Source organism: Phodopus roborovskii, unplaced genomic scaffold (assembly GCF_943737965.1).
Source record: "Phodopus roborovskii unplaced genomic scaffold, PHOROB, whole genome shotgun sequence".
Classification (NCBI taxonomy): domain Eukaryota; kingdom Metazoa; phylum Chordata; class Mammalia; order Rodentia; family Cricetidae; genus Phodopus; species Phodopus roborovskii.
Window position 1 is genome coordinate 1,137,398 of NW_026126597.1, and position 60,948 is coordinate 1,198,345.

The 60,948-nt window shown below is 42.2% G+C and overlaps 1 protein-coding gene across 1 annotated transcript; it reads right to left on the reverse strand.

Moving 5' to 3' along the window:
- Positions 1 to 13,619: 13,619 nt before the first annotated feature.
- On the reverse strand, positions 13,620 to 60,209 carry Dcp1a (decapping mRNA 1A). The gene is made up of 10 exons (XM_051204753.1): positions 59,972 to 60,209; positions 57,060 to 57,100; positions 55,479 to 55,606; positions 36,682 to 36,748; positions 29,989 to 30,127; positions 24,961 to 25,074; positions 18,585 to 19,343; positions 16,089 to 16,154; positions 14,184 to 14,402; positions 13,620 to 13,920 (listed from the first exon to the last, which is right to left on the reverse strand). Exons 1-10 carry the CDS (start codon positions 60,104 to 60,106, stop codon positions 13,840 to 13,842), a joined length of 1,749 nt encoding a protein of 582 aa, XP_051060710.1. The 5' UTR covers positions 60,107 to 60,209; the 3' UTR covers positions 13,620 to 13,839.
- Positions 60,210 to 60,948: the final 739 nt, after the last annotated feature.

The window sequence follows — 60,948 nt, forward strand, 5'->3', positions numbered from 1 at the left end:
CAGCAAGCAAAGGGCTGTGAATGAGAGGAGAAAACCAGGAAAGCTTTACAGACTTCTTGCTCTAGGACCTCTGCAGGCTCTGGACCCTGTCAGCCCCTGAGAGGAAGGCAAGGGCAGGGGACAGGAACCTGGACACAGGACAGAGTTGCTGCCACTCTTTAACTTAGCTGGGAGCCAGCTCACGAGTGCACATTGCTTTCTCATTTTCTCCTTGCTCATGTGTTGATTCTTTCTGTTGTTTTGCTTTAAACCAGTCTTATTATGATATGGCAAACACACCATGAAATTCACCTCTGATTTTATTGTGCTTTTTAAGGCAGGTTTTTGTGGCTGGAAAGATGGCTCAGTGGTTAAGAGCACTGGCTGCTCTTCCAGAGGTCTGGAGTTCAATTGCCAGCAACCACATGGTAGCTCACAACCATCTGCAATGAGATATGGCGCCCTCTTCTGGCCTTCAGGCAGACATACATGCAAATAGACCATTGTATACATAATAAATAAATCTTAAAATCTTAAAAATCTTAAAAAAAAAAAAAAAAAAAGAGGTTTTCATGCAGCCCAGGCTAACCTTGAGTTCACCGTGTAGCCAAGGGCATACAATCTACAATCCACTGATTTAGAGTATTAAAAACTGGAGGAAGAATCCAAGCAAGGTGTTTTCCTATCCTTAGACTTCCTCCCATGCTTCTGTGGCCACTGGTCATCAAGGTGTATGGGGACTTCTCTCCACCCACCATGCACACCAACTGGAATTCTCTAATTCAGTCCAGTTCTGTCTCCATCTACCTAGAAGTAGCGTCTGATCTCACAGATTGAGGTTTAGTCCCAGGACACTCCATTCACAGATCTGGATTTCTAGAACTTCTGACAAATCAGTAATGATTTGAGCTTTGCACAAACTCCCTCAGAGGATGGACTAATTTACTAGGGTGGCTCACAAACTCAAAGAAACACTTTCCTTACATTTGGCCTTTTATTATAAAGGATATGGATGAACACCAGATGAGGGATGGATAGGGCAAGGTGAGGAGTTGGGGAGCAAAGGTCCCATACCCTTGGGAGGGACTACTTTCAGTATCCATATGTTCAGCAACCCAGCAACTCATCAAATCTTGCTCAAAGGTGGGTTTGTGTTTTGATTTGTTTGGTTTGGTTTGGTTTCTAGAGGCAGGGTTTCTCTGTGTAGCCCTGGCTGTCTTGGATCTCACTCTATAGACCAGGCTGGCCTTGAATTCACAGAGATCCACTTGAATTTGCCTCCCAAATGCTGGGATTATAGGTGTGTGCCACCACCGCCCAGCTTGTTTACTTTATGTTTTATTACTTTCATGTTTCTATGTACTCTGTCTGTGTGTGTGTGTGTGTGTGTGTGTGTGTGTGTGAAAGCCAATGTGGAAGTCAGAGGACAACTTTTGTGGAGCTGATCCCACCTTCATGTGGGTTCTGAGAGTAGAGATCTGATTGCCAGGGTCAGTGGTAAGTGCCTCTAACCACTGAACCATCTCATGAGTCCCTATTCAATTTTGTTTGAGGTAGGGTCTCAGGTCGCCCAGACTGGCTTCAGGTTCTCTATGTGGTCAAGGATGATCTTGGCTTTCTGCTTTTGTACCTGTGCCTCCAGTGTACACGGTATTCCTGGTTTATGTATTACTGTGGCTCGTGGTCAGGGCTTTGGTGCAAGTCAGAGAAGTGTTCTACCAACTGAGCTACACACCCAGCCCTCCAAAGTATTAAAGTGTGGTGCAGCACTCAGGAGGCAGAGGCGGACCGATGGATCTCTATGTTTGAGGCCACCCTGGTCTCCAAAGTGAATTCTAGGACAGCCAGGGCTATTCAGAGAGACCCTATGTCAAAAAATAAACATCTGGGAGATGGTGGCACACATCTTTAATTCCAGCACATGGGAGGCAGAGGCAGGTGGATCTCTGTGAGTTTGAGGCCAGCCTGGTCTACAGAGTGAGTTTCAGGATGGCCAGGGCTACAGAGAGAAACCTGTCTTGAAAAAAACCAAAGCGGGCTGGAGAGATGGCTCAGAGGTTAAGAGCACTGGCTGCTCTTCCAGAGGTCCTGAGCTCAATTCCCAGCAACCACATGATGGCTCACAACCATCTATAATGAGATTTGTTCCCCTCTTCTGGCAGAACACTGTATGTATAATAAATAAATTAAAAAACAAAACAAAGCTCTTAAAAAAAAAGAATGCAGCTCTTAAAAAAAAGAAAAAACCGAAGCAACAATAACAACAACAACAAAACAAACAAATAAAAGCTAAAAAAATTATTCATGAAGATATTTTTGAGTTCAAGGCCATGGTGGTCTCTCTAGCTTGTTCCAGGTCAGCTAAAGTTATAGGGAGATTCTGTTTTTTTTTTTTTTTAAGAGCATTATTTATTGCTGTGCTGATGGGAATAGACCCTAGGACTTCATGAATGGCAGGGAAGCACTCTGTCACTGAATTATACTTCCCAAGCACCCAAGTGATGTGGAAGATCCTGGTCTCCAGCCTCCTCTCCACTTCTAAGAGGAGAGATGGATGAGGATAAAAGTTCTACCCTTTAACCTTGTTATCATTTGTTTTCCCCAACTTGAAGTTGCCTTGAGCTCCACCCCAAGTCACCCCACTAGAATAAACTGTTGTTTATTTTAGTTATCAAGTGGGGGTTTTTATTTTTAAATTAGAATAAAAATTTATGTTTATTTATTTGTGTGTGTGTGTGTTGATTCTCTGCCTCCACTGTGTGGGCTCTGAGATGGAATCCAGAAGCTGAGGTTTGCATGGTGAGTGTCTCTACCCACTTCACCATCTTTCTGGACCCAAAGGAAGTCTTTGTGAATAGTGTTTGGGGCTGGAGAGATGCCTCTGAGGTAAAGAGCACTGGCTGCTCTTCCAGAGGACCTGGGTTCAATTCCCACCACCCACATGGCAGCTCACAATTGTCTATAACTCCAGTTCTAGGAGATTTGAAACCCTCATGCCAATGTACATAAAATAATAATAAAAATACAGAGATTACCAAAGCCTCTTATGTAAGGATGAGGTGAAAATTCACAAAACATTCCATGTTTTTTAAAAATAATGATAGCCATTATTTTAATTTTTTTAAATTTATAATTTATTTATGAGTGTTCTGCATGTATGTCTGCACACCAGAAGAGGGCATCAGATCCCATTATAGGTGAATGTGAGCCACATGTGGTTGCTGAGAATTGAACTCAGGATGTCTGGAAGAGCAGCCAGTGTTCTTAATTGTTGAACCATCTCTCCAGCTCCAATGACAGCCATTCTTATTCATCAGCAAATTTCAGTGGTTTTGCTATTAGCTTTTTAATGTTAAAAGCTTATATTTTGTGGGAGGGGATGTGTATGCTGAGGTGCATATGCTGAGGTCAGATGACAACTTCTGGGAGCCATCTCTCTCCTTCCACCATGTGGTTCCCAAGGATCAACTCAGGTTGTTAGACTTGGCAGCAAGCATTTCCCCGCTGAGCCATACCACTGGCCTCCCAGTAGTTTTAGCTGTAAAGAACAGAGCTGGGAACAAACACCAGCTAAATTTCATTTCCCGCAGGTATATTCATGGAATTGTGCAATCATCTTCACCCTTTGTGGTGACATTTTGTTTATGATCTAACAAATAACACTTACCTGAAGATCAGAGTGTAAACCTAGCTACACTAGATAGATACAGAGGCCAGGCAGTGGTGACACACACCTTTAATCCCAGCATTTGGGAGACAGAGGTAGATGGATCTCTGTTAATTCAAGGCCACTCTGAGCTACACAAAATTGATCCAGTCTAAAAGAGAAACAGCTCACACAAAGGTGATCTCAGCACTTGGGATCTCACGCCTTTAATCCCAGCACTAGAGAGGAATATAAGGTGGGAGGAGACAGGAGCTCAGTGCAGTGTGAGGCTTGGTGGAGACAGATGCAGTCGTCTGAGGACAGATGGCCCTTTGGTCTGAGCATTGGTATTGGTGACAACTCCAGTGGATGGCCACATTGATTTTCTGATCTTCAGCATTAACCCCAATATCTGACTTTGAGTTTTTATTATTAAGAACAATTAGAATTCGTGTCAAATCTTTATGATTTGTTCTCCCTCCCCACAAAGAGCCCTGGACCCATCAGCAGTCATTCTCTACTTTTCCTTTTCTCTGTCCCAGGCCTCCATAGCCATCATCTTTTTCATCTCTGAACATGCCGGGTTTCTTTCACTCAGAATGATGCTACCCACACACAATGTGCTGGTACCCTTTTCTTTTTCAAAGATGTGTAGCATTCTACAGTGTGGCTAGCTGAGGGCCCCTCTTGCTCTGCTGCCATGAATGCTACTCTGGATGGTGACAGGAAAACGTGTGTGTCTGTTTCCAGTTCTCTTGGGTGTACACTCATAAGTGAAATTACTGAGTCGGATGGCCCTTGTACTTTCTTTCCCTCAAACTTGAACTTCTCTTTCTTGCCTTCACCCTTCCAGTGCTGAGGTCACAGGGGTTGTAGCTTTTACCTTTTAATCATTTGCAAGACTGCCCAACTGTTTGACAAAATGGCTATTATTTTATTTTTATTATTTCACCAATGATAGATGAGGTTACCAAGTTTTTTTTTTTTGTCTGCAGTCCTTTCTTTTCTTGCCCTAAACCCCTTCATGCTGGAAGTCCAACCCTGAGCTTTGTGCATGCTGGATAAGCATTCTGCCACTGAGCTGCAAGGCCAGCCTGTAAGCATCCCAGGTTCTTCAGGACCTTAGCAACCCTTGCTACAGTGTCTTCTTTATTGCGTGTGTGCAGAGGGGGACCTCAGGAAGGTTTTGACGTTTCTTGCTTTTTATATTTTGTGGTGCCAAGGATCAGACCCAAGGCTTTGGGAATTCTAGGTGAGAGTTTAAACTTATTCCTCACTGCTTAGAGTTTCATTGGAACCAGGAGATGGAACAGAAGGTGCTACCAAGCCTGACAATCTATTTTAGATCTCTAAGACTCACAAGGTAGAGGGTGGGAATGACCCCTGCAAGTTGCTCTTGACTTTTATATGTGTGCTGTGGCATGTGTGTGCATGCATGAGATAAATAAATGTAATTTTTTAAGTTGATGAATGTGTTTACAAGTGTGTGTGTGAATGCACATTGTGTGTGTGCCTGTGAATGTTCATATGTGCCTGTGCATGTGTATATGTGTATGTGTATTTGTGAATATTCATATGTGCAGGTGTGTGTGTATGTGTGTGTTTAAAGAGTTTATGTAGCTAGTCTGTATCCCAGTTACTCAATGAAACACTAACTTAGGTGCTCCTGTGCTGTTATGTAGATGTGAAGATGGTCCACGGAGTCTGGCCTGCTCAGGTGAGAGGATAGATAGGAAAGAGATCCTTCAGTGCTGAGAGTCCAGCACCCTGACAAATTTCCAACTTGCCAGTCAGCCTCCAGGTTGACTGGGACTCCTCTGTGCAACGCATCTCTTAGGGCCCATTTCTTGTAGGGTCTGTTTTTGAGGCAAGGTCTTGTTACATATCCCAGGCTAGCCTTGAAGTCAGGGTCCTCCTGCCTCAGCCTCCTAAGTGCTGGGCTTAGAAACCTGTGTTCTCAAGCTGTCCCTTTCCCTTCTGTTCCTGGATTACTCCTGGTACAGAGGGAGATCAACCATGTTTCCCATTGGGTAAACTTTTGCAGGGCATTTATGCTTGCAACACATGTGTGCTCCAACACACACACACACAGACACATACACACACAACTTATATGTTGGTTCCAGGGTGAGGAGCAGCTACAGACAGGATCTTACATGTCCAGAATGTGTGGGTGAGTCATCCCATAAGCCCATCCAAGTACTGCTGGCCTTGCTTTCCTTGAATGTACAGAAAAGGTGCCAAGTCATTCTAACTTGTAATATCAGAAGTCAAGTCCTGCCTGGCATTGCCTAAGGTATGTGTATCTCCTTGGGTGAGGGTAGGCAGCCTTTGTGGGCTCTGCCCAGGAGGCCATGCTATACAAGGCTGGATTGGGGATGAGTGATGCTACTCAGGGCACCTTTAGGGAGGTTGGGCTGGGAACATCTCATCTCTGATAACTCTTGGAATATCCTGTGCAGGAAGAGGTAATGAAGTGTTTGCAGTGTTCCCATGGATGTAAAATTGAGTAAAACTGAGTTTTGTGGGGCTGGAGAGATTGCTCAGTGGTTAAGGGCACCTGCTGCCCTTGCAGAGGACCTGAGTTCCCAACCTGAATTGTGGCTCACAATCATCCCTAATTCCAGTTCCATGGGATCTGATACTGTCTTCAGACCTCTGGGGACATCAGGCACACATGTGATATACATGTAGCCAAAACACTCATATACACAAAATAAAATAAACAAATCTAATAGTTTTTATTTAGAAATGAACTTTGTTTAGTGGGTGGATCTTCTCTAGGCCTGGTTGTTGAACAGCTAGCTGACAATGGATGGCTACTTAGTGTAGTGCCAAAAATCTTTGGAAAGGGGGCTCAACTTCTCTGACCCACAGCACCCTGGGACACTTGGAAGCCACTGACTGTGTCTTAGTCATAACACTGGGGCAGAGACAGTGAGGAGATACATCAAGTTCCAAGCTAAGGCTCTTCATCCCACCTCTCAGAATCCTAAGCCCAGCCTCTAGGCCTGGCAATGGCATTGAGCTAGCCCAGATGAAGACACTAGCAAGTAGCTTCTGCGTGTGCCCCTCTCTTTCTTCTGCTTGTCCACTGACCCATTGCATTCTCCAAGACAGGGTCTGGAACAGTGCTGGTGATCAAAGGTGGTGAGTTTCGTTGTCGCAGCACAATGTCCATCATTAAGGACTCCAAAGTCCTCCAGGAGAATTAATTAATAATCTAGCCAAGAGCCTGGTTTGAGGCTGTGCTGGGCTGGGGCTCATTGCTAAAATTCCTTCCCCAAGAAGAGACTTAAACCCATATCTACCCCTTCTTCTCAAGGTCCCAAAGACAAAGTTCACTCTGAGAGAACCAATGAGTTTACTGGACTCCCTTACAGAGCCTAGGTGAAGTTACTTGCAGGGCTGTGGGCGCCCCTCCCTAGCGGGCTGCACCCGAGAAGCCTTCCACAGGAGGTATGAGGACTTCCCTGTAGCTGCAGTGCACGGAGCCCCGCTCTAGTTTTCCCAGGTCTCTTCGTGTCCCTTCTCCTCTCCCCAGGCAATGTGCATATGGCAGGTGACACAGAGTGGCTGGATGCTCTCCCACTGTGCCGGGTCAGGGTGAGGGGTAAGTGTTAACAAGCTCATCTGGGAGGAATTTTTGCAAGGTGGGGTACAGTGAATTCCCCAGGATGGTGCTTGCTTGGGTCAGAGGGCAGTTAGCACAGGGCCTGACTTCTGAAGTGTTTTGGGCCTCGGACAGGCATACGCTGAGTGTTGCAGGGAAGAGAGATGTGAGAGACCTCTAGGAAAATTTTGTGTAACTGCTGAGCCAATGGAAAAGTTAATAAAGCATTTTATCATTACATGTGACCATGACATCTCTCCATTCAGCAAGCTCTCAAGAGGCTCTGAATCCTGACGTCATCAATACTACTTAGAAGCCTGGTAAGGACTCATGCCACACGAACTAACTAAATTGCATTGTCTGAAACATGGAAGTATCAGATTCCATGGCTTGCTTGCGGTGGGGTGGGGTGGCACTTCTGCTTTGTGTGTATGGTGTGGGGTGCACGAATGTGTGTGTGTGGGCTTAGGACTGAAGTCTGCAGTCTTTCCCTACAGCTTTTCATATTATTCACTGACACAGTCTTCCAAATACTGGAATTTCAGGAGGGGCAGCCACACCCACCTGGCATCTCTGTGGGTTCTGACCAGAACTCTGGTCTTCACACTTGTGCAGATGCTGTTTTCCTGGAGTCATCTCCTCAGCCCCCACAGCTGCTCAGCTGCACCCCCTGCCTTCACCTACATGCTCCTCCTTCACCCTGCATGGCTGCACCAGGCCCAGCTGACAGCCCTGAACGGCGTGCGATTCCCGTTCCTTATTCAAACTGTACTTCCAGTAGCAGCTAGTTCAGGAACCAAGCCCTGCAAACAGTGAGTGAAAAACCCACCAGCCCCTGACCTTGCCTTGTTCATTTTAGAGAAAGCTCTCCTGCTTATTCAGATTCTGTTGGATTTAGTTTCTCATGCAATTCCAAAGAAACCAGTGACCTCAGCTCCCATGTAGGTGTCTGTGTGTACATGTGTGTTATCCTATGTGTGTAGAGGCTAGAGGATGCCATCAAGTGTCTTTCTCAATCACGGTTCACTTCAGCTTCTTCTAACAGTTACATGCACTCATTTGTGCAGGTGGATGAGGCACCCTGGGAGGGAAGAGGACAGTTCGGAGGCGCTGGTTTTCTTCCCACCACGAGGATCCAGGGGTTAAACTTCAGGTTATCAAGCTTGGCAGCAGGTGCTTTTCCCTGACTCCTCACAGTACTTTTAGAGACAGGGTCTTTCACTGAACCTTATCAATCAGGCTAGGCTGGCTGGTTCCAGAGATGTGTCTGTCCCCCACCGCCCCTACTCAGTGCTGGGATGCAGCTGCCATAGGCTTTTACTAGACGCTGGGGCTCTGAATTCAGGTCCTCTTGTTTGTATGGTAGACACCTTATCACGAAAAGCAGCAGATGAGCAGACTACTGTGGTTTATAGCCTAGCCTGGCCTTGAGCTATTGAGCTTGGGATGACACTGAAACTTCTGATCCTTCTGCATGTTATCTCCCAAGTGCATCAATTAAATGTATCTGACTGTATCTGTTTTATGTGATATGGTGTTGGAGATGGAACCCAGGCGTGTGTGCATGTGTTTAAAGTGCTCTACCAATGTAAGCTGCATCTACAACCTAACTCTGTTAACGACTAGCAGCAACATGAACGACCCAAGAACCTACAACCTAGAATAACTTATTAGGGAGGGAGCAAAGGCTTCTTAAGAAAAAAAAACAGAACAAAGCAGGCTTTTACTATGTAGCTCAGGTTGGTCCCTTTGGATTCATGAATCTTCCCGCCTCTGCCTTCTTGAGACAGGTTTCATTCATTTAGCCCAGGCTGATCTTGAATTTGCTATGCAGACAAGGATGGCCTAGAACTCATGCTCCACCTGGCAAGTGCTGGGACACAGGTGAGCCACCAGCTCTGCAGAGTTCTAGACAAGACTTCTGTCAGACACCAACATTTTCTTCTATTCAGCGGATATCTTTGTTCTCTTGATATTGTGCCTCAATGCACAAAATACATTTAAGGACTTATTATTCTTTGTTAATTCCCAAGCATGCCAGTTGTAGCTGGCATGATTAGGAAGTACCATCTGCTCTTACCTCTATTAAGAAGAGTATCTGTGAAGTAATTTGCTTTCATTTTCTGCTATAAAACCAACCTCCTAGTAAGTAGGAGTATAGTTCAACCCTAGAGTGTACGTTTAGCACTACACAACCCTGGGTTGAATTAAAAAAAAAAAAAAACACTGAGGATTCCAGGTACAAAAAAGCCAATTTAGATCTTCAGCTGACTGTGTTGTAGTGTGGCCATGTGACATACTAAACTTCTTCCTGTACAGATGCACATCTCTGCCTATGTGGTGTAGTTTGCCTGTGGGCATATGTGTAAGCCAGAGGTTGACATCATGTCTTTCTAATTCACGTTTCTACTTTATTCTTTTGAGACAGGGTCTCTCACTGAACTTGGAGCTGTTTAAACCAGTTAGTCAGTGAGTTCCCAGGGTCTAGATGTCCCCGCCTCACCAGTACTGGGGGTACAGAGGCACACATTCATACTGGCAACAAACAAAACAAAACCAGCTGCTGAGGGTCTGAACTCAAGCCCTTATGCTTGTGCAGCAAGCACTTACCCATAGAGCCCAGCCCACACGTACACACATCTTCTAATGGTTGGTTTTCTGGAGAAACGTAAGCTGAAAACATATATATATATATATATATATGGCTTGTCTTGATTGGGGCTGGTTTTGTTCCCCGTCCTTATGCCACCTGAGCAGTACAGGGCTCTGGCAAGGTACAACTCATTTGACAGTTCCCATTTATACAAATGCAATAAAAACACAAGTAGAATTTTTAGTAGGTGCTAAAACTTGGTTTTGAAATTTTATTAAAAAAATATATTTGCAAACATATAAAATTTAGGATGAAAAATGCTCATTTTAAAACATGTAATAACTTAATATTTGCAAACATACACAGATGGTATAAAACCCACTGAAAAGGTTAATGAGGTGGCATTGCGCTCATGGAACAAAAGGTCACGGTGGCGCAGGGCTCCTGTCTCCACGAAGGAGCTGAGAACCCGGTACAGTGAAAGTCATGGGAACCACATGGCCAAAGCCGTACGAGGAAAGATCACTCACAGTACGTACACTAACACACTTCTTAGGGAGTCCAGATAAACTTTGCATTTTTCCCACTTCAAAGCGATCAATATTGCAATGCAGCATTTTAAAGAATGATGCCAAATCTGAATCATGTGAAACATTGCACATCTCTCCTGTTGAAACTTGAAAAAAAAAAACCCACCAAAACAAAATAACCCCAAACCTAAAACCCAGCAGGCTCCTTGAGGCCCTGGCTGCCGGAAACCTCTCAAAAGCGTGGCCTCTGAAGTCCACTGGATGGTGTTCACTCAGACACAAATGCTTTGGATTCCTGAAAACAGGGCCTTGTTAGTTCTAGAAGGTACCCTGAACACAACTGAAGGAAGCCAAAGGCAGGCATGAAGAAACACATGGTCCATAGTAAGTAGATGTGTCAAAAGAACACAGGACTCAGGCCATGACCCCTCAGTCCTTTCGACCCATGGCGTCCTGCTGTCTGTGCCCTTCTCTTCCCTCCAAATTAAAGTGTGATGGCTGACTCTGCTTTGTGAGCAGTTAGGCACCTTCAGTTTCATGTTGCATTGTTAGTATTACAATAGCAGTTATGGCCTCTACTGCTGAGATGAGAAAACTTCAAATAACATTCTTTGGGGGAAGAGAGCAATAAAGCTGCATGGTTTCAAAAGACTACTTACTAGTGGATTCAATGGCATTTATAATTCCCACAAGAAGAGTCAGGCCACAAATAGAACCAATGCTCACACATGCAAAATCTGGTCATTGGTATCTCACTCAAGCCCGGGAGCCTGGGCCAAGGCCTTGAACGAAATACCACCACTGTCCAGGGCAAACTGTGGAGAATACATATGCAGGGGATGTCTCTCCTGATACTGATGGTCACTTGAGATTTACAACTTAAAGTCAAGCAGATCAAGTGGCAAACCTCATGGGGCCCTGGAGAGGCATACAACTGGGAACAAAGCAGTCTGAGAGGGACTGGGGGGGGGGTGTCAGCTGGGTAGTGCATCCATTCAAAGATATAACATTAACTACAATGAAAAGAGCAGTGTCACTCATTGGTGACACCCCAGACACGCTGTATTCCAAATGCTGGGCTACTAGTCCCATACTCTTTGACCATAGGAGTGAGGGGATGGGATGTATACACAGATGGACAGAGTGGCCTAAATGGGGTCTCCTGGCCTCTGTCAACCTAGCAAGAAGCGTCTCCAATGTCCCTTTCAGTTCAGCTAAGGTTTAAGCAAAGACACTGTAAACATGCAAGCTATGCTAGCAGAGGTTCTCGATCGTACGCCTGAATGAGGAATAAGGCAATGGAGCTGACTTTGAGGCCAGGCTCATCCAACTGCAACTATCAAGGCTTCGCCTGACTCTCTGGGGACTTCCTAGTAATCATGATCTGGAACTTCTGGCTTCTGAATTTTAAGTAAATGCTTGGAATATATAAACCTGGGAGTTGAAATAGGCTTGCCCTTTTCAAATCTCCATCACTTCGGCACTTAGAACTTTATGTTTACACTGAGGAAGCCTTCTAGGAGATTCTACTTCATTGTCTGTCATAGTCATTCCTAGGATTAGGTAAAAAGTGACAGATGTGACTGCTGATGCTCTTTGGGGTACGAATTCTTCACCCTCTCATAATATACACACTCAGAAGCATCAGCTACATCCAATACCCACTGCAAGAAGAGTACTTTGATTCCTGTTTCCTGATACCCACTGAGACCACACACGGGGATGATCAAACCTACAGGAGTGTTTGTTATGAGAACAGCCCTGTGGTTCCTTGACCACCACCTCCTACTGTCAGCAACACATTATCTCACTACAACTTTATCTTCCTTAAATGACACATGAACAATTAATTTTTGGTTGCTAAATTTACACACTATCATGAAAACAAACTATCCCTAACTGAGTATGAAATGTCTAGGCTTCCCTGAATTCTGCACACTTCACACATAACTAGGTAGACAACAAGAGCAGACACTGAATGGAGAAGCAGAAACATTGTCCAGGAAGCATGTTGAGATCAGCATGAGCCAACCCAAGTATCCTTTAGGCTAAAAAAAAAAAAAAAAAAAAAAAAAAAAAAACTAAGACCAAACTAAAATAAGTAATTAATAAGTAATTATCTAAAATTTCAGCTAGAAAGAAATTGATGAGCCTTTGATTGAGTTCCCATTAAAGCTTAAGCGACTATTCCTGGGGGACTGTCGCGTCTGTCAGCATTATTCACAGCGAATCCTTATGCTAGCTGGTTGAGCCAACTGGGTTCTTACCCATCATTAAATAGTGCTCAGAAAAGTAAGCAGTGCATCTTAATTGGTTAAATACTACAAAATGACCTGTATCATAGAAACAAAGACATTTCTCATTCAAAGAATATCTCAAAATTACTATTGCTGAAATCATCAAATTCTACATTAAAATATTACTAAACACCATCACATGCCATAGAAGAATAAATAGGAACCATGGCAGATCAATAGCAGCATCACAAAGCATCTTTACAGTTTCACACCAAGGCTGGAAGAACTCAGCCTAAGAATACACTGGTGAGGTTCTGCGGCTCACACCTGCTCTTTGACTCCATATTCTACGACAAAGGAAGGGCAGTGTGAGTACAGCTCCCTTTTCTGCATAGCTTTAAAACTGCTCTCAGCACATTTGAGGAATGGAACCAGAATGGCTTTGTCAGATTGGTCCACTGGTCCTTTTGTCAAAGTGTTAAGGAAAACAATCAACAATAACTTCAACTGTTTAGACAGAAAAGGAAAATAAGGCTGTGCTTCACACACCAACTTGACACTTCCAAACCACTGGAGGTTCACTAAAAGTGGGGCCTTCTGGTAGGATCTTGATCTGTGCAGCCCCAGCCTCTGCTTCAAAGGTTTCAAGCCTCCTCCATCTGAACCCAGCTGGGCCCTACCCAAACAAATCGCTCTGCTTCCCTGGAGTCCACACACAGCAGGACCAGGGACACTGAATGAAACACAAAGAAACCCCAGAAGTTTTAAGGCCCAAGCGGGGCGCTCACAGAAAACACACTTCATTTGAGAACAAACACCTTCTAAAGAATTAACTTAAGCTCTGGTCCTGAAGACTTGGAGCTACTTTGTGGAGCTGACATTCGTTCAGAGCTCATAGGGCCAGAAGTGGGGGGGGGGGGGCAAGGCCACACCCAGTGAGGCTGCAAGGCTGGTGGCCTGGAAATCAAGCTGACAATCAGGCTCCTCATTCCACATACACCCACAAAATTCAACACAATGGTCTTTTTTGTTGTTTTTGTCAAACAAGGGTCTGCTGGTGATGCTTCACAGTGAAACCTCCATCATCACTGAGAATGTCTCTAGAAAACAACCTTAAGGAACAAGGCTCTCTCAAAGGCTCCAACTCAGGCTCCCGAAGTCCTGGGTTCTGTTCAGATGTGCAGGAGGAAGCCCGCCTGTTTCTGAGGTGCGCCCTCTACCTTCACACGGACTTTGCCCAGTCATAGGTTGTGGTTGTCTTTGTTCTTGGTCAAAACCTGCAAGTAGACTTCATGAAGTGTACTGAGGAAGCTAGAGTCATTCTGGAAGAGATGGGAAACAAGGAGACACATGTCAGTTACCGTCTTCAGAACTTACTTCATCGGTAACAACTTAGAAAGACACAAAAATGAGTGGTGTAACTAATTCCCCAAAACCTCACCCCAGAGACAGTCACAGCAACAGTCTTGGAGTTTACCATCATCATTTCTCCAGGACCCCTGGGAAGACAGATGTTTCTCCCAGGCAGTCGTCTGACTCTGCACTTTTACTGAGATACAAGATTAGAAGTTGACACCCTATATACCTTTATTAGATGGATCAGTGTGTCCTGGAGCTGAGACTTGCTGAGAATGATCGAAGGCTTCCTCTGATTTTCAGGTGTTCCAACAGTAAGGGGAGAAGGAGAGCTTGCTTTCCTCTCTAGGTCTGTGGACCTGGGAACTGTTTGCTGGAACACACTGGGGGACAGCAGGATAGAAGATACTGCTGTGGTTGCTGCAGTAACCAACGGAGGGCCTGAAATCTGTGGGAAACAACAGAATAACAGTCGCTTTTCACTGCAGTACAGAAGCAAGCACCCAGGCCCACAGAAGGGACACACAATGAGAGCCATTAGCACGAGACTGCAGCACAGGGCAGTTAAATATTAAACTCTTTATTCTCTTTAGAGAAGGCCCCACTATGCAGCCCTTGCTGGCTTGGAACTCACTATGTAGACTAGGCTGGCTCAGAATCCCACCTCAAGTGCAGGATTACAGGGCACCACCACTCCTGGTCTCTTTCTTTTCTTTTTTATTTTAAGATTTATTTATTTATTATGTATACAGCGTTCTGCCTGCATATATGCCTGCACTCCAGAAGAGGGCACCAGATCTTATTATAGATGGTTGTGAGCCACCATGTGGTAGCCAGGAATTGAACTCAGGTCCTCTGGAAGAGCAGCCAAAGCTCTTAACCTCTGAGCCATCTATCTCTCCAGCCTCTGGTCTCTTTCTTTTTAAAATGTCTGTGTATTCCATCGTGAGTTCCATGGAGCAGGTATAGAGGCCAGAGGACAAGCTTGGCATTGGTCTTCCTTTTCCTTAAGATTTTATGTTATGGGTCTTTGCCTGCATGTATGTCTGTATGTTTGTGTACCATGTGCATGCAGTGCCCATAGTGGCCAGAATGGGACTTTGGATCCTCTGGAATTGGATCCAACAGCTGCCAATGGCTGCTGGGAACTAAACCTGAATCCTCAAGCAAGAGCAGTCAGTATTGCTCAGTAGCCGCGGAGCCAACTCTCCAGCTCTCTATATTGGCTTTTTAAAACTGGGTCTGAAAATCCAGGAGAGGGTATAGGCTCACCAGCAGGTGAGCAAGTGGCAGGGAAGAACTGTCTTCCGAGGTTGCTGGGTGAAGGGTGGTGGTGGGCAACATGTGCAAAAGTGAGGCTAGAGCTTCACAGAGAAGTTTTGGAGTATGCAGGCCTAGAGGTTTTGTCATCAAAAAAGTGAGGGACTGGCAGGACAGTGGTTGTCTTCTGGGACTCTCTGCTTTTCCAGGTCAAGGAAATTCTCTTACTTACAGAAACCAGCACCCACCCAGTTACAAATGAGGCACAATGGCCCACCCAGTGGCTGACCTGGCGGATGCAGCCAAGGCTGAAACCTCCTTGAAGTTAACGTAAGATCTATAAGCCATGGCAACTTAGTCCTAGAAGGGACACCTACACAAGACAGAGCTTGAGCACCTGAACTTTCACTAAGGTGGTAAGAAGAGTGTACCTCACACCAGCAGATCCCAAAAATGTTCAACGTGCTCTTCAGAGAAAAGGAAGCCCAAGGTTGGAGAAATGGCTAAGTGCTTGCTATGTCTGTTTTAGGTTAGCTTGTGAGGACCTGAGTTTGGATCCCTAGGAACATGTAAAAAAATCCGGATGGGTGTGGTGGTCCACACCCACAATCTCAGTGCACAGGAGGTGGGGACAACAAGGAGGCTAGGCTAGGCTCAACCAGAGACTCTGGCTCAATACATAGTGAAGAACTAAGGAAGACACCTAAAGTTAGCACTGGCCCTCCACAGGTGTACACACACACACACACACACACACACACACACACACACACACACTCACTCACATGGGGGAGTGAAGTTAGCACTGGCCCTCCACAGGTGTACACACACACACACACACACTCACTCACTCACATGGGGGAGTGGTTCTTACCGGGACGGCACTGGGTAACACCTTAGGCTGGGCAAATACTTCAGGATCCTGGTTTTGCTGCATAGACTGAAATGTTTAATGGGAAAGAAAGGATGATCAGATACAGCAAGTTTCATTAGTTATTGGTGACAAATATATGTTATCAACAAGAAATGTTTAGAGGCTGAGAGAAATTGGTTGGCAAGGCAGCCAAGGATTGCTCTCCACAATAAATTTGGACAGCAGTTCCTGTGGAGTCTCTGGGGAGAGGTGCAGGCCTTTCTGTGACTCTAGGACACGTGCTGGGCACTGAAGGCAGGACTTGCGTAGACTCCGCTAAAGAGAGTTGAGGCTGGCCTCCATTTTACAGTCTTCCTGCCTCAACTCTTAAGTAGCTGGGAGTTTTGTGGTTTTTTGGAGATATGGTCTCTCCGTGTAGCCCTGCTGTCCTGGAACTTCCTCTGTGGACCAGGCTGGTCTTGAACTCATCGAGATCTTCCTGCCTCTTCCTGCAGCACGACCACCTGGCACACGCTTTTTTATGAGACTGAGTTTCATTGTGTGGTCCTGGCTGGCCTGGAACTCACTTTGTAGACCAGGCTAGCCTTGAACTCTGCCTGCCATTGTCTTCCAAGTGTGGGGATTAAAGATCTATGCTACTATGCCTGGCTTTGGAACAGGCTTCTCCTGTAAAAGCAGGGACAGCCTAGGCTTATACTTGCTGCTGAGTGTGTAGAGATCATATGATTTAAAAAATGTTTTCCCTTGCACGCTTTTCCAGGCAAGTGACCCTACCACTATGTCCCCAGCCCCAATTTCTTCAAAGATTGTTTGAACTTGGTAGATGGCACTATACAGACTTCATCCTAAGTTACAATTTAAAGGCTCAGTTTTCTTGAGGAGAATTTCCTGTTGTTATTTTCTTTAAGGACAAGGGTAGTTCAGGCTGGTGGGCAGCTCAAGATTCTTCTGCCTCAGTTGTTTTACTATAGGTGTGCATTACCAGTGCCTTTGGGAAAGAATTACTGATATATAGCAGGCACAGGAGAGCTCAATGCAGACCAAGGTTGTAAGGTCGTCCGTCCGTCCGTCTGTCCCTTCTTCCATCCTTTCCTCCTCTTTTTTTTTTTTTTTTTTTTTTTTTTTTTTTTTGGAGACAGAGTTTCTCTGTGTAGCTCTGGCTGTCCTGGGACTCACTCTGTAGACCAGGCTGCCTTGAACTCACAGAGATCCTCCTGCCTCTGCCTCCCGAGTGCTGGGATTAAAGGCGTGTGCCACTACTGCCCAGCTAAGGTCTTTCTTTTGAGACAGTATAGCCCTGGCTGGCCTGGAGATTGTTACATAGACCAGGCTGCACTTGAAATCACAGATTGCCTCCTGAGACTAAAGGCATGTGACACTATACCACCAGGGATCTTAAAGTCAGCTATTTCCATCTAGATGAGTATTTACACATATGTGAGTGGTTTCTGCCAGGCACCAGGCGGGAGTGTTGTGCTGTCTTTTAGGGCTGAATGTGGAGAAGGCAGGGGCAGGACCACTGCCCAAGTTTCCAGATGAACTGAGCCGTGGGACAGACCCTTTCCCTCTGCAATCAGAAACATTTTCTTCCATATAATTCTTTAGGTATTTCATCAAGGCAAAAGGAAAGTAGCACAGCTGGGCAGTTATGGCACACACCTTTAATTCCAGCACTTGGGAGGCAGAGGTAGGTGGATTTCCGTAAGTTCAAGACCAGCCTGGTCTAGAGAGTGAGAGGCTCCAAAGCCACACAGAAACCTGTCTTGAAAAACCAAACAACAGCAACAACAGAAAGAAAAGCAGCAGGATCATTTCAGGGTCATGGCAGCTACTCCCTCAGCAGAGCCCTGCCTATAGGGCAGCATGCTCCTTCCGTTTATGCGAGCCCGCAGGAGCAGCACACCCCACTCCTGCTGTGACCATGCACCACTCACCTGAACCCAGCTCATTTCCTCACTTGTAAATTTACCATTTATGAGCTACTTCAGAGGAGCGCAACCTCTCTGTTCCCCTCTACAGTACTCTACCATGAAGCCTCACTGACTGGACATTTTAAAAACTCACTTGTCTATACTGCTCAGCCCAGGCCCAAGTGACTGCCAGCTTGCTTTTTGATGAAAGGCCTGACTCCTGTCTCTGCCATTTTCAACAAGGCATTCTTCATTCAGAACCTTTCAGTGCCTTCCAAGGTCTGAGAACAAAACTCAAACTCCTTAACTCACAATTTATTCATCTCCCAATGGTAACTCCCCCAGCTTTGTTTCCACAGCAAATTCAGTTACTGCAGACTGTGTGTGGGGTAGGGGGATGGACAGACAGACACACTATACCTTTGACTGGGCATGGCAGGTCCACAAAATCGCTTGTGCGCGCGCGCGCGCGCACACACACACACACACACACACACACACACGCACACGCACACCTGTCTCCTATTGCTTAAAACCAAGACTTCTATAGTTTCATTCCTTCACTCCCTCCTGTTCCTGTCATTACCTGAAGGGTTGGAGCAAGCACCATGTTGCTCAGGGAGGCTGAGCTTGCTGCTCTTGCAGTTGCTGTCTTACTGGGAGGCTCTATGAAGCTCTCAGGGGTGGCCAGTTGGCTAGCTGCTGAAGAGAAGTTGGGCGCCATTGCGCCTTTTCCAAGAGGCTGTGCCTGTATTTGGTCATGCTGTGGGGTCAACCTGAGTTTCTGGAGCAGATCAACGCTTGGGAGGGACGTGCCAGGTGTACTTGACAGGCTCACTGGGGCTCTAAAGGGGCTCTGGCTAGCAATCAGACTGCTGTGGCTTAGCTCAGGGACTGGCTGGTTCAGGAGTGGAGACTTCCGTCTAGGTGTGGTCTTTACTCCTTGCATCATGGTGCTATTCCGAGGTAAGTGGGGAACCTGTGTGGCAGGAACTTCGGCTGGCAGTGTGGGACTGAGGACAGGGCTCAGGGGGATTGTGTAGCTTGGGGCGTTCTTTTCACCCGACTGTGCAATAGAGGCAGGAGTGATGAGCACTGGGGCGTTCACTTCAGGCTGGACCGTGTGGTGAGTGGCAGAACAAACACCTGGGCTTTCAGACTGAGGCGCTCCCCCTGACTGCTCAAAGGGAAATGGGAGAAACGAACTGGGCTCTTTCTGTGATGCATCTCCGGGTAGCTTTTCCACATCTTCTGATTCTAGACCCACAACTGTTGGCTGCTCCTTTGGCAAAGAGGTTCCAAATAACTCTTCTACTGTCAGATGTTTGTGACCAGACAGAGCAGACTGAAGAACAAAATCAAACGACACAATGAAAGAAATCTCTGTCAATCAAAGTAACAAAAATTCTTTCTCATTATACAAAATGTAAGGATAGAGTGTGAAAACAAAAACAAAAAACCACCTGGGGTAGCCTAACAGGGTTCAGGTAGCTTCTATCAAAGATGGAAATCTGATTAATAACAAAGTTCTGTTTACTTTCTTCCCCGTGGTGAATGTGGCTAAGGTTAAGGGGCACTTATATCACAACAAAGCTCCCTGTACGTAAGTGCCCATTGTTACTAACATACTGGGAAATGATGCCAGCAAGAGAGGGGACCAAATTCTAAGAAATTCATTTCTATTGTTCTTGACAAAACAAAACAAAACAAAAAAACCTAGCATTGAACTGCAGGAACCTAAATACCCAAAACATTTTTAACCATTTATTACCAGTTCTTTCCTGCTCTGTACCTTCAAATTACAGAACCTTGGAAAAAAAAAGCATTTGCACTGAAGATGAGAGCTGGGGAAGGAGCTGGGTGGTGAACCTGACCCAGCACATGCACATAGATATCTTATGCTTATTCTCCTTCCTTTTTGCTGTGTTCTTAAAGCGAGGCTCTGAGTCTGCAGTAGTGACTTTTTTTTTTTTCTGGACACAGGGTCTCTCTCTACATAGCCCATAGTTCTGGAATTCACTATGTAGACCAGGCTGGCCTTGAACTCAGAGAGATCCTCTTACATAGTGAAGCTATTATCAAAACCTCTTTATAAATTGTAGAAGAGGAACAGTAGTAATTCACATGGTTCAATTCCCTTGTATTTTTACTTTTTTCCAGAGTCCTGTATCTAAATAAAAAAAAATACCACGGTTAAATTCTCAATTATTAACTGGAAAATTTACACAACTGTAAAACATAAAAAGCACATAATCATATGCATAATCGTGACAATTATTTCACAGCTCTACTACCAAGGTGTGTACACCTCAGATCTTGGGTTGTTTTATTTTTTGGGGAGAGTGTATCCAGGCTGGCCTTGATTTTCAATAATCCTGCTTTAGCTTCCTGCCTGCTAAATGCCCAACAATTAAAAAAATTCTTCTTCTTCTTCTTTTTTTTTTCCCAAGGCAGAGTTTCTCTGTGGCTTTGGAGCCTGTCACGGAACTCACTGTGTAGACCAGGCTGGTCTCAAACTCACAGAGATCCACCTGCCTCTGCCTCCAGAGAGCTGGGATCAAAGGCGTGCGCCTCCACTGCTTGGCCTAAAAAAGTTCTATATGATAAAACAAAATGGTTCAAGACTGTGTGACAAAAAGAACTTGGATGCGGTAGTTCATGCCTGTAATCTCAGGGTGGGGAATGGAGGCAGTAGGATTACTCTGAATTTAAGGCTACATAGTCTGTTCTAAAGTGGACAACCAACCAAAGCCAAAACCAAACCAAAAAACCTCAACTTTATTCACCCACTAACCTGGGAGTAGGGCACAACTGTAATACTAGCATTTAGGAGACAGTGGCAGAGGGCCAGGAGTTCAAAGGCACCCTCAGCTACCTATGGTGTTCTTGGCTAGACGAGACTATCCCCAAGAATCTAATCCAATCCAGTTCAAGTTAACTTAAACAAAGCCAAAGGAAATTACTGGAAAACAATATTCATGTTCATTAATAGAAATTAAAGTGGATCATGAAATCATACCGCTACATATATACACCAACATTTAGATATTCTTATTTTGAAAAAGGAAGTATTGGTGCTACTGTGCAGAAATTTCAGATAAGAAGCCATACTTCTATGTTAAAGAATAGGAATAATTAAGTCACATGAAAAAACAGAGAAAACACACTGGGGAAATAATACCAAGAGAATTTAATAAGTGAATTATGGAAATGAAATGCATTTTTTTTTTTTGGTGAGTTGCACTTGTGGGTATACACATGTGCACATGTAGGCAATGTGCTTGTATGTAGAGGACAGAGGACAATGTCAGATGTTGTCCTCTATGAACCAAAACTGACCTACTTAGTCAGACAGCTACTTAGGCTGCCTAAGGAGCTCTAGAGGTCTGTCTGTGTCTTCCTCCTCAGTGTGGGTTGAAAGATGAGTGCCACTAAGGCCAGCTTTTTTGTTGTGGGTGCTGGGGATAAAAACTCTGGTCTCATGCTTGCATGGCAGGCACTGTACTGACCTGAATCACCTCAGCAGCCCTCATGGGAAGGGATTCAATGCTGACATTTGGCAGTATCATTTGCTACTCAGCACTAGATGGCAGTGTTACTAAATAGATACAGTATCTGTGTAGGGCAGAGTAAGGATTTGTAATTGTTTTAGACAATCACACAGCTTTTGACAACATCCAAATCTCAATGCTTTATAATTCCTTGGTTTTAGCTGAAAAAAAAAAAAGATGCAATTTTATTTCATTTCATGTATTTGAGGCAAAGTCTTGCTATGTAGCCTACACAGCCTTCAAATGTAGGGTTTTCCTGTTCAGTTTTGTATACTTGTAACCCCAGTGCTAGGCAGGTGGAGACAGGTGGAAAACAGGGACTTACTGGCTAGCCTAGATAGCCATGGCAAGCTCTGGGCTAATGAGGAACTCTGATTTAAAAATAAAATAAGTGCCGGGCGTTGGTGGCTCACGCCTTTGATCCCAGCACTTGGGAGGCAGAGGCAGGCGGATCTCCGTGAGTTCAAGGCCAGCCTGGTCTACAGAGCGAGTTCCAGGACAGGCTCCAAAACAATACAGAGAAACCCTGTCTCAAAAAGACAAAAACAAAACAAAACACAACAAAAAAGCTGGGCAGTGGTGGTGCACACCTTTAAACCTGGTATACAGGAGACAGAGGCAGGTGGATCTCTATGAGTTTTTGAGGCCAGTCTGGTCTACAAAGCGAGTTCTAGGACAGGCTCCAAAGCTACAACAGAGAAACCCTGTCTCAAAAAACCCAAACAACAACAACAACAACGAAACAATAAAATAGAATGGCAGATGGAGTGTAAAGTATGACATTTGAGGCGGTTGTGCCCTTCACATGCACATGTGTTAGAGTACCTGCACACACATGTGCATACTCCCATACTCCTTATAGCAAACAAATTTGTGGAAATGTGCATGGTAGTACATGCTTGTAATTTGTACATGCTTGTACTTTGGGAGATAGAAGACAGATGATTAGAAGTTCAAGGTTGATCCTAGGTTATATAGGACGTTGAGGCCAGCCTAGGCTATATGTGACCCTTTCTTAAAACAATTGAAAAAACAAGGGTAGGTAGGTAAGGCATTGATATACAATATATATTCCAGATTGTAACATAACAACAATGTTGTTAACATGTATAATGCATGCTAATAAAGACAAATTTAGAAATACTCATAGATAATTCTTTTTTTTGTTGTTTGTTTTTGTTTTGTTGAGACAGGGTTTCTCTGTTTAACAGTCTTTGCTGTCCTGGAATTTGATTTGTAAACCAGGCTGGCTTTGAACTCACAGAGATCGACCTGTCTCCACCTCCCAAGTGCTGAGATTAAAGGCATTTGCTACCACCACCTCACCAGATAATTCTTAATAGCTAAAAAAAACTGCATACAACCCAAATGTCCTTTAGTAGGGAAATGTTTCAAAATGGTTAAATCAAGTTATACAGGTTGAGCATTCCTAATCTAAAAAGCTCCCCAAACCCAAATCTTTTAAATCCCAATGTGAGGCCAGAGATGAAAAATGTACTTCACGCAATAAGTCAGTTGAAAAAAAGTACACAGAAAAATATTTTGTACCTTCTCTACCAGGTCACATCTATATGAGAAGCAAGTGAAATTCTGGTTCAGATTTGGGTCCCACTCCAAGATACCTCACTATATATAAATGTTCCAAAACCCAAAGAAACTCCAAATTTAAGATGCTTCTAGTCTCAAGTATTTCAGGTACGGGATACTCACTGTGTAACTGGGATGCTGATCTGTGCAACAGCACTTGCCTAGTGTACATGGGTTTAAATCCTCTTAAAAGGAGGGGGAAGGAAACAAACTTGACACAACAATTTCAGCAAGTCTCTGGGAATTATGCTAAATGAGAAAGACTCTCAAAAGACTATATTCCATTCGTATAACATTCATATTTTTCACTTGGAAAAAACAAGTGGTTGCCAGGGATTAAAACTGGGGGGTTGGGAGTAGTGATGCACATCTTTAATCTAAGAACTCAGGAGGTAGAGGCAGGCAGATCATTGAGTCAGAGGCCAGCCTGGTGTACAGAGTGAGTTCCAGGACAGCCAGTACTATAGAGAAAGACCTTGTCTCAAAAAACAAAATAAAAAAATAAAAAATAACAAAGGTGGTGGGAGAAAAAAAACAGAGCATGACAGGGACGTCAGTGTGGAGATAAGAGGGCAGCACAAAGGACCCTTGTGTTGACTGCAACAGCATCTATTATGACTGATGGTGAATATACAGAAACCACACACAGGATAAAACTACAGACCGAGTGCACACACACATACAAATGAGAAACTTTGAGCAAGAGGGTGTATGGCTTGTGTCAACATCCTGGATGCGTTAGTACACGACACTTTATAAGATGTTATCCATGGGGAACAGGGGTGAGCACACGGAACCTTTCTGTATTATGTTTATATGTATATTTAATATGAGTATTGAGATAGGATCTGCATTTGTTATCCAAGGAGGCTTGGAAAAATTTATGTAATATAGCAGACTGGCCTCAAATTCATGATCCTCCTGCTTTAGCCTCTGAAGTTCTGGGGTTATGGCATGCACTAACAAGTCTGGCTCTTTTAATGCATGTTATTTCCAGGTGCTGAAGACACAACAGTACAAAGTGAATTCCAGGGCAGGCAGGTTTACACAGAGAAACCCTGTCTCAAAAAACCAAAAGACATAGCATTGAACAGGGAGAGAAAACTGCTGGCCCTGGTGGGTGGGTGTGGAGGTGTACCCCTTTAATCCTAGCACTTGAGAGGTAGGGGCCAGCCTGGTCTACACAGCTAGGGCTATATAGTTGAGACCCTGACACAAAAAATAAACAAGAAAACAAACTGTAGGTCTCAGTAACATGAGAAGTGAGTAAAAAACAAAGCAAACGATGCTAATTAAGGCCAGTGAGGGAACAAAGCAAGTAGGACAGAAGGCAGAGATGCTTGTTCGAGAGGGCCCTGACTAAATGGAGGCCTTGAAGACCAGCAGAAGGATGCACATTTGTGGTGAGAAGTGCTACAAGCCAAGGGAAACACCAGGTCAAAGTCCTGCAACGAGGCAGGGGTTAGGTGGGCAAGGCAGATGGTAGGGGTGGTTGGCACAGGTAGAGGGAGGGGCCAGAGGCCAGGTAGAGTCTTGTGGGCCATTACTGTGAGTGAGAGACACCACTGCAGAGGTAAAAGCAGAGGGATGAAGTTCTGTTTATGTAACAGGGTCACTCTGCTAGAAAAAGCTAGAGAGGAGGCTGCTGCAAAGTCCACAGGAGAGTTTCACGGGCTTAGGAAAGGAGCTGCATATATGTCATTATGATGTCACACATATGATCTGACAGACACGCAATGTACCAAGCTTGCACAGTGGTTCAAGTTCTTATAAAATGTCACTGTTCTGTTGCTTTGACAAAGCCAGGGCTTTAGCTGTACAAACCTTATCTTGTAACCCAGAGGGTGTCTCTTCTAGAGTCTCGGTGCTTCCCAGATTGGAGAGCTGAGTGCTTGGCTGTAACCCAGGGCTGGAGATATTTGAGCCGCCCATCTGATTCTTGGAAAAGAATTAAAAGAAAAAGTCTATCATCTGAAAAAGGATTGCTGTCTAATCTGGTTCACATTTGAAGTTACCAAAAATTCCTTAACTACAAAATAAGCAAAAAAAAAAAAAAAAAAAAAAAAAAAAAAAATCTGTTATGTTTCTATCAATTTTCATAACTTCTCTAGTATTTCTATACACAGTAGCTCCAACTATCACACATTTTAAGGAAAAGATGCCATTACTCTCCCAGATTTTTTCCATGATTTAAGTTACACAGGACACCTTATCTGTTGGGAGACACAGCTGTACCTGTATGCAGAGCACATTTGTACAATTAGGAGGTAGAGCACATTTGTCCGCCACTACAAAGATGCTCTCCTGTGATGGCCCACTAAGGTCATGACCCTGAGCACTCCAAGAAACTAGTGGTTTGTTCTTTGCCATGGCTTTGTCTTTTAAACAATACTACACAAAGCAGAGTGGAGTATAAGCATGGTACTGGCTTCTGACACTTGGCATAAAGCCTCTAAGATTCATGTAAGCTAGTTTACAGTATCTATGGCTCATTTCTTTTTAAATGCTGAGCATATAACATTTGGATTATTTCAAAAGACTTTTCTTTTTGTGTATGAGTGATTTGCCTGCATGTATATATGTGCCTGGTACTCAAGGAGGTCAGAAAGAGACACTGGATTTCCTGGAGCTGGAGTTACAGATGTGATGAGTGTGGACACTGGGAACTGAACTAGTGTCTTCTGTAAGAGTAGTGGGTGCTCTTAACCTTTGAGCCATCTCTCCAGCCCAGTACTTTCCATTCTTAAAAAAACTACTGGTCTATGTGTAGTGATTTTGTGTGTATGCACAGGTGAGCACCTATGTGGAAGGAAGCCACAGGAGGGTCTCACAATGAACCTGGGTTCACTGTTTTGGCTAAACAGGTGGGACAGCAAACTCTTTCTCTTTAATTAACCCAAAATCCTTATTCCTCCTGTTCCTCCCATCCTTTTGAGCTGGGGAGTACAGGCTGACACAGCCATGCTTATTTTTTATATGGGTGATGGAAATCAAACACCAGTCCTCATGCTTGTTTACCAAACACTTATAAAATGAGCCATCTCCCCAGCCATTTTCAGTTTCAATTATGAACACAGCTTGAATAACTTTGTGTAGACAAAAGTTTCATTTCACTAGATTAGACACCAAGCAAAGACAAATGAGGGTATGATGGTAAATATCATTTTCTTCTAAAAGATTATTTTTTATTTTTGCTATGCATTTCAGATTGACTTTGAATTCATGATCTTCTTGCCTTAGCCGCCTAAGTCTTGAGATTACAGGTGTGACAACTACACCTGACTCAGTTTTTTTTTTTTTTTTTTTTTTGTGCATGTGGAGGCCAGGGATTGATGTTAGATGTCCTCAGTAACCCTTTATTGAGGCAGGCTGTCTCACTGAACTTGGAGTTCACAGATTCTGCTAAACCGAATGGCTATCAAGCCCCAGAGATCCTCTAGTCTCTGCCTCCCCAGCACTGTCCTGAACCCCAAAACATGGGCATGGGGAGTCCAGCTCAGGTCCTGATGCTTGCGTAACAAGTGCTTTTCTGACTGAGCCATCGCTCCCGTACTTAGTTGAACAGTCTGATTTTTTTTTGCCATTTAGAGCTGAATTTTGAGTAAGACACTACAGTTTGGTTGAGATTCATTTTGTGTATGTATATGCACATGAACACCCAATCATTTTAATACCACTTAAATTCAAACTTGTTAAAAGTGATACTATAACAGGTGTAGTACTGCATGCCTTTGATCCCAGCACTCAAGAGGCAGAGGCAGGTGGATCTTTGAGTTCAAGGTCAGCCTGGTCTACAAAGTGAGTTCCAGAACAGCCAAAGCTGCTAAACAGAGAGAAACATTGTCTCTAAAAAACAAAAGAATAAAAATATTTTCTGTTATTAAAAATAATCTTTGGTTGGGTATGTGGCTTACAGCAGAGTGCCTAGCATGCCCTAGCTAGGCATGCCCAAGGTCCTGGGGTTCAAATCCCAATATTGAAAAATAAACACAACGCAAGGTAACATACACAAGAATCCTTAAAGATGACCATTGGTGAACATGCAATTACAATGTTTTGGAAACCTTAGTTACATTTTAAAGATTTGTTCCAGCTTTTGGTTAAGTACTGACTATGTCAAGATAAAACAAACAACTTCAAAACAAGAAACATCTTCAAACTTCATTGTAACACAGAACAATTCTAACAAGAAAAAAATTAATAATTTTCTTAATATTGTACCTTTCATAAACATGCTCAACAGAGGAATAGGGACTCAAATATTAAAGGAATGGACAGAATGCTGCATTTCTCTTAAATAAGTGATAACTCATATTATTTCAGAACATTTTTTTTCCCTTTAAAGACCATTCCCTTCAGACAAGCCTGAAACTTACTATGTAACTAAAGCTTGTCTTTAACACTGATCTTCCCACTTCCACTTTCCAAGAGTCAGGATCACAGGCATGTGCTACTATGCCTAGCTCTAGAACACATTCAACCAGTGTCACCCATCTGAATTGGGGTGAAAACAGTCTGTAAAGACTATGAAATATCTTCTAACACGCTGCTTTTTGAATAGTCATCATCAACCATCATTAAACTCACTACAGGGAATGGTTGGCACTGAATATTAGAGGAATATAATATTGTTCCTAAGAAGTGCTTAAAGCAGAAAGTATAAATCTCAGAAATATTAAAAATTGGGAGCTTCCCTAAAAATTGAGATCTGTCATTTTTTTCAGAGTGAGGCTAGATGATCTGGAAATGCTTACAGAATTTTAAGCTTCAAATAGTCTTTATAAATACTGTGCAAAATGCTGGATTTGTGCTGGTGTGGTAGTGTACAGTGTGATTTCAATAGTCAGAAGGCTGAGCCAGGAGGATAACTTGTTTGGGGCTAGCCTGGGTTAGAGTTGGACCCTACAAAAGGAGAGGGGGGAAAGAGAGAAAGAGAAAAGACATGATTATCTTATATAAACTGACTCAATAGGGAAGTTAGAATGGGAATTAAATCTCATTAAACCTGATGCCTTGCTTATCCTCCCTGACCGTGGCTGTCAATCTCTTAAGTCTACCAAAAAGAAACAGTGGGGCCATCTGCCTATGTGCTGCTGGGGAGAGCCCATCCAAACTCGAAGATCCGGGTCCAGAGTCACTTCTACTATCAACTCCATATGGCAAAACAGGCAAACAAGGTAGCAAGCGGAACTTCTGTTAAGGAAGCTCTGCTTATTTAGTTTTTAAAAACAAAAAGCAAAGTCTCTAAGTAAAATGTTAAAGATTTAACAAATCTTTAAACTTTGCATTTGAATCTAACCTTAAATAACACCGCCTCCCTTCCTTTCTTTCTTAATAGAAGACTTTCTCTGTATGATTTGCTTAAGCAGTAATTGAAAACAAAAAGCTTACCAGATTTTCAGATTGCCCACCTGATACTAGAACTTGTAGTGTCTAGGGGTTGCATGCAGTGGGACAGAATGTTCAACGCCAATGAAAGTGTCAAAAGAAAAAAGAAGCCGCCCTTTTCCTTTCCTTTCCTTTCCTTTCCTTTCCTTTCCTTTCCTTTCCTTTCCTTTCCTTTCCTTTCCTTTCCTTTCCTTTCCTTTCCACCTCTCACCCAGAGAAGCCAAAGCCACTTCCTGCAGCATCCGTCATACTTGACACCATCTAGTTTTTGTCTCATGGGTATTTTGGTCCAATCACCACCAAGGGCAGTGATGATCAGTATCCATGCGAACATGGAGTGGTAATGAGAATAACATAACACAAGGTATTATGAGAAAGGATCGATGGAAAAAAAAGTTAGCTTTTAGACCAAGCCAAACAACAGTAACAAAAAAATAAGCAAACCTCAAATTTTACTTGATTTTTTTTTTTTTTTTTTTTTTTTTTTTGGGAGATAGGATTTCTCTATGTAGTCTTGGTTGTCTTGGAACTAGCTCTGTAGATCAGACTGGCCTCAAACTCAGAGATTTGCCTGCCTCTGCCTCCAGAGTTCTGGGATTAAAGGCGTGATGCCAGGCTTCATTTGTTTTCTTAAGAGTCACAATTTAGCTGGTTTGTGGTGGTGCACATCTTTAATCCCAGCACAGGGGAGGCAGAGGCAGGGAGAGCTCTGAGTTTGAGGCCAGTCTAATGTACAGAGTGAATTCCAGGGCAGCCAGGGCTACACAAAGAAACCCTGTCTTGAAAAAGCAAAACCAAAACAAACAAACAAACAAACAAACAAACAAAAAAAAGCAAAACCGACCAGATAGCCAGGTGTCATGACACATGCTTTCAATCCAAGGCAGAGGCAAGTGAATCTGTCAGTTCAGGGTTAGCCTGGTTTACAAAGAAGTTCCAAGACCATACAGTGAAATCCAGTCTCAAAAAACCAAAACAACCAAGATTCAAAATACTCCCTAAGCGACCTTCCTCCCCAAACAACAGAAGCCACATGTCTCCAAACAAACAAGAGACAGAAAACACAGAATTTCAGAAAAGTGTCACATTTGAGTAAAATTCCAAATGATGGGCACAGATTACCAGATTGTTTTCAAAACCCACATAAGTCCTTAAGGCCATCTAGCACTGAACAGGACCGCAGGGGTGAAAAGGAGCTGTGCCACTTTCCCTGAGCAATCTGCAGAGCACCAGCTTCAGCCCTCCATGACCATTTGCTCCCACAGTAATTCTATAATAACTGTAGGAACAGAGGATGAGTTTTAAGGTTTCCCCTCCAACCATGTGCTCTGAGGTAAGCAGCCTTTGCTCTTTTCTAAGCTGATGACTGCTGCGGGTACTTGAGTGACTTTGCCAGTGTCTAAGACCCCAGCAGGCCCCTCCCTCTCCTTTGGTGTTCCCTGGTGAGCACCCAGAGAGCCTTACCCTCTCATACTCATCCTTGGCTCTGCTAAGCATCTCCAGGATGTCGATGGGCCTCTGGTCGCTGCAGCCATTGGCCTGGCTGGGACTCTGTTTATCTCGAGCAGCCTGCTGGGATCGCCGTGTCTCCTCTTCCACCACACTATAGGAGGGGAAACAGGGTTCAGAAAGGCCACTTCACACAACTGGACGCCAGCACTCCCTTGTCAATTTTCTAAGGATAAAGTAAGAGTGTCACACGACACTGTCCTTGCAATAAGATAAAGAGCCTTGGTTACCTCATTCCGGAAAATACATGACTTAACCATGTCACCATCTCAATCCTAACAGTGAATAGTCCCTTACCGAAGATAGACAAAAATAGAATCCCTTTCTGGAGGTGGTAGGAGTAGGCACATTAAGAAATCCTTTTAAGCATCTTCCTTTCTCCTACGAGTAACTTAGAACCAGTACAACTAAGTGGCAAGTGGATATTACAAAGACATGGAAAACTGAATAGCATACTGTGAGCTAGCCTTGAAAATGGGTGTTGGTGAAGTGTCTATAAGCAGACAAAAGGCTCTGCACTAAATGGGTGACTAAACTAGGGTGGTTATGGGTGTATGTACTGTATTTTTGTTGGCACTATTTAATTCTTTACTTTAAATTCCACAAGGTAAAATTCTCAAGAATGCCACTGACAAGGTTGGGGTCTTCAACTCTTTTTACAGACTTACATTTTCTTTCATTATTTGTTTTTCTTTTCTTTTTTTTTTTTTTTTTTTTTTGAGATAGGGTCTCTGGCTGTCCTGGAACTCACTCTGCATGTAGTCCAGGCCAACCTTGAACTCAAGAAAGGTCCAACTACCTCTGCCTCCTGAGTGCTGGATTAAAGGTGTGTGCCGGTCAAGACCATGATGGGGAAACCCACAGAATCAGCTAACCCGAGCTCCTGGGAGATCACTGACTCAGGTCTGACAAATGGGGAACCTGCATAAAACAAGTGACAACAGTGTGACTGGGACAATATATGAGGCCACTGGCAGTGGGTCCAAGACCTAACACTAATGCACAAACTGACTTAGTGGAGCCCATTCTAAATGGAGAGACACTTTGCCCAGCCTGGACACAGGGGTGTGGGGGTGGAGTGGTGCCTTGGTCCTGCCCCAAAGAGATGATGGGACAGACTTAGACTTCCTAGGGGAGGGCAGATGAGAGGGAGGGAGTGGAGGAAGTGAGAGGAAAGGAGGGAAGGGGAACTGGGATTGGAATGTAAAAAATAAAAAAAAAAAAAAAAAAAAGGAGTGTGCCATCACCACCTCCTGGCTCAGGTGTACACTGTGAAAGGCACCCTTGCCCCTCCTCGCATCCTTCACCATAGAAAGATTTGAAGCAATTGAGCAACTTCAGTAAAATGTTAGGAACTAAAGGCTAGATAGAGAGTTTTAATAATGCAACTAATCAAAAATGCATTCAGATTTCAGTCACAAACTGCAATGAACAGGCCTTCTTGACATGAGATTTTATGGATGCAAGTCTCCTTTGGTAGTTGTGTTAACTGAGAACTCATAGGTAAGGATGACAGAATCAAACAATTCAGAAGCAAAAGACTTTTGAAAGGTTATGAGTAACAGGAAAAACAGTAATAAGGCTAGGTCACTCAGTGTCAGTTAAGACAACCTGACCAAGACTACTAATTAGTGTGTGTGCACGTGACAATGGTGTTTATCGTGTAGCGCTAGATTATAAAAAGACAGCAGAGCCAGACTGGAGAGGCAGCTCAGTTGTATGCAAATATGTGCTTTGGAAGCACAAGGATCTGAGTTAGAGTTCCAGAACTTACATAAAAAAGATGGGAGCTGGCTCACTCAATCAATGAAGTGCTTACTGTGGAAACATTAGGATTTGGATTTCTAACAGCCATATAAAAGCCAGGTGCAGCAGCGTGCACTTGAAATCTAACTGGAGGGGAAGTGGAGACAAGAGGCACGGACCCTGGGATTCACTGGCTAAGCCAATCTAGCTCAGTGAACTCCAGGTTCAGTGAGAGTCCTTGTCCCAAAAAATAAGATGGAAGATGATAGAGGACAACACCTGACATTAACCCTTGGCTTCTACCTGCACACTCACATTCACACACACAAACACACAAACATGATGGCCCATGTTTGTAATCCCACACTAGGGAATCAGTGACAGGTAGGACTGGCCAGCTAGCCTAGCTTATGTGGTGGGTTCCAGGCCAGTGAGACCAGTCTTAAAATAAGTAAATAAAAAAAAAATAAATAAATAAAATAAAATAAAGGGTAACACCCAAAGAATGACATTCAAACTTGTCCTCTGGCCTCCACACACACACGTGCACATAAACATACACACACACTCAGAATCATTCTGAGTTTGTTTATTTATTTATTATTTTTTGAGCTGGGATTCCTATGCAGCTGAGGCTAGCCTCCAAAGACTTGTGCTTAAACATTCTAAGTGGTGTTATTATAGGCATATGACCACACCCCACTGACACTGAATTTATACATACATACATGCATACATACATACATTATATGTGTAAGGGTGTTTTGCCTGCATGCATGCTTATGTGCCACATGTGTGCCTGGTGCCCTCTGAGGTCAGAAGAGTCTGTTGGATCACTTGGAACTAGAGTGACAAACAGTTGTGACCTGCCATATGGGTGCTAGGACTCAAACTTGGGTTTTTTGGAAGAGCAGCCAGTGCTCCCAAAACTGAGTCATCTCTCTGGCTCCCACTGTTCTAACTAGTTAATTAAAAAATATTCTTTTTTTTTCTAAAAGAAGAGAGTCTCACTATGTAGCCCCAGCTAAACTGAAACTCTCAATGTTGACTATATTGGCCTTGAACTTGGATCCTTTTGCTTCTGACTCAGCAGTGCTGGGTTATAGGTGAGCATGTGCATACATGGCTCATGCTGAGGCTCTCTCAGAGTCTTTCCTAAACTGGGAAGCTAGGCTAACTGGTCAGTGAGCTCTGACTCAGCAGTGCTGGGGGTTATAGGTGAGCATGTGCATACATGGCTCATGCTGAGGCTCTCTCAGAGTCTTTCCTAAACTGGGAAGCTAGGCTAACTGGTCAGTGAGCTCCTGATCTCCTGTCTCTACCACCAGTGCTGGGGACTGTACCTCAAGTCCTTGTGCTTAGAGAGCAACTGTCACACCCTCAGGTCTACTCTGGGTTTTTAGCATGCTAAAATGTTCTGTGACTCTATAAGAAAGGTGAACTTGTAGATGTTCTCAAACTCTATTGACCATCTTACATTCTAGGCAAGTGTTCTGCCATAGAGCAACATTGCCAAGCCTCTGGTGCTTCAAAGTAATGCAGTTTTTCCTTCTAGTGTTTAAGAAGGTGATTACTCTCACAACAAGAAATGTAGACTTCCTGGTGGACAGTGCAATGAGAAACATATCAACACAGTAGTGCATTTAATACTCAGTTATAGGCCAGTTCCCCACAAGAAAGGACTGTAGCACATAGGTTTTCTACTTATTTCCTTACTTGCTGCCTAGCTAGGCCAAGCTGGTGTTCAACCCTTCCCCAACTTAACTGGATCTGTGATTCTGGTTCAAAAAGAGTATTATCATATAATTCCCACTGTTTACCCACAGAACACACCATTCCAGTAAGCTAACTACTGCAGAAACCAAAAGCTGATGGGGTAGTACTGGAGAAACCTACACGAAAGAGGGCTGGCCTTAAGGCATCTTCTAGTTCAAATTTAGTGGGTAATAAATACTCTTTCTGGTGGCTTGAATGAGAATGGTTCCCATGTATTTGAATGCTTGGTTTCCAGTTAGTGAAACGGTTTGGGAAGGTGTGTGTAGTGGTGAAGTATGGCCTTGTAGGAAGCCTGTCTTTGGAGGTGGGATTTGAGGTTTCAGATGCTCAAGCCAGGCCCAATGTCACGCTCTCTTCCTGCTGCCTGCTGATCCAGATGTAGGACTCTCAGCTACCTCTCCAGCACCATGTCTGCCTGTTCCTTACCATGCTTCTTGCCAAGACAATAATGGACTAAATGTGTGAACTGTAAGCCAGGCCCAATTAAATGATTTCCTTCCTTGTAAGAGTTGCCATGTTTGGCTGGAGACATGGATCAGTGCTTAAGGGTACTGGCTGCTCTTCCAGAGGTTTTGAGTTCAATTTCCAGCAACCACATAGTGGGTCACATCCATCTATAATAACATCTGGTGTCTTATTCTGGCAGTGTCTGCCTGGAACATGGTAAGCAGTACTTTACCAATGAACTTCATCTCTTGTGTCAAAGTTTTAGCAGTATTGGTCAGTGGGGTGATACTCTGATTTACACAGAGAACAGAGGTATATGCAGGCAGATAGACAACAATGAAAGATGTTTTCCTCTCTTCTCCTTTTTCTTCAATCTTTGGTGATCAGATTCATTTATCCCAGAGTTAGTGGCAATATTATGAGGCAGTCTCTTCAGATATAAATAGGGAAAGCATTAAAAAAAGTCATTATAGGGCTGGAGAGATGGCTCAGAGGTTAAGAGCACTGACTGCTCTTCCACAGGTCCTGAGTTCAATTCTCAGAAACCACATGGTGGCTCACAACAATCTGTAATGAGATCTGGTGCCCTCTTCTGGCCTGCAGGGATACATGCAGGCAGAATACTGTATTCATAATAAATAAATATTAAAAAAGAGACGTTTGTTTAAAAAAAAAGTCACTATAAACTGGGCACCCTTTCATCACATTTTGGGACACAAGGTCTCCTTCTTAGGAGGCTGAAATGTGCTAAGCCATCCAGACTGATCTTGAACTCACAACACTGGCACCTTAGCACCAGGATTACAAGTATCTTTACTCACTTCCAGAGTCCCATATATTTCCATATCTATTTACAGAATCAATTCAGATGGGCCTTCAGGCTTCAGCTCCAATAACCACTGAAGTTTAGTATCTGGAATGCTAACAAGGCCCTCAGAAGAAACTTCAACATGATTTCCCTTTGGTAGTTGTTAGGGCTCAAACAGACATTCTCTCATTTGGGACTAGATACTCTGATTTTTTTTTTTTTTTTTTTTGAGACAGGGTTTCTCTGTGGCTTTGGAAGCTGTCTTGTAGACCAGGCTGGCCTCAAACTCACAGAGATCTGCCTGCCTCTGCCTCCCGAGTGCTGGGATTAATAGCGTGCACCACCATGGCCTGGCCTATATACTCTAATTTGGCAGGAGAAAATATCAATGTATTAATATATTCCAAAGTTTAAACACACTGGCCACTTTTGCAAAAAAAAAAAAAAAAAAAAAAAAAAAAAATCAAGTTATCAAATAAATGCTTTGGTTGAGGTCATGAGGCAGGGACCCCAGGATCTCAGAGCTAGCATATTTGTTCTCATGTGATGCACTCCACTACTATAAAGCAAGTTCTTCCTCCATATTAGCCCAGGCTTCTGACTTCTTTCTCTATACCATACCTACAAGTATGAGCAGAATAAACATTTGTCTAAATGAATGCCATTGTTGAAAAGTAGTATAACTTTACAGATAAAATGTTTTAAAGGAAGTATGCTTCTAGAAAACCAACACCTTCTCTAGTAAGACTGTCAGTTTATAGGCAGCAAAGCCCCAAAAGGTGCAACTAGCAGGAAACACAACAGTCCACCCTGCAAGCTCACAGACAGAGCAGATGGCAGAACAGTCAGTGGATAAACAATCAGGACACACTAGTAGTCCTGGGTTATAACTTGACATGTAAGCACACCTAGAATTGAGGCTACTGGGTTAACTATTATACTTTCAGGGTGATTAATTAAAACTTACAGTTAACAAAAAAAATCAAGACTATTTTCCCCCAAATACATATAGATACAAACCTTGAAGAGAATAACAGAATTTTGATTTGGCAGGGGTAAGAGTTCATTGTAGATTCAAGCAAAAACTAAAGAGGAAGCCGACGTACGCCAGAAGACCCTGCCCACTGCCTGTTTCACTCTAGTCCTGTGCTGCCCAGGCCGTCTAGCACTGCAGTGTCTCAGATGGCCAGTCTTGCACTAGGTCACTTAAGAAGTGGCTTCTACAGGCTAGCACAAGGACAAGAAGTCATGGAAATTATTGTTCAGATTTCAAGATTGTAAGCTTTAAACCTTTTGGAAAATAAACTGTAGACCTGGACTTTCTAAACCTAGCCTATGCTCAAACCAAGTTCATCTAAAGGCTATATAATCTGTATCAAGCTACTGAACACAGTACCACTCAATAGAGTAGAAATTGGTATAGCCACTGTATATAGTGGTCAGGCTATGTCCTGACTCACTTCAGATTCTCTGTCAGGCAATTTGGCAGCTGGGATTACATTTAAGTATCTGTTGAACTGAATTGTCTGTAGACTGGATACAATGGATAAATGCTACAAAGGAAAATGTAATATTCTGAAGAAATGAAATGATATTGACACTAAAGCATTAAACAAACGTCCTTACACTTCTAGATACCAACTATCTAATGCATACTCAGCACTGATCAAAAGGGAACGGACATTGTAACTACACTGGCATCAGCAGGGTAATAGGTAATTTTTAGGAAAAAAGTCTGTCTTTGTCAAACTTTTGGCAATAAAAAGGAAATTAAGAGGATAAACATTAACTAGAAGATGTTAGTACTGAGGAGAAGTTGGGATCAGAGTAAACTCTTATTTCTCATTAATCTACAGAGTATAAATACTTACTCAGCCATGAGTTTCGCTATTCGGTGACAGTCATTCTTGTCATAAAACCAGATGCTGTATATTGACACTTGGAAAACAAAGGGAAAAAAAGGGATAAGCATAAAATTTTTAAGTCCGAGTATATGAACAACATAATACTGGATTTACTGTTAAATCCTCAAATTATTATTAGTCCCTCTAAAGAAAAAGGGAATAGAATGAACACAAAACACCTCCCCCTGCAGAAGTCCATTAAAACCAGGACAGGTAAAACATTCAAGACAAAAACATTAATAACAAAAACCAAGTGAGATATGGTAGCATATGCCTATAATCCCAGTTACTCTGGAGGCTGAGGCAGCAGGAATACTAGTCCAGGGCCAGCCTGGGCAACTGAGTAAGGATGTCTCACAATAAAATAAAAAGTCAGTTAGGGATATAGATCAGTGTTTGGTTGGAACCTCCAGCTTACTCCTGCTTCATTCGGAAGGCCTTATCACCCCCCAACCCTCGACCCCCACCCCCAAATCTTCAACAAACAAAAGGTGCCAAAAAGCCCAACTATTCTAACTTCCTCCCCTGATGCCACCAGCAGTTCAAAGTCCCTGTGTAAAGCGGGCCATACTTGGGGCACAAAACCCCCCATCTACAACTTATAAAAATCTCTTTGCTTTAGCTCAGGCCTTGATCTCTGGGACTGGAGAACCCAGATGGGAGTTTTGCTTTCTCAAATAAACCCGTTGTACTTTTTCAATTAGGCTCAATCTGGTTTACTGAATTGGCAAAGAAACCTATTATGAGGGGGGGGGGTGGTGGTGAAGAAAATCTATTAAGCAGATGCACCATTATTTACATAATCAAGAAAGAAAGACTGCCAATTAACTAAGACTCATCAGTGTTGATGATGATTCTAAACTAACATGAAAATACAAAAAATGTCTTGATTACCATGGAAATGTTTTAACAGAAAGTTTAAAGTAATTGCTGATTGATCAACTTTACATTTGACACAAGCACCAGTTGGCCACACTTCTATCGACACTTTCCTTATTCCCAGTATGGCAATCCACTAAGGACTTCAAAATATTTGTTGCAAGACAAATGGCTTTTATCATTAAAGATGCCAATATATAAATAAGCTTTTAAAGCAGGTTTTGGATATGGTGACTGAAGATGTGAGTCAAAATGAACACATGGCTGGGGAAGGCCTCCTGACTGTTGTAATGTACCACTGGGGGAGTAGAGCAACTCACTGGGGACAGGGGCTAGAGGCAGTTGGTCTCACTGACCCCACAGCAGGAAGCAGAGGGATGTAGGTTAGGGAGGTCTTCCCATACAGATAGCCTAATCTAGCTAATTCCTCATGGGCATGTCAGAGCCTTGTCTCCTAGGTGACTTCAGGTTCTGGCAGGTCAACAAACAATATCAACATTATCTATTATGCCTGCCTTTTTTTTCTTAGATACAGCAGCTTTATTCTATCCAGAAATCTCTTCTATCTTTATAAATACCAGTGGAACTTTTTTTTGTATGCATCTGCTTATGGATTCTTCATTTCCATTTATTTGTCTATCCCCACAATGCCTTGATTAGCATACCTGTAAGGGGGGAATGGATTTTTAAAGTTTTATTTATTTTTGAGGTAGGGCTTTGTTTTGGTGTTTTTGAGATTGTCTTTCAAAGTAGCTCAGGCTGACTTCAAAACTCTTAATCCCCCTTTCCTCTGAAGGTGTGCATCACCAAACTCAGATTAAGGCACTGCTTCTTTTGTTTGTTTCTAACATGTTATTTTCTGTGGTACTGGAGACTTTATCTGATACCTATGCACTCTGAACTGTACTATAATCCCCAGCCCTGCAATTGATTTGTGTGTACTGATCTCATATTTTGAAGACTATCAAACTCCTTTGTCGCTCGGGGAGTTGTATATAGACAATGATATCATTTGATTAGGGACAGAGTGATTCTACAAGTATATCCTTTACCTCACCATAGTGGTCACAAATTTCAGTGATATTGTCAGTGGTGAGAATGAACATTACAGCCAGGCTCTTGATCTCAGAGAAACATTTAGTCCTCTACACCGCCCCCCTCCAACTATTATCATAAGTAAACAGACAATGGATTTTATTGAATTTTTTAAATTCAATTTTTAAAATTTCCCTCATAAAGTGATCATGAGGGCTGGGTACGCTCCTGAATTGTGGAGTACTTGCCTAGCTTGTGCAAGACCCTAGTTTCAAAAATAAAACCAACAAAAATCATGATATTTATTTCTTCCTTAGCTTACTGAGTTGGTAGACTTCATTTGTTGATTTTTAACACTGAATCGACGTTCGAAATCTGGGTAGAGCCCCCTTGGGCACTGAGGATACTTTTTAAATGTATTAATAGACTTGATGTTAGTATGTAGTAGAGGATTTCTAAGTCTATGTTCATAAAAAATACACAGGCTGGTATTTCTCTTTTTCATCTTTGTTTTGGTCTTACAGAAACATTTGAGAAATATTCCTTTTTCCCCCCTACTCCCAAGAAGTAACTAACACTGTCAATGCTTTTGAATTCCTGGTAAAATAACCTGGTTCAGGATTTCTTTTTCAGGAACCTGTAAGTTGCAAATAAGATTTCTTTAACATGGTTCAGCAGTATTTATGCTATTTTGTCTTTGCGAGTTTTAAGGAGTTATTCTATTTCTTCTAAATCACCAAGAGTTTATGAAAGTGAAGTTGTTCATAAAATCTTATACATCTAGACAGCTGCAAGATTTGTAATGCCTTCCCCCCACCCCAGTCCAGACAAATGTGCTTTTGTTCTTTTGAGACTGGACCTTACCTTGTAGCTTACACTACCTGGAATTAATGATCCTCCTGTCTCAGGATCCCCATTCTAAAGAGTATAAGCATATGGCACCATGTCCAACTCTCAACATGTGTCTATACTCTTTGTTTTGTTAAACATTTTAGCAATTGTATTCTTTTTTCACAGAACACGCTTTTAGTTTTAGTGATTTTTCTTTTTCCAATTTCACTGATTTGTGTTCTCATCTTTATAATTTTCTTCCTTTTTATGCTGAGTTAATTTTGTACCTTTGTTCTTCCCTTGTCTTTTATTGTTATTATTTTTTATTTTAATAATGTTTCTCATAGGCCAGGATGGCCTATGATAAAACTTTATCCTCCTCATTTTTCCAAGTGCTGTGATCATAGGCATGTGGCAGCACACTTGGCTATTTCTAATTTTTTTCAGTAGGAATTTAGTAGGTTCTCAGCCGGTTCCACACAGGATGGCAGGTATTCACCATGGCTAGGCCACTGCGACTTCTTAAAATAAAAACTATGTCCCAGGTCAGACTGGACATAAGCCCCTCTGCCATTCCCCAACCTGACTTCTTCCTGGAGGGGAGGGAGAACACCTCCCTGGTGTTCACTTCATATTAGCAGAGCTTCCAACCTCTGGTCAGCTTTGCTTGGCTTGTCTAGTATTGTTGGCACAAGTCCCATGCATTCTATGGGTCGCAAAGTCCACCTGGGCAGACTTACATCATGTTAAGACTGTGAGAGATATCCCCCTGCTGGGTTGGTCTGTGTGTATGTCAAACCCCCATCATCATCCTCTGGTTAGCCTTCATAGTTTTCCACTGCTTTGTATTATCTCCAGGTTTTATAGTTGTAATCATTTGTTTGGTCAAGTTGTGTTATATATTTTTATGGCTGGAAAACAGGAGTCTAAGTACACAACTAGGTGGTTTACTAATAAGCCAGAGAAAAGATCAGTTTTAGGACTAAAGCTAGAACATAGGCTGGCACATTCCTAGAACACTTTTTGCCACCCCACACCTGGCACCTAGGTCTCACTGCATTAAAAGTACAATAAGACAACAACAAAAAATTTTTAACATTTACTTATGTCTGTGTCACAGCACGTACATAGATGTCAGAGGACAACTTGTAGAGTTGTTTCTCTCCCTCTACTTTGTGAGTTCTGGGGATTCAACTCAGGTCATTAGGCTTGGCAGCAAGTACCTCCATATTTGTCAGCACCATAAAATCCTTGCCCCACCCCCCTCGCATTTCCCTGGCTTCCTGCTTTGTAGACCAGGTGGCCTCCTGAGTACTGGAATTAAAGGTGTGCGCCACCACCGCTTGGCTCCATAATACTTTTTTATGGCAATAAAAGTAGTGACAGGGTTTCTCTGTGAGCTCAAGCTTTCCTGGAACTTGCTCTGTAGACCAGGCTGTCTCAAAACTCTGAGGTCTGCCTTGGCCTCCTGAGTGCTTGGATTACAGCTGTGTACCACCACTCCCAGATCAAAGTAGTTAATTTCAATTACACTTGAAGACTAGAGAAAAACAAAGAAAAATTAAGTTAAAATTGTACATTTAACGGATAGCATGAAGCTGGGAGTGGCATACATATGTAATCTTGGCACTTGGGAGGCTATCAGTGAGGGGATCACGTATTTGGGGCCAGCCTGAACTATACCAGCAAAACCATGCTACAAAGAAACAAGAATGCTTACCTAATGTTCGGAAAATTCTAGGTTTGACCCCCAACACTGCACAAACTGTGACAATGAATGTCTGTAATCCCAGCACTGGGAGACAGAGGCAGAAGATTAGGAATTCAAGGCCAGTTTCAGCTACATAGAGAGTTTGAGGCTAGTGTGAGATATACGAGGCCCTGTTTCAAAACAAGCACACACATGCATGCATGCATGCACGAACGCACGCACGCACTCAAATTAACAAATTAACTCAGCTTTGACATCTCAACGGAAGGACACAGAAATAGGCTCGTCAGAGACAAAATGATTACACGTTATCTACTACTGGGTCTAGAAGCTAAATCTCCCCTCAACACTAATGTAGAGTAAATCACACTAAGGCTTTCAAAAGATTCCATATATGGTAATCACAGGCAATCCCCTTTCTTTAAATATCCCTCTTTCCAACCGTGGCTCAGAACACCTAAAACACTAAAGCCCAAATACAGAAGACCCAGGTTTTCCCACATACATGATGGCCATCTGGACACAGCCACATGAACTGCAGTGCCAACAGCCTGCTTATAACATTTGGGCATCAGGTGTGGAGAGTCTCACAAAGCTCTTTCTAGGGTAAAGAGCCAGGGATTCCAAATTAAGCAATTAGAATTTCAATTTGAAACCTAGAGTAATTTCAACAGAGCTGCCAGCCTAAGGCAAATCTTTACCTAAGTTACCTGTTTCTCTTTCAAGAAATCCAATGTAATTTAGAAATAAGACATTTGCTTCTATACTTGTCCATTATCAAACAAACTGCCAAAAAAGAACCAAACACTTTCAAAGGCTTGTCTGCAGAAGAAACACAGATAAGGAGGCCAGCACGATAGCTTAATGGGCAAAGGATAAGAGTCACACTCAATTCTGCCAGAAGCAGACCTGTAGAAGTTCAGAGACGCATCCAAGAATCAGTGCTGTCTGCCAACATATCAAAAGCTCAGTGCATGCAACTGGCAAGAAAGCTCCGGGAGCTGCCACTAAGCCTGTCACTGCCACTAGTGAGGAAAAACAGATAAGTCTGCCAGATAGCCGAGACCACAGAGGACCTTGTCTCTAAACCCAAGTTAAGTATTTTTAAGAGAACCTACACTCAAAGGTCTTACACATGCTGCCAACAATCCTGCTGAGATGTCCTGAAATAATCTCCCCTCATTAACTATCCCACAAAAGACTCAGGCTTCTGGCAATAAAGTATTATTCTGCCAAAGCATATAATAATTTTGTACCTGTTTCATAAGTGGTTTTTCTCAAGAGCAAAGGAAACTAGTTGGTGGATACCCACCATACATCCTGACTGCTTGGCCCAAGACAGTCATACATAATGGCAGCCTCTAAAAGGGTAGGGCGTATAATGTAACATTGTTGCACTTCCATGAAAAATATCAAGAGGCAAAATATTTCAAAACAAGTGTTTCTCCTACTTTTCAACCTGGAGCCCTTACCTTTGGAAACTGGGGGGAAAAATGTTAAAAGCATTTGGATTATCTAAAATTGAGAAAAACTTAAAATTGACAGGGAAAATGTTCTATTTCTCAAGAGTCCTGTATGAGGAGCAAGCTACTTAAAATTTGATACTATAGTTTATTCAGTTTATTTAAGCTATATATGGTGCACACAATATCAAGAAAATTCAAAGTAATTTGGAGACTTTGGCAAAGCCTTGAAGAGTTCTAGAGCTACTGCAACCCACTCTCATTTATTGCCTTTTTGATTAAGTTATCATTTATAACCTGACTTATTTTCTACAAGGATCTGAGGAGGCTGCCACTCCTCTTAATACAGAGCCACGGTGAAAGAGTTAGAGTTCTAAAACTTCTAGGGAGTTGGAGAGATGGCTTGGTAAATAAGGGCATGGGGGGGGGGGGCAGAAAGTGGAACTAGCTCAGTGGCTTATTACTCTCACAGAAACTGAATTCAGTTCCTTTGACCCTTACACCTGCCTGTAAACTCTAGTTCCAAGGGCTCTAACAGATTCTGACTTCTGAGGGAACAAGTATACATACATAACACATATAAACTCACACACACAAAGACTTACAGATACCAAGGTTTCTTATACTAGGAAGCAAAAAATAAGAAATTGGGCTTTTAATATAGTCAAGTATACTTCAATGATCAGAAATGGAACACTGCAGCTATACCAATGGCACTCTGCTCAGCTAGTAAGAAAACAAATGTCTGTACACCGCACAGATCTTTTCAGAGAGGGATAAGTCTGGCAGCCTGTGAACAGAGCCAAAGACAAACTGGCCTTTGATTCTAATAGGAGATATTTGGCAGGCTGCAAACACTTAGGTAGAGGATTCTGTGTACTTTAAGGAAGGCTGGCTAAGGTGATGCAGGGGATTAACGGAGTAGTCACCTCAGAACACACTAATATGGTTGGTAGAGGATGAGCCCAAACCCTAAAAGTGGGAATATGTACTCATTGAACACTGGGTAGAAGTTTTGAATCATGTGACTCAGACAAATCCCCGCTACTCTATGAGCTTCTCAGCTTAGTTTAAAAGGGTCGCTTTCCAAAACTGAACACTATGGAAACAGTGTTATTTCAGAGTGGGATACTGGCCAGTAAAACGGCCACTGAATTTGGGAACCAGGAAAACAGTCCCACGGATGATGTTTCCATTTATTAAAGATTGTTTTCCTTTGAGACAGGGTTTCTATGTGTAACTGCCCTAGCTGTCTTGGAACTTGCTCTGTAGAGCAGGATGGTCTTGAATTCATAGAGTAACACCTGCCTCTACCTCCTGAGTGCTGAAATTAAAGGCATGTGGCACCATCGCCCAATTGCCACTTACCAAAATTTTACTTTTAAATGAAGGGCGACTCCAAATAAAGGGGAGAATCATAAGAGTTTTCAATTGATATAGGTCTATTGCCACCATTATTATCACACTGCTCTCCACCTGAGGCCAAGGCTTCAAAACACATGCTATGTATGATTTACGGGTATGACACAAAGCTGGGCATGACCACCACTCACCAGCTAGCCATCTACTTACTCTATGCTCCACCATTTTAATATATTGGGATGGGAAAGATATAGAATGGGATTTGGCATTTATAGGTTCAAATTCTTGACTTTAAGATTTCTAGAAAACTACAGTTAGAATATCAGGGTATATGTTTGATTATGGTTCAAAACACAAACCTCCCTCTCCTTTGACTTATGCTTTCCTATACATTTTCTTATTAGTTTAAGAGCTCATCTAACTCGGAGTTGTAAGCACAAGTGCCTCCAGGATAAAAGATCTCAAGAATGTTGTGTGGTTAGCGATGGGCATGTCCTTCCTAGAACTTTGGCTGGTGCAGTGATGTACTATGTGGTCATAAATCCAGGTGTGGGGATGCACATGTAGCTCAGCTGGTAGAGTGCTTGCCTAGCATGCACACAGTCTGGGACTCCATTTTTAGTACTGCACAAACAGGGTTTATGGTAATGTATGCCTGGTATCCTAGCACTTGGGAGGGTTAGGTAGGAGATCAATTCAAAGTCAACCTTGGTTACAGAGATTTCAAACAACAACAAATCGGGGGTGGGGTGGTGTGCTTAAGACTTAAGTATATAATTTTTATACGCTGGTAGCAAATGCTTATCCTGTGTTTACATAAAAAGACAAAGCTGGCCATGCCTGGAAATAGTGACTTTTTTGTAACTGAGATCTGCTTAGATCCCCAGGACACTGAACCTGCCAAGTTTAGTCTTGAGGTTTATGCTGCCTACTGAGCAGGGCTTTAGTTCTTGGGTTAGTGGTTAATACGACATTAAATCTATATACTACATGTTGACATAGCTCTATCATCTAGATATGTGACTATACTTAGTGACTTCTCAAAAGAAAAAATTCAAAGTATTTACTAACCAATATAATTATCTAACTTATAACCAAGATAACACTGGAGCACAAAGATAAAAATTGCTTTTACACGATAAAATTACCTTAGGGGAGAAAAAGCCAGTAATTAGTGAGCCATAATAAAACTTTTCTTTTTTGGAATTCTAACACCCTGGAGGACTCAGACATTACCAAGAGGGTGTTTGGTAGCAGAAACAATGAGCTGAGCAATACGGAGTTTTACAGACTCTGAGTTGTGTGTTCTCATGGTGCTTTACCTCTTCACTCTGTAACTGTGGCAAGAGTGAGGAGGCTCTTTCCTTATCTTGGTCCTGGAGGCCAGGCTAATGCAGTTGCCACAGGTCCTTTCTCCCTTGTGATTACAGAGTCATACCAACTTCAGGGCTGCAGCCGCTAGAGACCACACCTGCCTTTCCTCAGGCTTCGGGCAGCAGTGTGCTGAGCTGGGAGATCACAAAGAATGAACTGCTGGACTTTTTTTTTATAATTGTTTATAAATTCCTTTTTCAGTCTGGAGGTAGAACTCACATTTTTTGACGTGATAAATTATAAACGCATCCTGCGAGGAAACTTCTTGCACTGAGCTTTACGTCTGAGGATCCATTCCAAATGCCAAGAGCACCCACCGTCTCTACTGCTCTGCCTTGCCCTTGAACCGAGAAAGGACACGGAGAAGACAAGAACGGCAGCACCGCCACACTTTTTCACTAAAACTTTCCACTTGGCAGCTCTATTTTCAACACTATGGAAATGAACCTTCCGACATTTTCTAGTGATCTAATTTTAATTAAAAACGCTCTCTCACAAAAGACTGATATCCGGTATAAAGGCAAAGTTGTGAGTGAAGTAAAAGCCAAGGAGGACGACTTCTCCCAGGCCTTTTCAGGTGAGTTAACACAGTAACATTTTTATTACCAGCTGTATCTGTAGGTATTGACTGTTGTTGAGAAGGCTAAAGAGTAGCATACTCGACTAGCAGCTGTATGTCACTAACACTATTTGGATAAATTACAGATTTGGGTTTTATCTACATAGGATTATTTTTATACTGCTTTATACAACAAACCACAGGTAAGATGAAAATCAGGACATATCCAGATATCTTAGAAAACCAGAAAAGGACTTTGCTCAATTAGGATTATAGAAAACATCTTAAAATGAGGGAATTGGGTTCAGCGGGAGGCCACCTTTAGGTAATTCCTTCCAGCAAAAACTGTAAGTCTAATGAAGTGTATAAAGTAATCACTCCTCTTTGGTTAAAACTACCATCTGACTTCCCCCACAACAGAGTAAGGTTAGGACTGAGAAGGGAAAATCTGCAACACACATTTTTTTTCTAATTAATGGATAAATAATTTAAACTTACTAAGAAAAACATGCAAACTATCATCACATCTGACAGATCAGATTTTCAGCACCAAAAGCCTGATCTTTCAAATTTACAATTGGTAACTCTTTGAAGTTTCAGACAGTAAATCATCAGTTTTTGCCACTCTTCTGCAGCTATTTAAGAATTAAACATGTATATAGCTCCAGCCTTGATGAAATTGCATTCCTTTAATAAGAAACTTCTCTGTCTCTGTTTGTGGTGGGGAGAAGTGGTCTGGTCCATGGTCACTGCTGTGTCGTTCAGGCTGGTTTTAGCCTTGGTGAATCCTTCTGTCTCAGCCTCAGTGCCAGGAATTATAGGCATGACCTGACATTGCTGGTTTCACTAAGAATCTTAGCCCTTCTGAGGAAGACAGACAAGATACTGAAAGCTGAAATACATTTCAGTAAATTTTACTTATAGTCCTCCCCCCACCCCAAAATGAGGAGAACTTAAGGACCAAAAAAAAAAAAAAAAAAAGTTCTTTGAAAATGCAGAAAAGCCTTAAAATTCATAAGATAAATTCATCTGATAAGGTGCTAGGCAGATGATATATCTAATAAACATCACTGAGTTGACATTATATGAGTTAATCATCTTTGTTTAGCTAGAAACAAAGTAAAAAGCAATTTGAGGTTTTTATGTTTTTTGTTTGTTTGCTTTTTGAGACAGAATTTCTCTGTGTAGCCCTGGCTAGCCTGGAACTCACTTTGTATACCAGGCCAACCTGGTCCTCACTGAGATTCACTTGCCTTTGCCTCCCAAGTGCTGGGTCAAAGGCATGCACCACTACTGCCCAGCTGAGATAGTTTTATCAAAGGAAATAAATACAAGATAGTTTGCATAAAAGAAAATGATTGAATGCCAGAACTGATTCTACAAAGCTTGAAGATATCACAAACTTAGTATTTTTGATTTACTGGGTTATTTCAAACAGTCTAGCTATTTAAAAAAGTTGCCTGTTTCTTCTATTTTTGTTGTTGCTGCTCAGAACATAATCTTACAGTATATTTTTGGTGGTATTTCATCATTAATAAGGAAGCATATACATTAAAAAAATGGGTTCCAGATTATCACTGTAACTCTAAGGTGCTCACAAAAATAGGTAGCAATCAATGGACCCTTGACATTGGGGAAAAACTTGATCTAGGAGAAATAGTGAGGCGGCTTGCCTCACTGACTTCCTCAGCACAGACAGAAGCACAGCCTAAGCAGACAAATTTCCTGTGGTGACAGACCAGAAATGTATGCCCTTTTAGTGTCTGGCCTACAGAGACTGTCCTAATATCATTACCTAACACAACATGCCTCTGGGAATTTCTTTAGACATCATGGGGGAGATTTTTAGACTGTTAGTTGTGCTGTTTGAATTTTGATTTGTTCAGGCCTGAAGACACTTGTGTTAAATGGGACATTCCTAGGAAACACCCTCTCATCTAAGTTTGAAACTCAGGCAAAAAGTTCTCTGCTTGTTCCTAAAACTTGTGTATTAAAAAAATATCTTCAGTTATATCTTCTGGTTGTTTTTAATTGTTGATGGACCAATCACTTTATCTACAGAAGAGATTTTTGTTTTGTTTTTTTTACTCTCACAATGCAATTTCTGCAATTAATTTCTATTCAGTTTTATTTTCCTTTATCTTTATTCAGATTTCCTTTTCTCTTTCCTAACCTCTTATCCTAACTATATTAGCCCGTAACCTTAAAGAACCAGCAATTATGGGTTTTTAACATTCAGTTTATTACTTTCTATATATTTGGCACAAAGTTGTTCAAAAATGTTCATATTTCTATCTCTTCTGATTTCATTTTGTTAGTTATATATTCTTAACATAGTTAACCTTTCTTGGTTAGAATCTGGCTGATATAGCTCATTCTACCTCCCATTTTCAACAACATTTAAAAGTTCACAGCTAATCAATTAAGCTACCCTCATCTTCTCCCCCTCACTCCCTCCCTCTCTGTGTCTCCTCTCCATTCTTCCCTCTATTTTTATTTTACTTAATTTTTTTTTTTTTTGGTGGTTTTCTGAGCCAGGGTTTCTTTTTGTGGCTTTGGCTGTCCTGGAACTTGCTGTGTAGCTCAGGCTTGGCTTTGTACTAATGTAGATCCACCTGCCTCTGCCTCCTGAGTACTGGGATTAAAGGTGTGCACCACCACACTCAACTTCCTTCTTCCCTTTAGAAACAAGGTTTCACTTTGCAGCTCAGACCACCATAGTAATGACAGCTTGAACTCAATGCAGTCTCCCACTGAGTGGGAGATTATAGGTGTGAGCTACAATGCCTGGTTACAGCTCTTCTCATTTCAAGCTTGGAATATTTTCAGTGTGAAAAACTCTTGTCTTACGTTACTGCTCTCAGAACCTTTGCTTCAAACTGTGCTGCAGACCTCGAGCACGTTAAGCAGTAGAGTAGCTGCTCCAGCACTGAGCAGCTTTGCTTTGTCTGATGCCTCTATCAGAACCAGGCATTTCATCATTTTATACAGATACTGCCTATCTTGATTTGATTCTTTTTCTCTGCTCACCATTCTTTCTTGAACAAAGATTTCTATTATTTTTAGTTACATGTGTTGTGTGTCTGTGAGTGGGTATGTAATGCCACAGGTATGGGATCTTCCTGGAGCTGCTTGATGTGAGTATTGAGACCGAATGCCAGTCTCTGCACAGCAGCAGGCATCTTCCTTGCTGAGCCATGTCTCCAGACCAAGCATCCCCCCCCTTCACCATTGTTTCTTATCTCTTCTATTTTATTTTTTCTAACCTCTACCTTTGGAAATATGCTGTTGGAATTAATGACTAGTGATTAAAATGAAATATATTTAAAACTCAGCAGCACTGGCACCATTTCAGGGCTGACAGCCACACATGGGGTGGCTTGTACATGGCACAGGCTGCTTTGGGAGTCCCTCCAGCCAGGCTCTTGTAGAGTCAAACATTCTGCCTTTGTTGGAAATGTCTGCGTTCTCTTGAATTACTCGCTGACTGAATGTTTCCCCAGCTCTCGGAGCCATGCGTGGTCAGTCTGATGGGTGCTCCTGTGACTCCATCTCAAGTAGCCTTTGGTTCCTACTGTTCCTACGATAGTGCAGCAGGGTGAGCTGCTTACATCCTTTACAGATGCTAGAAAGTTCTCCATTACAATTTCTCCAGATATTGCCTCTTTTTATTCAACTTTAACATTCGGACAATCTTGTCCTACTTTCCTTCCTTTTTTCCTTCTGAGGGATTCATTCTCAATTTCCTCAGATAGTCTTCTAATTTAGCAATGTGTATATGCTTACTTAAAATTATAGTTATTGAATCCAGGTAAAGAGTTTATTTCAAGATTTATTTTTATTTTATGTGTATGCATGTCTGTGTGAGGGTGTCAAATCCCCTGGAACTGGAGTTTTAGACAGTTGTGAGCTGTCATGTGGGTGCTGGGAATTAAACCCAGGTTCTCTGGAAGAGTAGCCAACGCTCTTAATCACTGAGCTCTCTCTCCAGCCCCTGAGAATTTATTTTAGTAACTAAAATTTTAATTTCTTGGTTACTTTCCAAGTACTTGGTTACTTTCCAAGTATATTTGTTATTTTTTTAATAGCATTTGATTCTGTAGTTAAAATTCTTTTTAACTTGTAAACCACATTTGATAAGTATAGACATTAAGCTCTTCAAGTGGTTATTCCATTAACTGAAGTTCTGGGGAAAGGCTGTCTAAATGCTGCTCTTTGTTGTATAGTATCTCTCTCTACCCACTGTGAATTACCTCCTTGGGTATCAATAACTTTGGACCACAAAGCTTATGTGATATTTATGGGCTACTTGGGTTACAGACATATCAAAGAGTCTTGCAATAGTTTCTGCCCAGTATTTTCGAATACTTACTGGATGGTGATTAGTTTTATGTTAATTTTTGCCAGAGAAAGACTGCATACCTAGCAGTTTACTCAAACTCAGAATTTATATGATGAAAGGCCTATAGTTACAATTTTTGGGAAGACATTTTGTATTGAACCTATAACTCAGACTTCAATATACTTAGTTGTCATCTCACTAGGCTGACAAAACATTCTTTTCAATTAACTGATATGTATAGAACATTAGATCTGGCCAGATACTGTTATCTGTGTCTCAGTTCAAACTTCTCACATTTGTGAAATCTTGTCTCCTTGTCCTATCACACAAAATAATAGCATCCTTAATGTAGAAGACTTCCCACCCCCAAGGACCCCATCATAGCTGGCAGCAAGAGCTAAGCTCAGAGGCCTCTTATTTAGGTTTCAGTCTTCACTTTGGTATTGGTTTCTAAAAAAAACCCTCTACTCCCTCTTTGGTTTCTGCTATTATTTAATGCTTCACATAGCAAAATAACCTGTACACCATGGCCTACTTGTCAGAAATGTTTCTATTGAGTTAAAAAAAAAAAAAAAAAAGATTTGGGAATCTGGGCATACCTATAATTCCAGTAGAGAATCAAGAGTTAAGGTCATACAGTGAGTTGGAGATCATCCTGGGCTATGAAAGGCACTGTTTCAAACAACAGTAACAACCAATCAAAAGTTGGGCAGTAGGGGATGTCGCTCAGTGGTACTCACTACCCTAGAATGTACAAAGTCCTGGGTTCAATTTTCATCTAAACATTTGACTACTTGAATAAAAAATAGCCTTAAAGACTTAATTTTAGCACATGCATCTTTTTTTTCCCCTCAATTTGTCTGTATCTAAAATATTTGAAAATGATATTTGTAAAGAGAAGCAGAGTTGCGGGTGTAGCCTAGAGGAAGAATATTTGCCTAGCATGTGTAAGACACTGGGTGTGGGCAGCACCACTGTAAAAAAAAAAAAAAAAAAAAAAAAAAAAAAGAGGGGAAGAGGAGCGAAGTGGATCCCCTAAGGAGCAGCTTGCTTGTGGTTCCTGTGAGAAGTGATGAAAAATACTATAGGCCTGGGTTATAAGGGAACCCTGGTAATACTTAAGTATTTACAGTTGTTTCACTATTAATATCATCAGGCTAGATCCAAGATGGGGATACAACACAGCACTTGACAACAGGTTTAAGGGATCCATCCAAGTCTGAGTCAGTAAGATGGCAAAACTTTTAACTATCTGTAGCCAAACTCCACTCTAAGACAGTACTACCGTGATAAAGGCTTTCTTAGGGATTTATTCTGCAGCTTGTGAATGCAGAAATCATTTATAAATTTCAAAAAGGAATGACTAAGTGGGAGGCACAAAAGCCTCCTAAGTGTATGTGTTATTTAAATAGAACACACTAAATGGTATGCTTCAGACTTCACTATTCAATATGGTAAACTCAAACGGGCTAATCAAATTAACATCATTCCTTACATGGATTAGCCACACCCTGGCACTCAGTAGTCAGTCGCTGTAAACTGTACGGGAAGAGGAGAACAGCGAACGCGCTGGCAGGTGGTCAGTGTTAGACAGTGCCAGTCTAGAAGAAGCTTTCCATCACTGCAGAGCTCTAGCACACAGCACCACTCTGGCCCAGTTGTATAATTTTACTGTTGCAGTGGCAAAGACTCCACATAACTGACCAGCTTTGTAACTCCCGAGCAAGTTTCTAAACACCAGAGTATCTTGTCTGTCCATCTTTTAACATGGAAAGCAGAGAGGTGGAGGCAAGACCATCACCACTGTTGAGTAACCACAGAATCTGCAACCCCTCAGTTCCTCACTGAAGTTCAATTAAAGCCTTGGGTAGCTACCAAAAGGCGCTTGGACAGAATGAAAATACAGTATTTCTCAAAGATTCACAAGGATCACCAAATCCAACGAAAGTATTTTCTCTAAGGTTTTAAATGTTATGCCCAGATCACAGAGTCCCCCAAAGACCACCAAGGAGACCAAGTCCTGTATGTAAAAGCAAAGAGCCTTTATTTAAGCTTACGCTTGAATTCTCTGTCTGTCCGGTACCTTTTTCTGGGGAGGAGTAGGTGAACGAGTATAAAGAAAAGCTAAAAAGTAAATAAACTAACAGTTTAGAATTGGACAAAGTTACAATTCAATGTTTGCTCCCTGCCCTCATTTACTCTAAAACTGAATCCTGAATCCAAGTGAGAAAAAGCTGGATATGAAAGTATAATTTGAGTTAAATGGGTCAGGTAGCTTGGTGGCATCTCCCATGGGAGAATGGCAAAAAAACAGCTACAGGATCAGGTATAATTACCCATATGCAGAACCATACCCTAGCGTTTATTTAATGGACAAATCCCCAAACAACTCAACTGCTTCTTGACTGACAGTTACGTTCTATGTTTGCAGCTCATTACACAAGAGTCTTAAGACCCACATTACCCTATGCCAGTACTTCTCAACCTGTGGGTCTCCACCCCTTTGGGGGTCAAATGACTCATTCACAGGGGCTGCCCAAAGCCATTGGAAAATCAAATATTTACATTACAACTCATAACATTGGCAAAATTACAGTTATGAAGTAGCAACAAAAATAATTCTATGGTTGGGGGGGTCACCATAACACAAGGACTCTTAAGACTGCAGCATTAGGAAGGCTGAGAACCACTGCCCTATGCTGTCCTGTCACCTCTAATGCAGCTCTTCCTTTATCCCCAATGGATAACCAGGATAAGTGAGTTCTCTGCTCAAGAAAAGAAATGTTTGTTTTTGTACTTTTTAAAAGCTTTAAAAAACAAAGATGAATAAAACAAAACCACAAACAGAAAGCATTAGCTCACTTTTCTCCACAAGACTACTTCAATTAATGTTATGAATACTGCTGATGAGTAACATCTACTAATCTATGATACTGTAATGGATTAAACTGACAGAACACTGACAACTTCATGTTGATCCCACTTACAGTCTAGATAGCTGCTTGGTTTTTACATGGTAGAGGCAGACGATCGTTTGTTTGCTTATAAACCTGCCTTTATTTGTCCTGCACAAGGACTAGAGAATCACTTCCAATTAACCCAAATTCTGGTAGGTCAGTTAGGTTCTATACCTGTTTTTCTGTTTGTTTGTTTGGCTTTAAAGACAGGGTTTCACTATGTAGACTTGGCTGGCCTGTGTGGACCAGGCTGGCCTTGAACACACAGAGATCCACATACCTCTGCTTCCTGAGTGCTGGGATTAAGGGTGTGCTCCATCTCCAGCATGCCCAGTGTATGTCAGTCTCACAGGACTGTAACTGTGAAGGAGCCAGGCTTATGCTACAGATAACCAGGTGCATCAGTCTCTTGATGATTTTCCCCAATGACTATACAAAACCTAACTCAATACAAAATTGTCAAAACAGTAAAAAGCAGGATTTATCCAATTTAACACTAAAAAGTTTGTGTGTTTTTAAAAAAATTTTCCCACAATGGAAATTTAACATAAAATGACCATTTGTAACATTCCACTTTCTTACCAGTTCACATATATCCTGAACTTATAGGTATTAACTAACATGCCTTTTTTTTTGTTTGACTCTGAGATCTTACAACACAGGCTGCCCAGCCTCCAAAGTGCAGGGATAATGAGTATATACTACCATTCCTGGCTCGAAATGTATCTCTAATGTCTGTAGGACATATTAAAAACCTGAGAAATAGTTTACTGAAAAACCAAGATAGATGTGTTTTTTGCTTAGATACTTAAAAATAAGCAGAAAGAATTCACTATTTTGATATCCTATGTGATTCCTGTCTGTCTGTACAGACTTCCTGACCTCTAATAGTTAGCTAGTGGCAAGCTCCATCCTCTGATCTTCAGACAGACTTTATTTGTACAAGCAGGGTTATCACCACACTTATGGGTCAAAGACAAGCAAACTGGCTCTCTGTCCTCAATCACACTTCTCATTCCCATACTGAAATATCAGAATCCAATGTGTATGTGTTGTTGGAGATCTACCCCTAAGCCTATGAATGCTAAGGATTCATCCACCTCTGAGCAATATCCTTATCCTTTAAGTAAACTTTTTTTGTACAGATGGTTCCATACTCATAATAATCTGATTAAGATTTTTTGCTTACAAAATGTTGTGAAGTAGCATGAACTAAGTAAAACCATTTTTTGGACTGTACACTACTCTGGAGTAGGAATAATGGGAGACTCTACTGCAGTGCTGTAGAGTCACATCAACAACCAGCCACAGCTCCTACTCCCATGTGACCACAGGGGACAACCAATAGTCTACAGAATACTGTGTTGTTGACCTATGATATTTGGTAGCTTAAGTATATTAGTGAACTTTCAATTTATGATAGATTTGTCAGCCAGTAACTTCACTGTGAGGTTAGGAACATCTATACTTTTAAAAAGAGCTATTCTGAGCTTTGTTGACTGCATGTCAACCACTATCAGAACCTATAAAAATGCTTGAAAAGACCTTGGACTAGGAACTCTCCAACTAATTGTGTGCCATGCACCTTTGTATCCTACACAGGTACTCTCTAACATTAAAGCACAAAAGCTTTGACACAGTATTGATACCTACTAGACACTCTATTAAACTAAGAGGTTGAAAAGTGCCACCACCCACAGGAAAGTACATGGGTATCTGCTCTCATTCTGTGTCTCCCAGACTAAGTTCTATTGCTCAGGGATATAAACTAACAAGAATTCAGTACTACAACAAAAACAAAGGACTAAATATTTTATAACAGAAACAAATATAATGTTAACAATTGGGCTACATAGTACAGTTAACTAAAGTAACCTAAATTAGTTACTTGCAAAAATGTTATCAGTTTTAGAGCTAGCTTGAAATGCTGACTCTTTGGGGTGATGAGATGGCACAGTGAGTGAAGGACCAGCAGTCAAGCCTGACAACCTGAACTCCATGCCTGGGACCTACATGCTGGAAGGAGAGTCCTCAGAGTCCTCTGATCTCCACACATGGGCTGTGGTATATGTGCACTCATGAATACATACAGTCATATAACAGAGACATTCAAAAGAGTTTCATCTTTTACCAAGAAATACATTTATAATCATAAAGTAGAGTGTAGGCCATATTTTGTATACTTTGAAACTCTAAAATCCAATGTCCTGAAACTAAAGTCTCCCTGGTAAATGTAAACAGATATACTCACAGCTTGCATTTCTATACAGGAGGAATGGTTCATGGAGCTGAAATTCCAAATCTTTATTCACTGGTTCAACCAGATTGTGCATGTTCAGTCGGTTGACAATGGTAAAACCATGGTAAGGCGAAGCTGACCTTAGATTTAAAGACAGAACATGTGTTACCTTTTAATCTGTAGAAATTTTATCAACTACTTTATTTTCACTAAAAAAAAAAAAAATGCCTACATTGTCACATGACATGACACAATCAGCATCAACAAAAATAACAAGGCCATGGATATAACTCAGGGGCAGAATGTTTGCCTAGCATGAACAAAGTCCTGGGTTTAGGCATCAACTTTATTTATTTATTTATTTATTTATTGGGTTTTCGAGACAGAGTTTCTCTGTGTATGGTCTCGAACTCACAGAGATTCACCTGCCTCCGCCTCTCCAGTGCTGGGATTAAAGGCTTGCACCACCACTGCCTGGCTAGGCCTCAACTCTTAAAAAAAAAAAAAAAAAAAAAGTTAGACCATTTCCCTCCTTGCTCCTCAGTATTTATAAGGATTCAATTCCTCAGCAGAAAAGTTGAAGTCACCAAGGTTCCCACCCCACTTCGCCTGCTGTGTTTCTTTCCGGGACATGCTGGCTCCCGGCCACTATCAGCAGGTGTGCGTCCATCTTGAGACCTCTGTGACCTACTGCCCCCAATTAGCACCACCATCGCATCTCCAGCAAGCATCTGCTCACATCACCTTCTCACCTCAGTCTCCACCCACTCTGCTTTTCTATTTACAACCTTTCTCCCACTACTAGAAGGAAAGCTCCCTGTAATTGAGGACCTTTGCAAGAATAGTTTCCTAACCAAGGGGATTCAATACACAATGCACTCAACACTCTTCAACAGCACACACTCTTCAACCTAACTCAATACAAAAAGAACCAGACACCAATAATCTTGCTGCCAGCATTCTAAGTTCTAGAAAACAAGGAAAGGAATCTGCCTCTAAGAACAAGATTTATAGGCATCTAGGAAGACTGTTATATCCTGTGGACTGTCCTTTAGGCCCCTATGTTGCAAACATGGTAATGCTGTAAACCATTACAAATCAACAATTTAAAGAATTTTCAGAAGCTTAAAGTAAAATATATTCAATCATGAATAACCCAGGCATTCTAAGCAACTCTTAAAATAAAACATATATAATAAAGACAATAAAACTCAGAACATTGGGAAAGAAACGGGCAGAACCAGTCATAGAAGACAAACTCTTATTAGAAACCACAGGTCAGCAAGACTGATGTCTCAACTGCTATAGTTAAAGTACTGTACCCACAGACATTCATACGTTCATATTCTTAACACAGGATAGTTGGGCAGGCATCTCTTTGGGATGCACTATTAGAAAAGGCTTTCTACCCTGAGATAATTTTGTCAGATTTTGAGAAGAGAAACAGCCAGGGTAAGATTGCATTACATGAAGATGAAAACTGGAAGAAAACAAACAGGAAGGTTCCAAAGACAAATACACAATAGAAATGGACCATGTTACATGAGACTGATCACCATTCAAGTGAAATAGAAACATACTTTAAAAACTTACCTTCGATATACAAATAGGGTCCCTTCTATATCAGTCTTCTCCTGTAACAGATAGTAATTCTGTTAGTTTCCACAAATAATCCAATGTCAAATGGTTCCAGTGGAGAAGAAATACTTTAAGGCCAACTTTTTTTATTTATTGTGAAACCTGGTGTGTGTGTGTGTGTACGTGTGTGTGAGCACGTGCATGCAGGTGTTTGTGTAACTGTGTAGCGGTCAGCAGTCACCCTCAGGTGCTGTTCTTGTTCTTCTGAGTTAGAGTCTGTCCAGGCTTGCCAGTCAGTGAGCCCCAGGGAACCACCTGTCTCCACTTCCCCAGTGTTGGACTCTAAATACAAGCCACTACACCCAGCTTTTTATGTGGGCACCTCAAGTTCTTTACAAATTGTGTATTCATTCAACTCTATTAAGTGTATGCAACGTCCAATTCAACATTTTTCTATTTTAAATCTTAAGGACCATTAAAAAACAAAACAAAACAAAAAAACCAGAATTAGTTTTACTTTTTATTTTTATGCATTAACTTTTATAAAATAAAAAAAAAATGCATGTTTTGCCAGCATGCATGTCTGTGTACCATATGTGTGCTGGGAGCTCACAGAGGACAGAAGAGGGCATTGGATCCCTTGGAACTGGAGTTACAGATGGATATGAGCCTCCATGTGGGTGCTGAGAACTGAACCCAGGTCCTCAGAAGAGCAGTGAGTGCTCTTAAGCTCCTGATGAAGCATCTTTTCAGCCCCAGCTTTAAATTTGCCAAAGCTAAAACCTTTCAACAAGGTATCTTATTGTTGAGTTGAAGTATTTTTTTGTTGCAACTTAAAAACAAACAAACAAAAAAACCCACCAAACTTTAACAGTCTATCAAAGTTAATAGTAAAAGAAAGTTAACTGATATCAGGGCCTGGGACTGATGATGCAGCTGTACACCACTCTGCCAAATCCCTAACCATTGGGAAATTTTCTTATATACTTTGTTTCACCTCTAGAGAATTTAGAAATATTTTCATTAGTAACAAATTTTGTGGTTAGTTAAGGACTACTACCATGGATAGAAACCATTCTCTGATTTAGGCAATTCTGGTAGGTTTTTAAAATAAACACTTGAAACTTTGATTAAGAAATTGTAGCTTTGGCTGGATGGATACTGTGGTAGAGGTACAGTGTTCACATAGCATTATGAAGCCCTGGGTTTGATCTTCTGCACTGCAAGAAATGAAACAAGAAAATACAACCTAAGTCAGGCAGTGGTGGTGTGGTGGTGCATGCCTGTGATCCCAGCACACTGCAACAAGAGCATAGTCAGGTTTTAGGCACAGCCAGAGTAATTTTCTTATTTTCCTAAAACCAAATAATCCTGTCAGTCTGTAGTTCATGCCCTACATTGGATCTTGATATTTTAAATGATGTTATGTCAATTTGTTGTGATAAAAAATTAAAAAAAGAATCTGTTTCTTGTACATTTCCACATCATGATGAACCTTTTACTTCTTGAGGCCTTTAAAAATTTTTTCTCATCAGAAGAAAATGATAGCCAGTTGTCCCAGTGTAAAAGTAAACTTGCCTCCCAAAATACATTGGGCAAAATTACAAACTCACCACCAATAAAATACGAGAAAGATGATGGTGAATGCATCATGTATCAAAATCCAAATAAACAGCAGCTTAGGTTTCAATTTCATTTTTAAACATCTCCACGGTTAAAATCCTCAAGTGTTGCAAGCCTTTGTGGAAAACTACAAATAGGTAACTAATAAATGCTACATGCAAATTCTCACCATTTGTCTGCAGCATTTATGTTACAAATTTACATATAGATCAAACAGAGAAAAATGATACAAAATACATCAAACTAAGGCACTGTTTAAAACAGGTATACCAGTAAAACAGTTTATAATTTCATTCTCAGTGGCTTCTTACATCCCTTTCCCCTCCAGAAGAAGTAAAATGGTTATGGACACTTCTTCTGAAGTAACTTTCATAAATGGCAATACATTTTCACAAAATTACATCTATGTATCAATGTCACACTGAATAAAAGTTACAACAATCCCGCAGCATTTTGTTAGTTTAAGGACCTCATTACTTGTTGAAGGCTGAACACCAATCGTTGATGAATTCTATCCAACCAACAGTTACAGATTAAAAGCATGAAGCTTTTACAGTTGGATGAATTAATTAGGAAGAATCAGCACAAGAAAATGGGAAATCCTGTAAACAACTAAAAGGTGCTTTAGGTTGAAGCCAACCAGTCAGTGAATAAGCACTGTAACTTTTTGGAGCTCCATCGCCACTCAAAATCCAAAAAGTCCTCAGAGGTGAGCCATCAAAAATTAGATATCACTGGTCTCTTTTCCCTGCAAAAGTCTCCAAGGAGCCCTATTCTTACTGTAGCCTTTTCCTTAGGTGCCTTGAAATCTTTCCTCAAACTCTGGGGTAATTCGATTACAGCTGGACTAACTCCTGAAACTGATTTTTAAGCTTCAAATCCAAATCACCTCATTTAGGTCGGCTGAGGGTAAGGGGTGAACTTTGTGATTAGGCACACGCAATTTACCTAATAGTTCTCAAAGTCTCAAACACAGGATTTCAGCCACTTAAAAAAAAAAAAATCTAACTTGTCTCATATCCTTCCAATGCAACCTGTAAAAAAGGTAAATTACTCAAGTCCCCAGCACCGACCCCAAAGGACTGATCCTGCCCCGTTCCCCCCCTCCATTCGATCTTTCCTGCTATACTTCTTCCGCTTGTTTCCTCAAATCCCGCGTGCCCGGGTCACCGCTCTGGCTTCGGCCGGGCCTCGCCTTTGCGGTCCTGCCTCACTCCCCACCCCCAATCCTCAGCTGCCTGCGCGGCCCCTTTAAGAGGCGGCGGCGGCCAGGTTGGCACCCTCCGCGGCTTGGCCTCACTCACCCACTGGTTGGCTTTAGGGCAGAAAGTGTACAGGGCGACCTGGCCCGTGAGGTCTGCGATGCTGGTGATGTAGGGGTCGTGCTGCTTCAAGGCCGCCAGACTCATCTCTTGCCCAGCTCTACTCAACGACTCCATCTTGAATCCCGGAGCCGAGCCCCTCCGGCGGGGGCGGACTAGAGAACAGGAAAGCGCCACCCAGGCAAAGCTCCCCCAGCTCAGCCAGCCCTTCACTTCCGCCTATCTGCCCAGCCTTGCGGAGGGTGGTACTTAAACAATTCCGTCCGCCGGTCCCACATCCGCGATAGCCTGGTTCCGGTCTCTGAAGGTCCGCATCTGCCGGCAGGCAGTGGCGTTCGTGGCCGCGCGGCGGCGCTGTGACGGGGAAGTAGTCCCGCGTCCTCGATCACCCGGCTCTGGCAGCTGGCGGGACTGCAGCGCAGCGGCTGTCTCGGGCTCAGGCTGTGGAAATGAGGCTTCCACGGACTGTTTAGCGCGCGCGTGGTGTGTGTGTGTGTGTGTGTGTGTGTGTGTGTGTGTGTGTGTGTGTGTGTGTGTGTGTGTGTGTGTGTGTGTGTGTGTGTGTGTGTGTGTGTGTGTGTGTGTGTGTGTGTGTTGTGTGCTGCATGCTGACTCCTCAGATCCCACCTTTGAGACCTTCAGTTACAATCTGGTAAATTTTGAAAGAAATGTTTCAAAGCAGACAAAGTAGCTTGCCTGGAGCTGCACAGGACTCCTTTTCTTTTCCCTTTTGCTCATATTTTTTTCTCATCTGAGTCCCAGGTAAATGTTTCTGTTGTTCTAGATTACAGAACACCACTTTTTAATATGATGATCACTTTAAAAAGCAACCAGGGGTGGGTGGTGGCCTTAATTCCAGCAGAGACAGGTGGATCTCTGTGAGTTCGAAGCCATCGAGGCCTACAGAGCGAGTTCCAGGACAGCCAGGGCAGTGACACAGAGGAAACAATACAAAACAA

Bases quoted from the DNA above. Each gene is read 5' to 3' on its own strand.
- Dcp1a (XM_051204753.1), bottom strand. From the start codon at position 60,106: ATGGAGTCGTTGAGTAGAGCTGGGCAAGAGATGAGTCTGGCGGCCTTG. The intron at 57,101-59,971 runs GTGAGTGAGGCC...TATCTGTTACAG, and splicing joins GCCCTAAAGCCAACCAGTGG to GAGAAGACTGATATAGAAGG. The intron at 36,749-55,478 runs GTGAGTATATCT...TTGTTTTCCAAG, and splicing joins CCTGTATAGAAATGCAAGCT to TGTCAATATACAGCATCTGG.